This window comes from Nicotiana attenuata, chromosome 3 (genome assembly GCF_001879085.1).
Source record: "Nicotiana attenuata strain UT chromosome 3, NIATTr2, whole genome shotgun sequence".
Classification (NCBI taxonomy): Eukaryota; Viridiplantae; Streptophyta; class Magnoliopsida; order Solanales; family Solanaceae; genus Nicotiana; species Nicotiana attenuata.
Genome location: NC_031991.1, coordinates 31,920,467 through 31,992,555, shown reverse-complemented (window position 1 = coordinate 31,992,555; position 72,089 = coordinate 31,920,467). Strand labels below are relative to the sequence as shown.

General features: G+C 40.1%; 2 protein-coding genes across 2 annotated transcripts; one reads left to right on the top strand and one right to left on the bottom strand.

The window, feature by feature from the left end:
* On the top strand, nucleotides 12,063–13,945 carry LOC109224258 (craniofacial development protein 2-like). Its single transcript, XM_019388846.1, has 2 exons — nucleotides 12,063–12,075; nucleotides 12,990–13,945. The coding sequence occupies exons 1-2, from the start codon at nucleotides 12,063–12,065 to the stop codon at nucleotides 13,943–13,945; spliced, it is 969 nt and encodes a 322-aa protein (XP_019244391.1).
* Nucleotides 52,884–62,959, bottom strand: LOC109224586. The gene is made up of 10 exons (XM_019389137.1): nucleotides 62,313–62,959; nucleotides 62,017–62,204; nucleotides 60,894–61,916; nucleotides 60,724–60,801; nucleotides 59,369–59,648; nucleotides 59,088–59,287; nucleotides 58,827–58,903; nucleotides 54,207–54,308; nucleotides 53,238–53,424; nucleotides 52,884–53,152 (listed from the first exon to the last, which is right to left on the bottom strand). The coding sequence occupies exons 1-6, from the start codon at nucleotides 62,482–62,484 to the stop codon at nucleotides 59,247–59,249; spliced, it is 1,782 nt and encodes a 593-aa protein (XP_019244682.1). The 5' UTR covers nucleotides 62,485–62,959; the 3' UTR covers nucleotides 52,884–53,152; nucleotides 53,238–53,424; nucleotides 54,207–54,308; nucleotides 58,827–58,903; nucleotides 59,088–59,246.

The following is a 72,089-nucleotide window of genomic DNA, read 5'->3' as shown; positions in this document are numbered from 1 at the left end:
ACCCAGGAGGACAGCTTGACTTTGAGTTTGGTCACAAGGTAGTACACTAAGAAGATGTCCTTTTGAGAGAAGGCTGAAAAGGAACCAGTGCGGGGAAGTAGAGTGGTTGCCACAATGTGAGCCAGGACACGAGTTTCAAAGCTAACATCACCGGGACCTAACTGGTTTGGAAGGGAAGCAGAGGGACACTCAGCAATACACTGTATAGCTTGGTCAAAGGAAATTTCAAAATCATCGGACTAGGTATTTTTGAACAGCATAGGGAAACCAGAACATCGACACTGAAAAAGTGAATCAAGCACGGCACAGTCAAGAACAATGCGCTTACCTAATACTATGGATTCCAACCTGTCAGGCTTACTGTAGCGGAGATTGGCATAAAACAACTTCACCAGGGGTTCATAGACCTTAGGCGGAGGGATAGAGAGAAACTTAGCCCACCCTTGATGCACAAAGAGGTTTTTGATCTTACAATTTAGGGCTTCCATGTCATCGAGGTCAACTACCCTTCCATGAGCAATGGGCTTGTCTTTCAGAGCAATGAAGAAATCCTTATTTGGAGAATCCCAGAAATTTAGGTCGGATTCTAGAGAGTCAGAGAGATCAAACTTTGATTTCTTTGGGGTAGAAGAAACAGGGGGGTCATCCATAGGGCGTTTACCGAGGGCTTTTTCTCCTATGGTTTGAGAGTGATCAGACAAATCTCCCTGTGAAGAGGCGAAACCCTCAGAGTGCTCGGACCCTAGGTCTACCTTTTCTGGAGGCATAGAAGGGGTTTTTGTTTTGGAACGGGTGCTTTTTCTTGTGGATGCGGAGGGATTTCTGGGTTGTTGGGCCATTGAAGAAAGGTGGTTTGGTTGGAGCTTTGGAGAAGGGTTTTCTAGAGTATAGGGATGAGAGTGATTGAAAGGGGTTCTCCGCCTTAAGAAGAAAACCTTCTGACGGTTGAGTCCGGAAAAGGAAAAGGTGTCAGTTGAAGGGACACGATGATTGGCTTTCCAACTTTGAATGACGAACTGATGTGAAAGAAGAGGAAAAGAGAGGGAAAGAAAACGGAGGCGTAATTAATGCATGAGTAAAGTACAACCATTATAGCTGTACGAAAACACTGTAGTACACATAGGCCCTATAGGTTATTAGTTAAGCAAGTAATGCCAAGTAGTTTCCTTAAGGCACAAAACCTATCCTCTAATAGAGGCTTAGTAAAAATATCCGCTAACTGATCAGTAGTTCCAACAAAAGATATTTCTATGTCTCCCTTAAGAATATGATCTCTAATAAAGTGATGCTTGATATCTATATGCTTTGCTCTAGAGTGATGCACAGGATTTTTTAAAAGACAAATAGCACTACAATTATCACAAAAAATTTGTATAGGTTTAAAAGAGAGTTCATAGTCACCCAGTTGGTGAGACATCCACAGTAATTGTGCACAGCATTGTCCAATAGCAATGTATTCAGCTTCAGCGGTAGATAATGCAACTGATGCTTGTTTTTTACTGTTCCAGGATATCAATGCCTTTCCAAGTAATTCACATGTACCACTAGTGCTTTTTTTGTCTTCCTTGTCACCTGCAAGGTCAGCATCAGAAAATCCTTCTAGTTTAAAAGAGTTAGAGCGAGGATACCATAGTCCATGAGATACAGTCCCAATGAGATATCGAATGATTCTCTTCACTGCAGTCAGATGAGATTCCTTAGGAGCTGACTGGAATCTGGCACATTTGCCACACACTAACATAATATCCGGTCGACTTGCTGTTAAGATATAAATAGTGATCCTATCATCCCACATATTTGGTTTCATCCACGGGAATTCCCTGTTCATCTTTGTCTAAGATTTTGTTGAAGACTCATTGTGTACCAATGGATTTTGCATTGCTCATGCCAAATTTTTGATCAGTCCTTTGTATATTTTGTTTGACATATAAAGTTCCCTCTTCAAGATTGTTGAATTTGAAGTCCAAGGAAGAATGTTAATTCTCCCATCATGCTCATCTTAAATTCGCTTTGCATCATTCGAAAATTCCTTGCACATAAGATGGTTAGCACTACCAAATATATAATCATCAACATAAATTTGAATAATGAGATTATCTTCGCTGGATATTTTAATAAATAAGTGTGTCACTTTACCTCTGTGAACCATGATCAACAAGAAAAGAGCTAAGTCTATCATACCATGCACGTGGAGCTTGTTTTAGTCCATATAATCCTTAGAAGCTTTATACATGATAGGAAACTTTGAACACAAATCCAGGCGGTTGTTTCACGTATACTTCTTCTTCAATAAATCCATTCAAAAAGGCACTTTTGATATCCATCTGAAAAAGTTTGAATCTCTTTGAATGATGCGTATGCCAAAGAATTCGAATAGATTCAAACGAGCTACTGGAGCAAGGTTTCGTTCATAGTCGCTCCTTCCTGTTGTGAATAACCCTGAGCAACTAGTCTGGCTTTATTCCTTACGACCTTTCCATACTCGTTCAATTTATTTCCGAAGACCCATTTTGTTCCGATTACAGAGACATTTTCAGGTTTGGGTATCAAATTCCAACACTTGATTTTTACTAAATTGATCTAATTTTTCCTGCATTGCTTGAACCCAGCTCGAATCTTTTAGAGCTTCCTCAATATTTTTTGGCTCAACTTGGGAGATTAACCGCAACATTCGCTTTCTTTTTTAGAGCTCCCCTGGTTTTCATTCCTTCATTTGGATCCCCAATGATGAATTTTTAAGGATTTTTTAGGTTCGATTCTCCATTCATTTGGCGTACGATGTTCGTAGTCGACTCGGTTGGATGATCTGTACACTGCTGCTGATTGCATTAGTGGACTCTATCGTAGCAGATATATCAGTTGACTCTTGAGTTTTGCTAGTCTCCTGTTTTCTTGAGCTTGATCTTCTTCACCTGCAGTAGTTTCTTTCTCGACCAAGGAATTATTTTCATCGATATAACATGTACAGATTCTTCTACACATAATATGCATTTATTTATAGACTCTAAAAGCTCTACTATTCAATGAATAACCAAAAAAAATACCTTCATAACTTCTTGGATCAAATTTTCCAAGATTGTCCTTACGTTATTGTGAATAAAACACTTGCTTCCAAAGGGATGAAAGTACCTGATGTTTGACGTTTACTCCTTCTGGCCCAGAAGTGGTTTGGCAGTGAATGATCGAGTAACATAGTTCTTGCCATATCTTGGAGGGTTCTGTTTTTTCTTTCTACAACCCTATTTTGCTGTGGTGATCGTGGTGCTGAGAAATTATGAGCGTACCCCTGATCATTGCAGAAATCTTCAAATGCTCTACTTTCGAATTCTCCTCCATGATCACTCTGAATGGTTGAATCAGATATCCTTTTCTCTTTCAATCTTTTTGCAGAAAATCTCAAAATTTCTTATAGCTTCATCTTTATGAGATAAGAAAATTACCCAAGTGAAACGTGAATAATCATCAACAATAACAAAAGCATATCTTTTTCCTCCTATACTGGCAGTTCTAGTAGGTCCAAATAAGTCCATATGGAGAAGTTGCAAATGTTTAGAAGTAGATACAATGTCCTTATTTTTGAAAGAGTTTCTGGTTTGTTTACCAATTTGACATGCATCACAGATATGAGTTCTAGAAAAATTCAGTTTGGGTAAGCCAACAACTAACTCATGTTTGGAAAACTTTTCTATCAAATGCATGCTAGCATGACCAAGTTTTCTATGCCATAACCATGGATCATCAGACATGGATGATAAGCAAATATGACCATCTATCTTTTCAAAACTATCAAGAATATAAAAATTTCCATACCTTTTACCAGGAATGACTGTTTTACCTGATTCATCTTCTATAGCACAACCTGTTTTCTTAAAGTTTACCTCATATCCTGAGTCGCATAGTTGACTTATGCTCAGGAGATTGTAGTTGAGTCCATCAACGAGATACACTTCAGTGATGTCACAGTTGTTACTGAAGGGAATTGTTCCAGTACCAACTATTTTTCCTTTTGAGTCATCCCCGAACTTAACGCTTCCTCCATCAATTTTTATAACTTCTTTGAACAGGTTTTTGTCACCTGTCATGTGACTGGAACACGCACTATCTAGATACCATTTTCCTTTGCGGCTTCTTCTGTGGTGTTCCTGCAAAACATAATGATCACTTTCTTTTAAGTTCCCAAGCTTTCTTGGGTCCTATAGGGTTAGTATTACTAGATTCAGAATTGTTTTTTGGTTTCCAAACCCATCCTGACATGTTAGCTTTACGAAAACGACAAAAAGAATATTTGTGCCCACTTTTGTTACAATAGTGACACGAGAGATCTGACCTACCTTTAGGTCTTTCATTGGTGTTAGTACTGGTGGACTTTGTTCTGGCTGGTCCTTTTCCAGTTGACTTGTAAGTCGCCCGGTTCGACCTGACAGAACTGTGACTGGTGGATTTGCGCATGCGATTAAGTTGCATTTGCAATTCCTCAAACTCTTCTTGAAGTACTTCTTTTTCAATTTCACATACTTCGTGTTTGAGTTTCCAGTCTTTAACCTCTCTATTTAGTCTCTTAAGCTCATTCATCAATTTTTGAGATTCTTTCAGAGTTAAATCAAGAATATCCTGTAGTTCATTGCATTTTCACAGTCATAAGATCTTACCTCACTTGTTTCCCCTCGTGCCATGAAACAATTATCATCCTTTCCTTCTTCGTCCGAAGTGTCCTCATCTGTCCAGCATCCTGAGGATTTTTCATCTCATTTTCCAGAATCGTCATAAAGCAAAGATTTGCTATCTCTTCGTGCTCTGAACTATCTTCATCACTCCAGCTTCCAAAGGATTTGTTCTTGTTAAAACCTCTAGAAATCTTTCTTTTTAGTTCTGGGCACTCAGCTTGAATGTGTCCAAATCTTCCACACTCATAGCATTTTCCATCATTTTTGTCCTGTTCATTGTATTGCCTGGATCGTCTGGGTGGCATTCTACCTTTCTTTGTGTTTATGAATCTTCTCATTAACCCATCCATGTTTCTTGATAGCATAGCAATTTCTTCTTGTAGGGCTTCAGATCATCATCGATTTCGTTTTCAGCTATTTCATTTGAGGCTTTGAATGCAACTATCTTCTTTTTCTCTTCTTGACTAGTTTTCTTGAGATGCGTCCTTTCAAAGGCTATGAGTTCTCCTCGTAGTTCATCATATGATAATTTTGTTAGATCCTGAGATTCAAGTGTGACTACTTTGGTCTGCCAAGTGGTTTGCAGGCTTCTGAGAATTTTTCTGACTTGATCGCCACTAGTATATGGCTTGCCAAATGCCTTAAGATCACTAATTATTTTGCTAAACCTGGCAAACATTTCTTCAATAGATTCTCCTTCTTTCATAGAGAAGAGTTTGTAATCATGAACCAACATATTGATATGTGTTTCCTTTACTTTGCTGGTTCCTTCGTATGTAAGCTCAAGCTTGTCCCACATTTCTTTGGCTGTATCACAACTAGAGATTTTCTCATATTCTTCACCACTTATAGCATTGTGCAGCAGATTTCTTGCCTTATTATTAACTTGTACTACTTCCATTGCTCTTTTATATATGAATCTATATCTTCAGGATCTGCAAGTGGTGGAGTAGTAGTAGGCAAGGGATAGTTTCCCTTTTTGATGACTCTCCAAACTTTAACATCATAGGCCTTTGCAAAGATCTCCATACACACTTTCCAGTGAGAGAAATGTTGACCGTTGAAGTATGGTGGTCTAACTTGTGATGTTCCTTCCTGGAAGAGAGCTCTTATGATGACTTATTTGCCATGATCTTTTCTCACACAAAAATGGCAACTGGCTCCTCCTCATAACCCAATCTCTCATCGAGCTGAATAGTACTGAAGTCTAACATATGGGACAAGTCGGCGTGATACCTCCGAAGCATAGATACGTGAAAAACTGGATGAACTCCCGATAAGCTGGGGGGTAAGGCAAGCTCATAAGCAACCTCCCCAACTCGCCTCAACACCTCAAATGGGCCTATAAACCTGGGGCTCAACTTGCCCTTCTTCCGGAATCTCATAATACCCTTCATCGGTGAAACTTTCAAGAGAACTTTCTCGCCGACCATGAACGATATATCACGCGCCTTCTGATCCGCGTAACTCTTCTGTCTGGACTGTGCGGTACGAAGCCTTTCCTGAATCAACTTTACCTTTTCCAAGGAATCTTTCACCAAATCTGTACCATACAACTTAGCCTCACCAGGCTCAAACCACCTGATAGGAGAACGACATCAACGACCGTATAAAGCCTCAAATGGAGCTATCTCGATGCTGGAATGATAACTGTTGTTGTAAGAAAACTCGTCCAAAGGCAAGAACTGATCCCACTGCCCTCCAAAGTCAATCATAACGCTCTAAGCATGTCCTCCAGAATCTGAACTGTCCCCTCCGACTGCCCGTCGGTCTACGGGTGAAATGCTGTGCTGAGCTCTACACGGGTCCCCAACTCAATCTGTACAGCTCTCCAGAAATGGAAGTGAACTGAGGGCCTCTATATGATATGATGGAAACAGGCACACCGTGTAACCGAACTATCTCCCGAATGTATATCTGAGCCAACCTCTCTGAAGTATAAGTAGTCACAACCAGAATAAAGTGTGCCGACTTGGTCAACCCATCGACAATAACCCAAACTGCATCAAACTTCCGCAATGTCCGCGGCAACCCAACTACAAAGTCCATAGTAATGTGCTCCCACTTCCAATCAGGTATAGGCATCTGCTGAAGTAGGCCACCTGGCCTCTGGTTCTCAAACTTAACCTGTTGGCAATTCAAACACCTAGCCACATACTCAACTATGTCCTTCTTCATCCGCCGCCACCAATAATGCTGCCTCAAGTCACGATAAATCTTTGTAGCACCTGGATGAATAGAATACTGTGAACTGTGTGCCTCCTCTAAAATCCTCTCCCTCAAGCCATCGACATTAGGAACACATAGGCGACCCTGGAGTCGCAGAACACCATCCTCGCCAATAGAAAACTACTTGGAACTACCCTGTAGCACCGTCTCTTTGAGAACTTCCAAATGCGGATCATCGAACTGTCGAGTCTTGATCTGCCCCAATAATGAAGATTGAGCAACAACACACGCAAGGACTCGGCTGGGCTCTGAAATGTCCAACCTCACAAGTCTGTTAGCCAAGGACTGAACGTCCAAAACTAGTAGCCTCTCCTCCGCTGAGATGTATGCCAAGCTACCCATACTCTCTGCCTTCCTGCTTAAGTCATCTGCGACCACATTTGCCTTGCCTGGATGATAAAGAATGGTGATGTCATAATCCTTCAGTAACTCAAGCCATCTACGCTACCTCAAATTGAGATCCCTCTGCTTGAACAAATGCTGTAAGCTGCGATGATCAGTATAAACCTCACATGATACCCCATACAGATAATGCCTCCATATCTTAAGAGCATGAACAATCGCTGCTAACTCTAGGTCGTGCACAGGGTAATTCTTCTCATGTATCTTCAGCTGACGTGAAGCATATACAATAACTCGCCCCTCCTGCATCAATACACATCCCAAGCCAACGCGTGAAGCGTCGTAATATACCGTATACATCCCTGAACCGGAAGGCAACACTAGAACCAATGCTGTAGTCAAAGCTGTCTTGGGGTTCTGAAAGCTCGACTCACAATCATCGGACCAACGGAAAGGAGCACCCTTCTGGGTCAATCTAGTCAGAGGTGATGCAATGGATGAAAAGCCCTGCACAAATTGGCGGTAATAACCTACTAACCCCAGGAAACTCCTGATCTCAGTCACTGAAGTAGGATGTGGCCAACTTTGAACTGCCTCAATCTTTTTGGGATCCACCTTAATACCCTCTCCTGATACAATATGCCCCAAGAATGCTACTGACTCTAGACAAAACTCACACTTGGAGAACTTAGCATATAGCTTCTGCTCTCGCAAGGTCTGAAGCACTACTCTCAAATGCTGCTCGTGCTCTTCCAGGCTACGTGAGTATATTAAGATGTCGTCAATGAAGACGATAACAAAGGAATCAATATAAGGCCTGAACACCCTGTTCATCAAGTCCATAAACGCTGCTGGGGCATTAGTCAAGCCAAAGGACATCACCAAAAACTCATAATGGCTATATCTAGTAGAGAAGGCAGTCTTCGGAACATCTGAGTCCCAAATCTTCAGCTGATGATACCCTGATCTCAAGTCGATATTAGAGGACACCCTAGCACCCTGCAACTGGTCGAACAAATCATCAATGCGCGGCAACGGGTACTTTTTCTTGATGGTAGCCTTGTTCAACTAGCGGTAATCAATGCACATCCGCATAGTCCCATCCTACTTCTTCACAAACAACACTGGTGCACCCCAAGGTGACACACTCGGTCTCATAAACCCCTTTGATAACAACTCCTCAAGCTGCTCCTTCAACTCCTTCAACTCTATCGGAGCTATACGGTACGGTGGGATAGATATAGGCTGGGTGCCTGAAGCCAAATCAATACAGAAATTAATATCGCAATCCAGTGGCATGCCAGGAAGGTCAGAAGGAAACACATCGGCAAACTCCCGGACTACTGGAACTGAATCAATCGTTAGAGACTCTGTGGTGGTGTCCCAAATATAAGCTAGATACGCCAAACAACCCTTCTCGACCATATGCCGAGCCTTCAAAAAGGAAATAACCCGACTAGATGTACTAACTGAGGAGACCTTCCATTCCAACCTCGGCAACTCTGGCATTGCTAAAGTAACAGTCTTGGCATGGCAATCTAGGACGGCATGGTACGGGGATAACCAGTCCATGCCCAGGATGACCTCAAAGTCGGTCATATCAAGCAACAGGAGATCTGTTCTAGTCTCAAAACCACAGAATGTGACCACACAGGACCGGTAGATCCGACCCACAACCACAGAATCGCCCACAGGAGTGGACACATGAATAGGAGTACTGAAGGACTCACGAGGAATATCCAGAAAATGAGCAAACAGAGATGATACATATGAATAGGTAGATCGTGGATCAAATAGCACTGACGCATCCCTACTGCTGACGGAAATAATACCTGTGATAACGGCATCTGAGGCCAATGCATCTGGTCTGGCCGGAAAAGCATAAAGCCTGGCTGGGGCGCCGCTGGTTGGCCTCCACCCGACTGAGCAATAGCTGGCTGACCTCTCCCCGCCTGGCCTCCACCTCTAGGACAACCCCCACCAGTCTGCCCTCCGTCTCTGGGAAGCTGGACAGCCGGTGCTGTAATCATAGGCTGCTGACCCTACTGCACTGCCTTGCCCTGAAGTTTAGGGCAGTATCTCCTCATATGACCTAGATATCCGCACTCGAAACAACCCTTCGGTGTGGTGACTTGCTGCCTTGATGTATGACCCTGATGTCCTGTAGACCCACTGGAAGAAGACTGAATAGCCGGTAGGCGGTATGAACTCTCCGGCATAGCACTAAAGTAGGAGCCAGAAGAACCCTGGGGACCTGAATACCCACTGGAAGAACCCTAGATAGCTGGCGGGTGGTAAGAACTCTTTGGTATGGCGCTAAAATAGGGGCGCGCCGGAGCACCTCTAGGAGGTGGTGTTGCTGAATATGGGCGCCTGCTGGGCTGACCCCTCCCAAACTGACCTCTGCCTCTAGCCGAGGCACCTTTAAACTCTCCATAGAATCGAGCCCTCTTGTCCTGCTGCATCTGCTCTCTAGCTCTCAGATGGTAGCCCTCAATCCTCCGAGCGATCTCCACTACTAGCTGATAAGAAGTCCCCATCTCCACCTCCCGGGCCATGTTGGCGCTAATACCAGAATGCAACCCTGCAACAAACCTCCGCACCATGTCTCCGTCGGTAGGAAGTATCATCAGTGCATGGTAGGACAACTCAGAAAACCTTGCCTCATAGTCGGTCACCGACATCTAACCCTCCTCAAGCTGCTCAAACTGATACTGCAGCTCTTCCCTCTTAGAGGGTGGAATATACCTATCTAGGAAAAGCTGTGTGAACTGACTCCAAGTAATAAGAGGAGAACCCACTGGCCTGCCAAGAACATAAGACTGCCATCATCTACGAGCCCTACCCTCCAGCTGGAATGTAGTGAAGTCGACCCCATGAGACTCCAATATCCTCATCTTGTGCAGCCTGTCCCTACACCTATCAATGAAATCTTGGGCATCCTCATAACGCTCACCTCCGAAGACAGGAGGATGTAGCCTAGTCCATCTGTCTAATAACTTCTACGGATCACCGTCCGCAGTCGGTCTGGGCTCGTGTACCACTGCGGCAACTGCCTGAGCCCCATCCGTGGGTGGTGCACTCGGAGTCTGATACACTGCAACTGCATGACCAGGAGCCTGAGCAGTAGGGGTCTGTGCTCCCCCTCCTGCATGAGATGTGGCTGGGTCTGCTAGAAATAAACCAGCCTGAGTCATGGTATCCATGAACCGCAACATACGGCCCATGACCTCCTGGAAAGCCGGTGCTGTCATAAAGTCTGCCGGGGTAGGCTCAGCTACGGGCACCTCGCCCTACTCCTCAATGATAGGATCCCTCACAGGATCCACCGGTGGTGCAACTGGGGCAGCTCTAGGATGCCCTCGTCCCCTACCTCGGGCTGGTGCCCTCCCCCGGCCTTTGCCTCGGCCTCTAGCAACGGGGGGAGCAACTCCTCCTCTGCCGTGCGCGTCCTCACCATCTGTGACAGAATAGAAGAAGGAAATTTAGTATACCATCAACTACACGATCGATGATGAATTAAGAGTAGTTTCCTAACACCATATAGCCCCTCGAAGATAAATACAGATGTCTCCGTACCGATCCGCAAGAATCCTATTAGGTTTGCCCATGACTTGTGAGACCTACGTGAACCTAGTGCTCTGATACCATATTGTCACGACCCAAATTCCATCGTAGTCGTGATGGCGCCCGACACCGTTGTCAGGCAAGCCATCCTTAATTCAACTAATGGGTTCTCATTATTTTACCAAAACAACCCCAACTTTTTTCTTAACAGTTAAGCTTTTAAACAGTCGATAATTAAAAAGTTTATAATAATATAAATACATCCCAAAATAATAATGTACAAAAAAAATACCACTATCCTACTGCCTGAATTAGAATAGACAGTACATAACAACAATAAAAGAAGAGAACTCCGGTATGCTGCTGAACGACTCAGAAGGGGCAGCTCACTGTGAGATCTCGATCAGGAATCAGGAACGCGCGCCGGACGGGTAACTAGATGCACCTACCTCAGATCCTGTACAGTTAAGTATAGAAGCATAGTATGAGTACATAAACAACATGTACCCAGCAAGTATCCAGTTTAACCTCGAAAAAGTAGTGACGAGGGGTCGACTTGACACTTACTAAGGTCAATATCAATATTATTTAAGGTTTATGCTAAGCATGGATAGCATGAATATAATGACAGTCTCAGAACAAGGAGAAACAATATATTATTTCTTAACAATATATCAATTGCAGTCATGTCATATAATAATTTACATTTCAAAGCTTTTACATAGAGTAAATCATGGATGAATTCTGTTGATACCCAATTTTTTCCTTATATTTGTCAAATACATATATATACCTTCAAAATAGTGCATGAGCATCACCAAGTATTTTTCCATAATTTTCTATAATTTTAAAGGCTTTTAATCAATTTATATACATTTTTTCGGCTATTATTTTGAGAAGAGTTGAGGAACAATCTGAAGTGCCTATTGCAACTTGAAATTTTTGGCACCGGAGTTTGCGGCATTGCTGGGATTTTTTTTGAGAAAGTTCCTGATCTGGAGATTATTCTTTTGGATCATTCATCATCAAGATTCAAGAATCCTAAGGTTTGAACCATTTCTCGTCGGAAACGAAAGAATACTCAGTTTCACCACCATCGCCATCGCCGGCGAACTCTGAAAGACCACGTTCTTTCATATTTGTTACTCATCTCTCTCTTTCCTTTTTATGTCCACCGCCCTTTTCAAGATTTTATCTTTTTCAAGATTTTATCTTTTTTTGCGTTCTAAAGTAGTCTTGACTATGAATGAAAATTGTAATATGAATGAAAATTGTACTGGTCATCATCTCTTTTAAAGCAAAACAGCGATTCAAAATCCCCATTTTCATTTCCGATCGTTTTACTCTGCCGATTTTTTTAAATTTAAATACAAAAGATTGCAACTCTTCAGATTCTTTCTGTGTTTTCGAACGATTTTATTCCTTTTTCTTTCTGTGTTTTCAAACGGAAATCTTGAAACAGAGGAGTATTGTTTTTGGAAATTGTAGACTGCTTTTGACTAATAAACTGTAAGCATTTTCACTATTCTTTTCCAAGTGCCTATCGCAACTTGAAATTTCCAGCATCGGAGTTTGCGGCATTGCTGGGATTATTTTCTATCAATCGATTTTTTTTGAGAAAGTTCCTGATCTGGAGATTATTCTTTTGGATCATTCATCATCAAGATTCAAGAGTCCTAATATTTTCACTATTTCACCAATAGAGGAGTACTCTATTTTTTTACTTGCGGTGTAATTCCGGTGAAATTGACTAATTGCCTATATTCCGGTGAAATTGACAAATTGTCGAAACTTTCCTACTCACGGGTTCGGGAGCAGCAGTATTCAACGGATTTGGGAGCACGTCTGGAGATCCCCAACTGTGATCCAGGTTCCATCTTTCTTGAATTGTATTTGCACACATCTATTTACTGTTGCCTTGCCGGCAGTTTTGATTAGATTGATTGCTTTTTCTATCTTTTCTACTAGTGTTTTAAACTTAAGGTTGCATCTAGTGATTTTAATTCTGTTTTTGCGTAGGGGTAGTTTCGTAGACGTGGTAGATTCATTGTTCTAGTGCCTGCTCGTGTTACTGTTCTCGTAGTCGCTCCTTTGAGTTGTTTTTAGCTCTCGGGTTCGTAGCCTGTTGTCCTTCGTTCCCATTATTGGTTCTTAGTGTTAGTGTCTACCTAATACCTTTGCTTATAGTGGCAGTAGTGGACGATGTGAGAGTAAGGTCATGTCCTCGGGTGGGGTCCAGGGGTGGGAAGGGGGGTAAGAAAGCCTCTAGGCTGAGAATTGGGTCTTGGAACATTGGGACGTTGACGGGGAAGTATATAGAGTTAGGTAAGATTCTACAGAAAAGGAAGATCAACATAGCGTGTGTTCAGGAGACTAGATGGAAGGGTACTAGGGCACGAGATGTAGACGGGTTTAAACTTTGGTACTCAGGGAGCGCTGGGGGTAAGAATGGGGTAGGCATTTTAGTAGACAGGGACCTCAGGGAGCTCGTGGTTGAGGTTAGGAGGGTAGATGATAGGTTGATGAGTATTAGGTTGGTAGTTGGTGGGTTTACTGTAAACGTGATTAGTGCTTACGCTCCTCAGGTAAGGTTGGACCAGGAGGTCAAGAAGAAATTTTGGGAGGATTTGGACGAGATGGTGCGTAGTATCCCGCACACAGAGAATCTGTTCATTGGCGGAGATTTCAATGGCCATATTGGGGATAGTGCTAGGGGTTATGATGATGTGCATGGCGGGTACGATTTTGGGGTTAGGAATGAGGGATGTAATTCGCTGTTGGATTTTGCTAGAGCTTTTGATTTGGTTATAGCTAACTCGAGTTTTCTGAAGAGGGAAGAGCACTTGGTCACTTTCCGGAATTCAATGGGCAAGGCTCAAATTGATTTTCTTCTCTGCAGGAAATGTGATAAAGGTCTGTGCATTGACTGCAAGGTCATCCCAAGTGAGCATCTCACGACTCTACATAGGCTCCTAGTTATGGACCTGGAGATTAAGAGGAGTAGGAGGAAGAGGGCGGGGTGCAGGAAACCTAAGATCAAGTGGGTTAACTTGACCAAGGACAAAGCTCAAGAGTTAGGGAAGAAGTTGTTGGCTATGAGGGCCTGGATGAGTAGGGGGACGCATCTAGTATGTGGTTCATGACTGCGGATTGCATTAGGGTAGCTGCTAGAGAGGTCTTAGGGGTTACGAAAGGCTCTCCTTGGGGTCATAAAGGGGACTGGTGGTGGAATGGAGAGGTTCAAGGTAAAGTGGAAGCTAAGAAAGCTGCTTATTTAAAGCAAGTAGAGAGTACAAACGAGGAGGAAAAAAGGACTTATCGGGAGTGTTACAGAAAGGCAAAGAAAGAGGCAAAGTTAGCAGTTACGATGGCTAAGAACACATCGTTTGCTCGTTTGTACGAGAAGCTCGAGGGCAAAGGCGGGGACAAGAGGTTGTACCGGTTGGCCAAGGTGAGGAAGAGGAAAGCCCGCGACTTAGACCAAGTCAAGTGCATCAAGGACGAGGATGGAAAAGTGTTGATGGACGAGGCACTTATTAGGAGAAGATGGCAGACATATTTCTATAAACTGTTGAATGAGGAGGGGGATAGACGCATTGTGCTGGGTAAGTTGGAGCACTCCGAGAGTCGGCGGGATTTTGGGTATTGTAGGCAGATTACGGTAAAGGAGGTGGAAGGTGCGATGCGTAAGATGTGTAGGGGCAGAGCGACGAGGCTAGACGAAATCCCGGTGGAATTCTGGAAGAGCGCGGGGCGGGCAGGTTTGGAGTGGCTCATTGGGTTGTTTAATGTTATTTTTAAGACAAAGAAGATGCCCGAAGAATGGAGGTGGAGTACGATGGTTCCGCTTTACAAGAACAAGGGTGATATCCAAAATTGCAATAATTATAGGGGTATCAAGTTGTTGAGTCACACTATGAAGGTTTGGGAGAGGGTGGTGGAGGCCAGGGTGAGGAGGTGCATGTCTATTTCCGAGAATCAGTTTGGATTCATGCCGGGGCATTCCACTACGGAAGCGATTCATCTGGTAAGGAGATTAGTGGAGCAGTACAGGGAGAGGAAGAAGGATTTGCATATGGTGTTTATTGACCTTGAGAAATCATATGATAAAGTTCCGAGGGAGGTCTTGTGGAGGTGTTTGGAGGTTAGCGGTGTTCCGGTAGCGTACATTAGTGTGATTAAGGATATGTATGATGATGCTAAGACCCGGGTGACGATTGTGGGTGGTGCCTCAGAGCATTTCCCTGTGGTGATGGGGTTGCACCAGGGATCGGCTCTTAGCCCATTTTTATTTGCCTTGGCGATGGATTTAGTGTCGTGTCACATCCAAGGGGAGGTGCCTTGGTGCATGCTATTTGTCAATGATATAGTGTTGATTGACGAGACGCGTAGCGGAGTTAATGCGAGGTTGGAGGTTTGGAGACAGACCTTGGAGTCTAAAGGTTTCAAACTGAGTAGAACCAAGACAGAATACTTGGAGTGCAAGTTCAGTGACGGGACCCATGATGCAGACGTAGAGGTTACGCTTGATGCTCAAGTTATCCCCAAGAGACCGAGTTTTAAGTATCTTGGGTCGATTATCCAGGGTAACGGGGAGATTGACGAAGATGTCGCGCATCGCATTGGAGCAGGATGGATAAAGTGGAGGCTCGCTTCCGGTATTTTGTGTGATAGGAATGTGCCGCTAAGACTTAAGGGTAAGTTTTATCGAGTGGTGGTTCGACCGGCTATGCTGTATGGGGCTGAGTGTTGGCCAATCAATAACTCCCACGTGTAGAAGATGAGAGTAGCAGAGATGAGGATGTTGAGATGGATGTGTGGGTGTACCAAGAGAGATAGGATATAGAATGAAGCTATCCGGGACAGAGTGGGAGTAGCCTCCATGGAGGACAAAGATGCGGGAGTCGAGGCTGAGATGGTTCGGACATGTTAAGAGACGAAGCATTGATGCTCCTGTTAGGAGGTGTGAGAGGTTGGCCATGGAGAGTTTGAGAAGAGGTCGAGGTAGGCCTAAGAAGTATTGGGGAGAGGTGATTAGGCAGGATATGGCGCTGCTTCAGCTCACTAAGGACATGACCCTTGATAGGAGGGTGTGGAGGTCGAGGATTAAGGTAGAAGGTTAGTAGGTAGTTTATAGTTGTTCACCCATAGTCTTAGTAGTATGCATGTCCCTTCATATTCTTAGATTTTTATTACGTTATGTGGTTTTGTTCGCCTCAGGTATTGTATTCCCTGCAGCTATTATTTGGTACCACTTATCCTTTATCTCTCCCTTTTTCTTTTATCTTCCATTTTTCTTCCTTCCTTTCTTTCCTCTTCTTCTTCTTGCCCTTCTTGAGCCGAGGGTCTATTGGAAACAGCCTCTCTACCTGTATTAGGTAGGGGTAAGGTTTGCGTACAGACTACCCTCCCCAGACCCCACCTGCTGGGATCAAACTGGGTTTGTTGTTGTTGTTTAATCAATTTATTCCTGCATTTTTATATAAATAATTATTAATTGCATCATAAATAATTTTATAGTGATTTATTATTTAATATTTTATCATTTTATATCCATATTAAACTTCAAATATTTTATATATACTTATTACAATTGAATTCCGCATCCTTAGGCTAAAATTGCATATTTTTGCAATAATAACCCATATATAGGCATAATTACATTATTTATACAGAAAATGACTTTTTATATTTTTATAATGTTAAGTAATTATATTAAATTATTTTCATGCACAAATGATATTTTTGTTATTCATTTATTATTTTTATAAATTATTTGTTTAATAAATTGAGTATTTAAAATCTGGCCCCAATTTTTATTGAATTTTCGGACCTAAGCTACCCAAACCAACCCAATTACCCAGCCCAATTACCTAAATACACTAGCCCAACTCGCCCAGCCCAAACCAAATAAACCCCATAACCCAATACCCATTTTTACCCTACCCAAACCCCTTCCTTCAATCTCGGCTGTTGATCCACATTCATCACACCCCTTTTAATTTACCTATCCCAAACCCTAACCCTCATAATCCCAAACCTGCCATCCTCATATGCTCTTGTCTCTCATCCCTCTTTCTGTCAAACCCTAGCACCGTCACTCAAATCTCTCCGATTCCAACCGTAAAAATGGAATCAATCTATGATTTCCTTACCATATTAGCCCCTCCTCCTTACTGGCTACTCAATTTTGATATTACCTAATAGCTTGCCTAAAATGGCAAGCAGATCTTAAGAGATTCGAACCAAGTCTGGTTCAAAGTCTTTAACCTGTTGCTTATTCCGTCTGTGTTCATCGTTTTTTTATCTTTGAAAGTACAAATCTTTCGGTATCTCTCACTGATTCAACTTAACCCTAAGGTTAGGGTTTCAGATCTTCTTTAATTGAACCAAATCTGGTTCGATTTTATGTTTCTTCTGAATAACCTCCTGTATATGTTCATTCTATTAAAATATATGACTCTTTGCCTTTATTTTTTATCGATTTTATGGTTTACCTAAAATAAGGGTTTCAGATCTTTGATTGAACCAAATCTGGTTCGATTCTAGTTTACTATTTGAATAATTTTCCATCTACATTCATTATATGCATTGTGTGACTCATTGCCTTATTTTTCTGCCGATTTTGTGAAGGTTTACCTAAAATTAGGGTTCGAAACTTTTACTGATTTTTCGATACTCTTTCCTTTCTCATATGGGACTAATATTTTCCTTATTTCTTTTCAATCTACCATGTTTTCTTTATTCCTTTACCTTATTTTGCCTTGAAACTGATTGTTGATTGATTTCATATGATATTTTCCTTATTCTATGTGTTACTCGCCTAATTACATGCCATTATTCCCTGATAATTTACTGAACTCTGTATTATTTGTCCTAAAACTAGACTTCAATTGATTTTGTGATTAGTTTCTTTTCTTGCTTATGTGTGTTTGATTTCTTTCCGTATTTGTTCGCCTAATTGAATACTATTTAAACCCTTCTCCTTTTCCCCTTTAGAAAAGACTGGAACTCTCAATACTCTCACTAAAAAAATTAGCTTTTTACTCTGATTCTGTGCTCGTTTGTTTCTGGTTTTGGCCGGCTGAAAGCCAAGGCCAAGTGACTCTGGACTCAACTACTGTGGTGTATTTACTTTGCTTTCTTGCCTAATTGGTAATACATTCTCCCTTCTCACTTTATTCTCCATGTTTCATAATATGTGTTGTTCGACCAGCCTGTTTAAACTCTGAGTATGATTCTGCTATTTTATCTGATTCTATGATTTCATCTACCCCCCATGAGTGACACTGTTAATTGGCTATATGAATCTTTTAAAAAAAAACTAGCTTAATATTTAACTTGTCCATGCACACTATTTGCTAATCCTGCACCTATTCTGAACTTTGCATTTCTAGGGTACTATCAACGTGTAATTAGTTAATTTATCCTAACTTTACAGATTAGTTACTTAATTCATACGCCCTGTCAATTTGTTGCTAACATGTCTGGTATCCCTTTGAATTCATGTGATAACATGACTGTTTTGCTTAATTGCTTTTGTGATTAAACAAGGTTGTCCTAAATGCTAGCATTGAATACCTAGCTTAACTAGACTAGGGGTGTGCATTCGATTTATCGATTCGATTTTGACCCTTATCGATAATTACTTATCGATTATCGATTTGTACATGTGCTTATCGTTATCGTTTCAATAAGGTTTCGATTTTTTCAATTTCGATTTATTGATTTTGGGGGCTTATCGATTCGGTTATCGATTACACCAATAAGAAAATTTGCGGGATTCCACGGAAAGTATATCGCTATAAACGCGCCTAACTAATATGGACAAAAAGAAGCTAAAATAAGACGAACACCATTTATAATATAAAAATTGTGTCAACAAGCACATGCAACAAAACTAAAGTAAGGGATCAAATGTATGCCACCAACACTCCAACGGTATAAAAAAAACAAAAACAAAACAAAACACATCATCACGGCTAATTCTGTTTTCCATTAATTTGAACTTCATTCCCTTGATCTTTAAATATGATCATTCCTTAAATGTGGTAGAGGAAATAATAGGGTAAGGGACTTAGGGTAAAGGAAAGGGTATAGATTAGGGAAAATAATATTGTATAGCCGCTTTCAAAATAGTAGCGGAATATATATACATTCTGTATGTTATATTAATCTACACAAATATGTAATTACTCATTTAACAAGTGTCTACAGTCTAGGGGTGTGCATTCGATTTATCGATTCGATTTTGACCATTATCGATAATTACTTATCGATTATCGATTTGTACATATACTTATCGTTATCGTTTCAATAAGGTTTCGATTTTTTCGATTTTGATTTCGATAACAAATAATCGATTTGATTTATCGATAAACCGATTCGAATGCACACCCCTAAACTAGACTGTTAACCAGACTTCAACTCATTTGAACTGTGTGTTTGAGCATGAACCTTGCTTATTTTATGGGTGCAATTCTGTCTACAAGTTCCATGTCTTAAACATTGTTTTCTTCTGAAATCAAAACTGTTTAAATCTGTCTCTCTTTATGTGCTGTTGCTCTTTTAAAAACTTCCACTCTTAGTCCCTTAGGTTCTATCCTCAACCGCCCCAATGTGAGCATTGCTCAGGGTCCATGTGAGACTCCTGTGAACCCTAATGCACTGGGAATTGGTTCCTAATCTCTTTTAAAACATTTCCGAGTGTGTGGTTCTGGTGTGAGCATTGCCCTGGGTCCCTGAAGCCCTTGGGAACTTTGACACATTGGAAGCCTGGTTCTACATGTGTTATGGGTGAGACATTCGTATTTGGCTATGCTGTACCTATGATTTGAGCCTCGAAGTTGATTGGTTTGAAGGCCTGGTTCCCAGGTTTATTTGGGCCTAATGAAGGCTCCTTATAGTGTATCTTATTACTGTTATGTAACTCATTCATTATTTGGTCTGTAATAACTTTGTAATAAACAAATTCTGGGGTATTTAGTAAAATAGGGGGTAGCTTATTTCCTTTTGTTAAACTAGGTAGAAATCCTGCCTATAGGGATTCATCTATGCTATTAATTTGGCTCATTTGTCAAAACTGTTAAGTTCTGCAATGTGTTTTAGAAATCCTGCCTATAGGACTTTAATTGGTGATGTCAATTCTGTTTAAACTCGTACGAGTTTTATATGGTGTGCACATTAGAAATCCTGCCTATAGGACGCATCAATATGTGTTAGCAATCATGCCTATAGGACCCCGATGTTTGATTCAATTGTTTGCTGGTAATGTGTACAATTTATGCCCTTGTGCTGCTTGATAGATGTCATGCCTATAGGATTTAAATCAATTCAGTAATAGATATCATGCCTATAAGATTAAAATCAGTTTCAAACCTTGAGATCATGCCTATAGGATTTAAGTCGGGTCAGTAATTAGAAAGCATACCTATTGGATTAAAGGGAAATACAAGGCTATGAAACATGTCTATGAAGCTAAAATCAGTGTGCATCTAGAAATCATGATCATAGGGTTGAAACCATTTCGACATTAGATATCATGCCTACAGGATTTTACTAATTGGTTCTGAATACAATCGCCACTGTCAATCTCTTAGATAATATGCCTATCGGAATTAATAATAATTCTGGATTCTGTAAGCGTGATGCATTACTGTTTGATGTACCCAGACGATATTCATTAAAACCAGTAAGCAACAGTAGGTCCTAACAGTCGCCTTAATGAAATTGTTTCTGTACATCTGTCTTCTCATATAGATATCCCGCTTGTAGGATTTTAAGATCAATAAAGATTGTCAATTAATTGCGTGCATTTGCTATTTATGTGCGGAGGTTAACATGAGCCCATATTTGCTTTGTATTTGCAAGTCCTAACATGTTTTGTTTGTCGCCTAGTCTTTTACATTTTGAGCAACCTAGGATTAGTTTAGAACTAACCCAGATAGAGGCCCTAATACCTCCAGGGCCATAGGTAAGGGACGGGTAGTGCACGCATAGGAATCGAACTAGAATCAATTAGAGCGCTTTAGGTAACAACTTAAAGATAGTAATCGGGTAGCAGGAGATGATAGTCTGTGCCTGCTGAATAATATGAGTAACACCCTGACTCGAGGGAGTTACGAAGTATTACTTATGTTGCACGGGGTGATCCTTTAGGCTAAAAAATTTAGGACCCCCATCCTTATTTAGTAGTTCTCTAGCTTCTTTATTAGACTAATTCATGAATTAAGATCAGCCGGAACCCACTGTTGTGGACCTCGAGGGGTGCCTAACACCTTCCCCTCAAGGTAATTTCTAGCCCTTACCCGATCTCTGGTGACGCAAACTGGTATAACATGAGTTATCTCCTCTAGGTGCCCTAACGCACCTTAATCCTTTAGGTGGCGACTCTAGCCAATTCCTTTTTCCCTACAATCTCAAAGGAGTCATCAAATGTCGAAACCCGATTTCGCGAGAAAAAGAGGGCGCATTAGCATGGCGACTCTGCTGGGGATATCCTTAGGCTCTTACCATTATGAACTTGATCTACATGAATTAGTCTTTCCCGATAAGCGTATGTTTGTTATTTTGCTCTTATTTGCCACATGCACATCCTTTTCCCTATTTCCCCTTTATATGAACTCACATGCAATTCTTCGTGTGTTTCCCCTTATTTCCTAATCATGTTCCCAACCTTTAGTTTTGCTGTATCATGTCTCTCCCCAATCCTTACCCCCTCTATTTGCTTTATTAATTCCTTCATTTCACAAACTAACTTCTTCCCTGTTTTTCTTTCCTTTATGTCTTTACATTCATTCAATACTACATTTATTTTCAAACATGTGAAAATACTTGACAATATGTTATTTCTTGCATAATCCATGCTCAACATCATATTTCACTCGTGCGTATTAATACCATAGCGGCACTTGATGAGTGTCCGCGCTCTTCCTAAAATCACCCTTTAAATTTGGAAAGGCTTATTTGCGGTAAAACTAGTCGATCAACGGTGTAGTCGACGGTTCCGTGCCTTTCCCTCTCAAGTTGTCCGCTTGAGGGTACCAGTCTAGACTTCTATAGAAACCTTACTCGGATAACGACTGTACATGCATCATGATCAAACCTAGCCTGGGTTGATATGTTGTCCGCATAATAACCCTCTAAGAAAAACCTTGTCCAATGTCCACCGGGATTTCCATAATCCCAACGGGCGCATCCACGATATGTGCATTATTTGGAGAGATAAATGCTGACATGCTAATCGTTAATGTGTAAGTAGTCGAATCCGGAGGAGGCAAGGGTCTAACTCTATTTATTTTGCAGAAAATAAGGCACGAAGTCCCCAGGTTCGGCATGGTCCAAAGTATACCCCCGTTATTGTTGGATTGTTGGGAAAATCTTTCACCAAGCGACCAAAATCATGTGAAAAGGGTTCTTGGAAATTTACCCTCCTTGTTGGACATCCAACCAAACAACATGCTAATCGAGGCTGCTACTATATTCTTGGACGGAGAAAGGGCTGTATTCCGTTTTGGCAATATAGAAATGACTCCTTTTTTGGAGGAAATAGGAGGATTCGCTGGATTGCCATGGGATAGTCCCAATTTACTAGTACCGGAAAACTGCACTACCGGGGGTTTTCTGAAGATGATGGGTCTGAGAAAGAATGATGACTTGGAGTGCCTGAAGAAGTCCTACATACCCTTTGACTTCCTCTATGAATGATATGGACACATCAAATCTTACCGTATCTTTCATGATGAATTCTCCATCACCTCCCTAGGTTGGACTCATCGTAGGGTTTTTGTATTCATCGTCTGCTTTCTGGCTATGATAGTGTTTCCAAGCCAAGGCGACAGAATTCACACCAGGTTGTCCATGGTAACCAAAGATTTAATGGAGGGAATTGAGGGACAACCATACACTATTGTTCCGATGATTGTCGCAGAAATATACCGGGCTCTGGATCGTTGCAATAAAGGGTTCAAACATTTTGAGGGTTGTAACTTGCTGCTGCATATTTGGTTGTTAGAACATCTTCAGAGGGGCCAATACCGCCAAGAGTTTCCACAGAGACCATGGAATGATCACATAGCTTTCCACCACCCGAAAAGAATGACCTTTATCCCAGACAGGTTTGCACAGCCAGAGGATGCTACAGAATGGGCACAGTTTTTTAGTAATTTGACCGAGGACAAGGTTCACTGGATGTTCGAGTGGTTCCCTACTAATGAATTCATCATCAGATCCAGGGATGTTCTGCATTTGGTGTTGATTGGGTTAAGGGGAATACATCCCTATGTTCCTATCAGGGTCACAAGACAAGCTGGTAGAAAACAAGTCATACCACGAGTCTCCAAAATGAGTCATTACAGAGCCGATTTTCAGGATGGTGCCATTCCATACAAATGTGAGGCCCAGCACATGTGGCACTTGAAGATTATCATGGAAAAGGATACCATCGAGCCAGATCGATATCACGCAGGTCATATGTACTTCTATCCAACATTGCTAGAAGATAACATAGCAGGGATAGTCGAGCCAGGGGTTGGTCAAGGAAACAGGGTCATAGATGAAGCTGCTGAAGCACAAGTGAAATATGAGAGGCTACGAAAAAGAGTCCTTGAATCCGAATCCAGGCATTTGGACAACACAAGTTCGACATGGATTCAATTAACGAGTGGAAGGAAATGGCTACAAGATCGACAGAAAGGCTGGAATATTTGGACCAGGGTCTAATGGAACTGGAAGGAAAGATGAGGAAAAGGGTCGTAGACTGTCAGAATGCAGAGGGCAACGAAGGAGGACACCTAGTGAGGGCGTACTTGCTGTTAGACATGCACGACCTGGGGAATCTGATCGATGGAGCTAAGAAGGTCAAATATGGAGAAGGTCCCTCCGGGACCAAGTATATTAGATTTAGCTGTTTTTTTGAAATGTTTTGGAATTCGAATGTAATAAGGCAAATGCCATTAGTAACTCATTTATTTATTGTCGTTTTTAGGTTCGTCTTACATTAATGAAATGAGGCATTTATTGGCATTAAATCTCTCCAAATCTACTTGTCGCTAGGCTTACCTCGGGCACAACGAGGTTGCCCAAATTAGGACGCAAATTTACATTCCTACAAACATGTTTAAATACTGCAAATACTTTTCAGAATCCTTACTGACTTGTTTACCTTTTTGCATTTTTCTTTATTTTGATTATTCCCATCCCCTAAGGTTGGTTCGCACATTCTGGCATCGTTAGCATATCACACCAGATCCAGAGGCCCTCCACCTCCCCCTCCTTCGAGCATACCAAAAAGCAAAGGAGAATCTAAGGTAGATGTTATGAGTGGTATCCGGAAAGAAAATGCTGCGCATATGGAAAATGTTGAAACTTCAGACGGTTAGAGTACTCCGGCCCAGAATGATTTGGTCCTACAATTGGAACAGAAAATACTGGAATTGCAAGGGTAACTTGAGCAGGTCCGCAACTTGGCAAACCTCTCCCTCACGCTAAATGTCCCAGATCTTAACCAGCGAAATTCTCAAAACCCAGCACCTCCTCAAAACGCACCAAACCAACGTCCGCAAAATCCTCCCACATCCTATCAATACGCAACACCTCCCAAAATCCTAATCCTCCACCAGTACCGACTCCTCCTCAGCACCAGCACCTCCCGACTCAATACCCACAAACCACTTACCATACTCCTCAGAATACCCCACAACCCATCCCTGATCCGCAAATTCAACTAATGATCACCACTACACTCCAACCTCCGGCACCCACCAAAACAATCCCATATACGTGGAAACCATACCCCACTCTACTCAGCCAATCTCATACACACCAGAATCCGCCGAGAAGGACCTGCTCATTAAAAACATGGCGGAGGAGCTCAAGAAGCTTACAAGCCGAGTCCAGGATGTTGTAAGAGGCAAAGTAATTGAGGGTCTGAATTATGAAGATCTGTGCATTCAGCCAGACGTAGAACTGCCAGAGGGTTACAAACCTCCCAAGTTCGAGATGTTCGATGGAACAGGTGACCCAAAGGTAGATTTGAGGATGTACTATGACAAACTCGTGGGAGTTGGGAAAGATGAAAGAATTCGTATGAAGCTATTCATGAGGAGTCTCACTGGAGACGCCCTATCTTGGTATATCAGTCAAAATACCAAGATGTGGGTTAATTGGGTAAGCATGGCATCGGACTTCATGGACCGATTCAGATTTAATACAGAGAATGCACCAGACGTCTTTTACATACAGAACCTCAAGAAGAAACCAACGGAAACTTTACGCGAGTATGCTACTCGATGGAGGTCAGAAGCTGCAAAGGTTAGGCCGGCATTGGAAGAAGAGCAGATGAACAAATTCTTCGTCAGGGCCCAGGATCCACAATACTAAGAAAGGTTAATGGTCATCGAAAATCACAAATTTTCCGACATCATCAAACTCGGGGAAAGGATTGAAGAAGGGATCAAGAGCGGGATGGTAACTAATTTTGAGGCATTGCAGGCTACGAACAAAGCATTACAGTCAGGGGGTATATCAAAGAAGAAAAAAGTAGGGGCAGTGATAGTAGCCCAAGGTCCAAAATCTCCACTCACATACCAAACACCTCCACCCACATACCAACCTTCACCTCCCAGATATCCTCAGTCTGCTACCACCTACCATACTTATAACACCCAGCCAACCTATTACTATTCACCTCCAACCCATCAAAACTATCAAAAACCCAGACCCAATTTCGATCGCAGGCCACCCGGACAATACACCCCTATTGTTGAGCCCATCGACCAGCTGTATGAAAGACTGAAGGCTACCGAATATGTCACCTCTATTCCCGCTGTCGCCATGGAAAACTCCTCCCAATAGGTCAACCCGAACAAAACATGTGCGTACCATTCCGGCATGAAGGGGCATACTATTGATGAATGCCGCACTCTGAAAGACAAGATTCAAACCCTGATTGATACCAAAGTCATACAAGCAAAGGAAGCCGCACCAAATGTACGCAACAATCCCCTCCTAGATCATAGGGGTGAAGGAGTAAATGTGATAGAAACTGATGAAGAATGGGATCCTGAAGGATCAATCGGGCTTATTCGGGAAGGCGACGACCCTCAGAAACCTGCAATCACACTCACTCCTATTGTGGTACAGATACAACCACAGGTCAAAGTCGAAATAGCCGCATCAGTTCTGTTTAAAAAAATTGAAGTAACAACACCTTCAACTACACCTACTCCATTTGAAGTAGAAGTAGCGACACCCTTTATTGTGACGGTGGCCTCCACACCATCCTTTGATTCCAACGCCATACCCTGGGATTATGTTGCCGAAGCTAGGAGAAAAGGAAAAGCAAAAATGGAAGTCTGGTGCTGCACAGGGGATGACCTGGAAGAATCTATACACCTAAAAATTTGGGAGGAACAAGCAAGGAAGATGCTGCTAAACAACCCATCATTGAAACTGTTCCAGATGATCTCTGGAGGAAAGTACGGGCAAGAGAATACTCTGTTGTTGATCATCTAAACAAAACCCTTGCTCAGATTTCCATTCTATTGCTGCTACAGAATTCTGAGACGCATAGGAATGCATTAATGAAAGTGTTGAATGAAGCCTATGTGCCCAACAACATCACCAGTGGAGAAATGGCCAACATGGTAGGGCAAGTATTGGAAAGCCATAAGATCACCTTTCATGAAGATGAATTACCACCTGAAGGACTAAGTCACAACAGAGCACTGCACATCAAAATACAGTTTGAGGATAAATTCATCGCCAGAGTCCTAAAAGATGGGGGTTCAAGCCTCAACATTTGTCCGTTGACTACGCTGAAAAGGTTGGGTAAAGATTTCCATGAGATATGAGCAGCGAGTATGAATGTAAGGCATTTGATGGGTCTCAAAGGGCCACAATTGGGGAAATTAACCTTTGTTTGCAGATGGGCCCGACTTGGTTTGATGTCAAGTTTCAGGTATTGGACATATCTGCTACGTACAATCTTTTACTGGGGCGGCCTTGGATACATGCGCTAGAGCTGTGGTGTCTACGCTACACCAGGCCGTGAAGTTCGAATGGAACCATCAGGAGGTAATCATTCATGGAGATGGAAGTAATCCCATTTACACCAGTCAAACCGTCCCGATTGTCGAGAATAGAAGAAAGTTGGGTGGAGAAACTTATCAACGCATCGAGCGTGTCAATGCAATTGAGAAAGATAAATGGTGGAGCAGTAAAATAGAAAGCATATTAGCATGGGGTGACGACCCAAAGGGTCATCACTGGATTTCTCTCTTTTTCCGTGCTTCCGAGGCCTTGAAAACCTCATTTTTTTACTTGCCTCGATTTACTTGCGCAGTCCGGGCGCGTAGCCGGAAAGCTTAAAGATGAATTCTGTGTAAAAATTTATGAATTTTGATATTATTATGATTAAAGTTGACTTTGGTCATCATTTTTGGTAAACGGACCCGGACCCGTGATTTGCCGGTCCCGGAGGGTCCGTAGAAAAATACGGGACTCGGGCATATGCCCGGAGTCGAATTCCGAGGTCCAGAACCCGAGAAATGAATTTTTCTGTGAAATTGTTTTTCTGAAATTTATATGAAAATTTGAAATGAAAATTGATTAAAAGACTGTGGTATCGGGCTCGTATTTTGGTTTCGATGCCCGGTACAAGTCTTATATATGGTTTAAGCGCTTTCTGTGAAATTTGGTTGAAATCAGATATCATTTGACGTGTCTCGGACCCAAATATCTAAAATTTGAAGTTTATGAAGTTTGATGAAAAAGTGATGATTTTGAGGTTTGATTCCTCGTTTTTGATATTATTTTGGCGATTTAATCGCATGGTTAAGTCCGTAAGATGTTGTCGAGTTAGTGTGTGTGATTGGTTAGGAGCCCCGAGGGCTCGGGAGTGTTTTCGGAGGTTTTCGGGGTAGTTTTGGACTTAGAGAGAGAGCAGATTTTCTGTAATTTTTACACAGGGATTTTCTTCATCGCGTTCGCACTAGCCCTCCCGCGTTCGCATAGCCATGCTCCCTTTTCTCCTTCGCGTTCGCCTTCTGGACATCGCGATCGCGATCGCGAAGCTTTGCTGCTTCCTTCAACGCGTTCGCGTGTCTCCTCACGCGTTTGCATAGGCCCAGATCCCAGACCCCAGCCATTTACTCTACGCGTTCGCACTCCCGCTGTCGCGAACGCGTTGCTTCCCAGCCCCCTTCTTCGCGAACGCGACCCCCATGTCGCGAACGCGAAAGGCAAATTTGTCCAGCGATTTTAAATACCCAAAATAGAACCCATTTCGGGATTTTTCCCCATTTCACGAAAACCTTTCTTCTCCACAGCCTTGTAACGATCCTTGGAGCATTTCTTCACCAAATATTCTTGGGTAAGTATTACCTAACTCATTTTCTTCATTTTCTATCATCATCCAATGAAATCCTAGGCCTAGAACATGTAATCTAGGGTTGAAATTGGGGGAAATGGGTAGTGTTAGGGCTTTTCGATTTTCTTGAATTTAGACATCATTTTGGGGTCGAATTTGAAAACAAATTGTATATTCGGGCTCGTGGGGGGATGGGTAACATCGAATTGGTTCGAACCTCGTGTTTTTACCAAGCGGGCCCGGGAGCGATTTTGGAATTTTTAGAAGAGAGCTTGGAAATTCATATTTAAGTATTGGGTTTAGTTTGTTTAGCTATTATTAATATTGTAAAGTCATTATTTCTTAGATTTGACTGAGTTGGAGCCGAATTCGAGGGGTAAAGCTATACTAGAGGCTTGAGTTGAGTTTGGAGCATCCGAGGTAAGTGTTTGATCTAACTTTGGCTTGAGGGAATAGGATTAGAGTATTATTTGCTAATTGCTAAATGTGGAGTACGGTGTATAGGCATGGTGACGAATATCTATACACCGGTGTCTAGCATGACCGTGAGTCCTTATTTGTGCTTATTTGGGATTCGGTAGTGACTCTTCCTTGTTAATTGATGGTTTCTATATGATATGGAGGGAATGAGAAGGAAATATGATTTGTAAACTCCTTGGAGCGTTGGCTCGATTTTTGACTTGATTATAAAGTAAGAAATGAACGTAATAGAAAGAGATGTGATTATTCCATTGCCGGGATGTTTTGAGTATATTGATTATTTTCCCTTGCCGGGATTTAACTGTTTTGCCTTGTTCTCCCTTGCCGGGATATTTAATGTTGTTTGTCTATCCCCTCGCCCCGTTTGGTTGTGATTGTTGTTTGGGTGAGGAAGAGTGATTAGGCACGAAGGGTCATTCCGTGCCATGTTTTGATTATATTTGCACGAAGGAACATTCCGTGCCATGTTTTGATTATATTTGCACGAAGGAACATTTCGTGCCATGTTTTGATTATTAATGCACGAAGGAACATTCCGTGCCATGTTTTGATTATTAATGCACGAAGGAACATTCCGTGCCATGTCTGATTTATTACCCTCGTTGACTTTGTAGTTGTACCGTTTCATTCCTTATTTATTGACCTTGTATTCTAAACTGCTACAGCCCCTACAGCATGCTCCCCTCCCTCTTGACTTGTTAAATTTCTGTATTCTTTTCTATTGCGTGTATATATATATATATATATATATATATATATATATATATATATATATATATATATATATATATATATTATATATATATTTGAACTACACAGGTTTGTTTGGTAGTTCGGTCTAGCCTCGTCACTACTTCGCCGGGGTTAGGCCAGGCACTTACCAGCACATGGGGTCGGTTGTGCTGATACTACACTCTGCGCGTCTTTTGCACAGATCCAGGTGTTGGAGCAGCATTCGAGTAGCAGTAGCATTATGGGAGCGAGTTTCCAATCCAGGGACATTCGAGGTAGCCTTGCTGACGTCTGCAGGCCCGGAGTCCTTTCTATTTTATTCAGTTTGTTATCGTTGCACCGTAGCAGACAGCTTTATGTTTCATTCAAACCTTGTATTTAGTATTCTCTAGACGTTCGTGAGTATTGTGACACCAGTCTTGGGTAGAGGATTGTTAAACTTCCGCATTTCTTTTAGTAAATTTTATTTGAGACTTCCGCTTTATTGTTAAACGCTTCATTATTGTTAATACTGTTGATGTTCGCTAAAGGAGGTAATTGATGATTGGCTTGCCTAGCTCCTATTAGTAGGCGCCATCACGACTCCCGAGGGTGGAAAAATCCGGGTCGTGACACATGGTCAGGGTATGAACCCGGTAAAGGTCTCGGTAAGAATCTCCAGGGTATCACATAGCCAGTACAACCAAAACTTCATGGCACCACCTTTGGACTGGGGTATCAGTACACCTGGCAAGAGTACGATGATTGGTCGCCGCCATGGCATGGCCCCTATTACCCTCTTGAACAGCCGATACCGCATTTGCATCAGACATTTCAATAGACTGACGTGATATGGAGATCTGAAGAAGATGAGGCTTTAGCTGGCCTAAGGAATATGTTTCTAGATGATGAACACATGGAATGCAATGCAATAGTTGAGGAGGAGGAGGAAGAAGACCTCACCATTTAGACCATGGAGAAGGGAGCTGTTCTCAAGAATTGGACTGTTGCACCATCCCGGGCCCGTCGAGTTCCTGGGTAGCGTGGCAAATAGCATGATCTGTTTTTAAAAGCCATTTTAAGAATGTAAGATATTTACAGTATTTTGTTTTAAGACGCATTTTGTTTTGCAATAATTGCTCGAGTCATCGAGCCGTACTTGTTTTGATTAATGCATTGTTATTTTAGTGATTTCATGAATTTGCGGTTTAATTCATAGTTATTGATGTTATTTTGATGATTTGATTGTACGAGCAAGTTCGTATGATGTTTTTAGACTTGCGTGCATGTTTGGTTTGGAGTCCCGAGGGCTCGGGTGAGTTTTGGATAGGCCACGGAGTGGAATTGGACTTACGAAAAACTACTGCGTGTTGCAGGTCTTGCGAAGCCTGGCTCGCAATTGCGATCTCCCATTTGCGAAGACTGGGCTGGATAGGGAACCTTCGCAATTGCGAAGCTTATGTCGCAATTGCGACCTTAGCAGGCACCGCATTTGCGAACTATTGTTCGCATTTGCGAAGAAAGCAGAGGCAGGCCTTCCTTCGCAATTGCGAAGTTTTGGCCGAAATTTCGAGTTCGCATTTGCGAACAGGACATCGCAAATGCTATATCTGCGCCTGTGTAAAATCCAACTTAACCGAAAATTCTTCATCTTTTTCAAACTCCCTCAAACCCTAAGCTCTCTTGGGCGATTTTCCAAAGAATAGTTCTTCTCCAAATATATTGTAAGTTGTTTCTAACTCATTTTCTTTAATCTATAACATCTTTTCACATATTTCAACTCAAAATCAAGGGTTTTCATCGGGGAAATTGGGTGCTTTGGGTAGAACATAGGATTTTCAAATTTTGGGGATTTGGACCTCGATTTGAGGTCCGATTTCAAAACAAATTATATATTTGAGTTCTTGGGTGAATGGGTAATCGGGTTTTGGTTCGAACCTCGGGTTTTGACCATGTGGTCCCGGGGTCGATTTTTGACTTTTTAGGGAAATCATTGGAAAACCTATTTTCATGCATTAGAATTGATTCATTTAGCATTTATTGATATCGTTAAGTATATTGTGGCTAGATACAAGCGAATTGGTGGTGGAAACAAGAGGTAAAGCGGTAGTTGAGGCTTGAATTGTGTTCGTGGCATTGAGGTAAGTTTTTGGTCTAATCTTAGCTTGAGGGATTAGGAGTTGTGTCTTATTTGCTATGTGTTAATTGTTGAGTACGACGTATAGGCATGGTGACGAGTATCTATACATTGGTGTCAAGCATGCCCGTGAGTCCTAAATTGTAATCGTGGTGTTCTTTATAATTACTACAAATGCCTAAGTTGTTGATTCTCTGTGTTGGGCAAGAACTATGGTTATTCTCGTGGTATTTGGTTGTTGTTGAGTATTGGTTCCAGTTGAGGTTTCATTTGTGAAGTTAAATGTTGGTATAAATTTGGTTATAGCTAATTCCCTTGCCGAGACGTATTTAATTCTTACCGTTGGTTCCCTTGCCGGGATGTGCTTATTCTCATTGTTGATTCCCTCGTCGGGACATTGTTGTTTTCCTTATTGTTCCATTGCCGAGATTGATTTGTGATTTGTGTTGGATGGTATATTGGGATCGGGTTGCACACCGCAACAATATTATATGGGATCGGGTTGCCCGCCGCAACATGGAGTAATAAGGGAGGACAGGAGGGGTCGGGTTGCACGCCGCAACAGTGATATATGATTGGATCGGGTTGCACGCCGCAACAGTGATATATGATTGGATCGGGTTCCACGCCGCAACAATGATATATGACGCAGCAACAGTGATATATGATTGGATCGGGTTGCACGCCGCAACAGTGATATATGATTGGATCGGGTTCCACGCCGCAACAATGATATATGACGCAGCAACAGTGATATATGATTGGATCGGGTTTCACGCCGCAACAATGATATATGATTGGATCGGGTTGCACGCCGCAACAGTGTTATATGATTGGGATCGGGTTGCGTGCCGCAACAATAAATAACAAAAGTGGATATTGATTTGTTACTGTTTCCTTATTCTTACTGATGCAAACCTTAAAATGTTCTTTATGTTTTTCTCTTAAGTTACTGTTGGTATTTGATATTTCCCTGCAGCATGTTTTCCCTTCCCATCTTTAACTGTTAGTTTCCGTTATTAGTTCTTTCCATATATGCTTTAACTGCACAGGTTTATTTGGTAGTCGTGTCCTAGCCTCGTCACTACTTTGCCGAGGTTAGGCTCGACACTTACCATCACATAGGGTCGGTTGTGCTGATACTATACTCTGCACTGTGTGCAGAGCTGGAGCATTTGGACCGTAGAGAGAGGTTGCTGCCTTCAGTCCATCAGGAGACCCGAGGTAGTCCTGCAGGCGTCCGCAGGCCTTGGCATCCCCTCCCTATCTAGTTTCTTTCTATTCTTTTATATTCCAAAGACAGATATGTACTTTCTTGTTCAGACTTTATTTGTAGTTTTCTTAGATAGTTCGTGAGATTGTGACACTAGTTCTAGGTGGTTTATGTTATAGAATCGTATTGGTATTGGCTTAATTATTGAATTTCATTCTTCCGCTTATTTAATTTCCACTGTTATAAGATATTAATTTACAACTGTTAATGGATTTAAAATGAAAAGGGTTAAACAATTGGAATAATCGGCTTGCCTAGCTTTCACCAATAGGCGCCATACGACTCCCGAGGGTGGGAAATCCGGGTCGTGACATTGCCCAAGTGGCAGATATTGCTGAGTGAGTTCGATATCATCTATGTAACTCAGAAAGAAGTCAAAGGACTAGCGTTGGCAGACCATCTTGCTGAAAATCTTGTAGGAGGAGAATACGAACCACTAAAAACGTATTTTCCTGATGAAGAAGTGTCATTCATAGGAGAGGACATTACTGAAGCCTAGGACGGCTGGAGGATGTTTTTCAATGGAGCTGCAAACTTCAACGGAGTGGGTATTGGAGCAGTTTTTGTGTCAGAGACCGGTCAGCATTATCCGGTATCCGCAAAGCTTAGGTTTCCATGTACCAACAACATGGCAGAATATGAGGCTTGCATCATGGGGCTCAATTTGGCCATCGACATGAATATACAAGAGTTGCTGGTAATTGGTGATTCGGATCTTCTGGTACATCAGGTTCAAGGAGAATGGGCTACGAAAAACACCAAGATACTACCATATCTGTATCATGTGCAATAACTGATGAAGAGGTTCACAAAGATAGAATTCAAACATGTTCCAAGAATCCAAAAGGAGTTCGCAGACGCACTGGCTACTTTGTCTTCCATGATACAGCATCCAGATAAGAATTTCATCGATCCCATTCCAGTGAGGATCCATAGTCAGCCAGCTTATTATGCTCATGTTAAAGAAGAAACGGACGGAAATCCATGGTTCCACGACATCAAGGAATATTTGGCGAAAGGAGAATACCCAGAGCAGGCGAACCATACTCAGAAACGCACACTGCGTAGGCTGTCTAAGCATTTCTTCCAAAGCGGAGGAATTTTGTATAGGAGAACACCTGATGTAGGATTAAGGTGTGTTGACGCCAAAGAAGCTTCCAAATTTCTTGAGGAAATACATGTCGGAACCTGCGTTCCACATATGAACGGTTTTGTTCTAGCCAAGAAGATACTCAGAGCCGGATACTTTTGGATGACTATGGAAATAGATTGCATCCGGTATGTCCAGAAATGCCACCAACGCCAGATACATGCAGATATGATACGAGTGCCGTCAAACAAACTCAACGCAACAAGTGCACCTTGGCCTTTTGCTGTCTGGGGAATGGATGTCATTCGTCCGATCGAACCCACTACTTCAAACGGGCACAGGTTCATTTTAGTGGCCATCGTTTACTTCACAAAATGGGTAGAGGCTGCATCTTACAAAGCTATAACCAAAAAAGTCGTCGCAGATTTTGTCAGGGATCGTATTGTTTGTCGATTCGGGGTTCCTGAGTCCATCATCACTGATAATGCCGCCAATCTCAACAGTGATCTGATGAAGGCCATGTGTGAAACTTTCAAAATCAAGCACAAAAACTCCACAGCATACATGCCTCAACTGAACGGAGCCGTGGAAGCTGCCAACAAGAACATCAAGAAAATTATGAGGAAAATGGTAGACAACCACAAGCAATGGCACGAGAAATTACCATTTGCCTCATTGGGATATCGTACCACAGTCCTCACATCAACTGGGGCAACTCCCTATTTGCTGGTTTATGGTACCAAAGCTGTCATTCCCGCCGAGATGGAAATTCCTTCTTTAAGGATCATACAAGAAGCCGAACTCAGTGAAGCAGAATGGATAAGGAGCCGCTATGAGCAATTAGCCCTCATAGATGGATAAAGGATGAATTCAGTGTGTCATGGTCAGCTTTATGATAACATAATGTCCAGAGCTTTCAACAGAAGGGTCAAACTAAGACAATTCACACCGGGGCAGCTGGTGCTGAAGCGAATCTTCCCGCATCAAGATGAAGCCAAAGGAAAATTTTCACCCAATTGGAAAGGGCCCTACATGGTTCATCGAGTACTAACAGGAGGAGCACTCATACTTGCAGAAATGGAGGGAGAAATTTGGCCAAAACCTATCAATTCAGACACAGTCAAGAGATACTATGTTTAGATTGTTTACATTTCTTCATCTGATGTAACTGAACTACGCTTGACCTAATACCCATTTAAGAGGGGATACGTAGGCAGCCCTGTGGGTGTCACATCTTAATAAAATCTTCATTTCCCCAAAAACAGAAACTGGGGCAGAATTTTGAGGAGGACCCACAAAATTTCGGAGCAAGTCCAGCCGACGTCATCATATGTAAGACAGTCAGAGAATCGGTTAAGTAACTGGGGCAGAATTTTGAGAAGGATTCTCAAAATTCCGGAGCAGGTCCAACAAACTTTGTTACATGCAGCACGATCGAAGGATCACTTTCTAAACTGGAGCAGACTTTTGAGGAGGACCCTCAAAATTCTAACGCAAAGAAGCCTCAATGTCTCTAAAAGTGTCGCAGTCATTAGTTCATCAAATACTTGATATTATATACCACTATGTTTTCTAAAATAACTCTATTTCATCAAATAAGTGTATATTTTTCGAAAAGTTTGTTTCTATGGCAGCCAGGTGTTACCCAGGGTAACTCGAACAGGATCTCCAGAGCAAAGCAAAGCAAAACAAGCAGACAAAGACGTGAATCAACTTCCCCCGCAAAACTCACGATTTTTCTTTGGGTGCAGGAACAAGGAATAACCAGAAGTACGTGCGCCTTAAAATAATTACCTTCATAACAACCGGACCGCCAAGCGCAAATATATCTCCAGCTAAGAAATATTCTGCTCCTATTTGCTATTTGCCCATTGCATGAGACTAAGCATTGTCTCCTCTTTTTGCATGAGGCTAAGCCCGGCCTCCCTCTTTGCATAAGGCTAAGCATTGCCTTCTCTTTGCATGAGACTAAGCTCTATCTCAATTCTTGAATAAGGCTAAACCCTGCCTCCCTATTTGCATAAGGCTAAACTCTGCCTTTCCTTGCATGAGACTAAGCATTGTCTCCCTTTTCTCGCATGAGGCTAAGCCCTGCCTCCCTATTTGCATAAGGCTAAGCGTTGCCTTCTCTTTGCATGAGACTAAGCTCAGTCTCAAATCTCACATGAGGCTAAGCCCTGCCTCCCTATTTTCATAAGGCTAAGCTCTGCCTTTCCTTGCATGAGACTAAGCACTGTCTCCCTTTTCTCGCATGAGGCTAAGCCCTGCCTCCCTATTTGCATAAGGCTAAGCGTTGCCTTCTCTTTGCATGAGACTAAGATCTGTCTCAATTCTTGCATAAGGCTAAGCCTTGCCTCCCTATTTGCATAAGGTTAAGCATTTCCTTCTCTTTGCATGAGACTAAGCTCTATCTCAAATCCCGCATAAGACTAAGCCATGTCTCCCTTTTCTTGCACAAGGCTAAGCCCTGCCTCCTCAATTGCATAAGGCTAAGCTCTGCCTTCCCATTGCATGAGACTAAGCATTGTCTCCTCTATTTGCATGAGGCTATGCCCTGCCTCCCTATTTGCATAAGGCTAAGCATTGCCTTCTCTTTGCATGAGACTAAGCCCTGTCTCAAATCTTGCATGAGGCTAAGCCCTGCCTCACTATTTGCATAAGGCTAAGCACTGCCTTCCATTGCATGAGACTAAGCACTGTCCCCCGTTTCTTGCATGAGGCTAAGCATTGCCTCCCCATCTGCATAACGCTAAGCTCTGCCTTTCCTTGTCTAATGATTGAATGTTACCCTATCTGAAACATAGCATTATTTCACCTTCTCCAGGGTTAAGCTCTGTCCCGATCCTATACAAGACTAAGCTCTATCTTGTTTTGCTCATATGATGCATCACTATTTTTTTTCCCGAAGGCGTCATAGTCCAAAGGCATCATCCTCATAGCCTGAAGACACCATGTCATGGCCTGAGGATCTCTCAATATTGCACATCATTATTCAAAGGCGTCATGGTTCAGAGGCACCATTGTCATGGCCCGAGAACATCATTTCATGGCATGCGAATCCCTTATCTCGTGATTCATGGCCCAGGACGTCATGGTCTAAGGATATCATCCTCACCGTCCAAAGACAACCTTCATGGTCCAAAGGGAATTTGCATCATGTTTAAATTCTTGCAGTAATCCATATATATTTGCACGCATCGTGTTTTAAGTTTTGTAGGTAATTCAGGAGTTAACCGTTCTTCAAACAGGAGCAACCTTCACTTCGGTTTCCGTTCATACCATTCACACCCGACCATTATTTCGGGCGTAACCTACTCCCATCAATTACTCGCCTTTACTCCATGACTGTTCAGATATTTGCGCTGTGATACATCCGTTACATTTCAGATTCACATTCATAACTCCGCATAAATCCATCCAATACTATCTTTCCCAAAAGAACCCTTTTCACACGACTATTCCTATAACAATTCCATCGGTTTCATTCACCGTTGGGTCCAGAACTACATACGGCCTGATTCCTGTAAAACCAGGGATATGTAGGCAGCTCAAAGACCAGGGTGCGGCCTATGATTTTCGAAACACCCCATTTGGTCAAAATCGGTCATCATTTCTTTACCCGACAACTCTTTCATCCTTCCCAGGTAAAGAGGGGCAGCTGTTGATACCCAATTTTTTTCTCATATTTCTCAAATATACATATATACCTTCAAAATAGTGCATGAGCATCACCAAGTATTTTTTCATAATTTTCTATATTCTTATAGGCTTTTAATCAATTTATTCCTGCATTTTTATATAAATAATTATTAATTGCATCACAAATAATTTTATAATAATTTATTATTTAATTTTTTTTTATCATTTTATATCCATATTAAGCTTCAAATATTTTATATATACTTATTACAATTATATTTCGCATCCTTAGGCTAAAATTGTATATTTTTGCAATAATAGGCCATATATAGGCGTAATTATATTATTTATACAAAAAATGACTTTTTATATTTCTATGTTAAGTAATTATTTTAAATTATTTTCATGCACAATGATATATTTGTTATTCATTTATTATTTTTATAAATTATTTGTTTAATAAATTGGGTATTTAAAATTTGGCCCCAATTTTTATTGAATTTTCGGACCTAAGCTACCCAAACCAACCCAAATTACCCAGCCCAACTCCTAAAATACCTAACCCAATAACCCCAGCCCAAACCAATAACCCAATCCCACAACCCGGTCGGTACCCGTTTTATTTTAACTCGCCCCATTCGTCCTTTAATCCCAGCCGTTGATCTTTCGAGATCAACGACCCACGTCCTTCCCCCCGTTTTTAATTAACCATACCCAGAAACCCTAACCCCATTTTCCTTTACCCGCCGCCCTCGAACTCTCTCGACTTCCCCTTCTCTCTCTATCAAACCCTAGGCGCCGTCACCTTGATCCCCTCCAATCCCGCTTTGATTCAAACCAGATATGGAATCCCTTGATGATTTTCTTACCTTATCGGTCTCATCTCGCTACTGGCTACTCGATTATGGTATAACCTAGTAGCTTGCCTAATATGGCAAGCCGATCTCCTTCACTTTGAACCGAATCTGGTTCGAACTTTCATTTTCTTTCCTTCTATGTTCATTCTTCGTCTCTTATGGTATGAATCTCTGAGATTCTCCCGATTCTTCATTTACCCTAAGGCTGGGGTTCATATCTTTCAGGATCTGTTACAGTTTCCTAATTTTTTGTTAAATATTCTCTGTAATGTTTCCGTAAATCTATCTATGTGCATCCCTATTATGATTTTCGTAGTTGTTTCTTACTAATTTTTTCTATTAAAATTTAATTAGGGTTTTGAGACCCTTTTACTCGAACCAAGCCTGGTTTTCTATGTCTCCCCTCCCTTTGAATAATATTCCTGTCTATGTTCATCTTATGCAATATATGATTCTGTGCCCTTATTTCTCTGCTGATTTTGTGTGATTTACCAGAAATTAGGGTTTCAAAACCTGCTTCCTTACTGATTTAAATACTTGCCTTTCTAGTATTTGACTAATTGGTTTTCCATGTTTATGTGTTTAATTCCTACACTATATAAACCCCTCCCCTTTTCCCCTTTAGGACAGACTCGAACTCTCAATACTCTTACTAAAAAAAACTTAGCTTTTTACTTTGATTCTTTACTCGTTTGTTTCTGGACTTGGCCGGCTGAAAGCAAGGGCCAATTAATTCTGGACATAACTACTGTGGTGTATTTTCTTTCTTTCCTGCCTAACTGGTAAGTCATTATCCCTTACCATTTTATTTTCTGTCTCCCTAATCTGTGTTGTTCGACCAGCATGTTTGAACTTTATTTTGAGCATGATTCTGCCTCTATGCTTCTATGAGTTCATGATTGATATTGTTAATCGATTATTTTGAATAATAATATGAATCCTCTTGAAACCTAGCTTAATGTTTTAACTTGTCTCATGCACACTGTTTGCTAATCCTAAACCTATTCTGAACTTAGTATCGTTAGGATACCACTTGCATGAAATTAGTTCATCAATGCTAACTATACAGACTTGTATTGTTACCTAATTCATGTGCCCTGCTAAGAGGTCTTGTATCCCTCTGGATTCATGTGATAATCTGACGGTTTGCCTTAACACTTTGCCTAAATGTTTCTGTGATTAAACAAGGTCGTCCTAAATGTTAGCATGCATACTTAGTGTAATTAGGTCTTTTCTGACTTGACCTGTTTGAAACTGTGTACTTTGCCACCCTTGCTTGTTTTCTTAATCCCATTATGCCTACATGTTCTGTGTTCTAAAATTCTGTTATGGTAGTCTTCTTCTGAGAAAATCCAAACTATTTTAAATCTGTCTCTACCTCTTTTTATATGCTGTTACTCTTGTTAAAAAACTCCTAATCTTAGTCCTTTAGGTTCTATCCTTAACCACCCCAGTGTGAGCACTGCTCAAGGACCATGTGAGACTCTTGTGAACTCTGACACACTGGGAACGGGTTCCTAATCTCTTTTGAATCATTTCTGGGTATGTGGTTCTGGTGTGAGCATTGCCCTGGGACCTTGAGGCCTTTGGGAACTTTGACACACTGGAAACTTGATTCTATCCGTGCTATGGGTGAATTACTCATTATTGGCTATGATGTACCTGTGAAATAAGCCTCGAGGTGGAAATGGTTTGAAGGCTTGGTCGCCCAGGTGTATTTGGGCTTGAGAAAGGCTCCTTATAGTTTGTGCCATTACTATAATGTAATTAATTTGCTAATCTGGTCTGTAATAACTTTGTAATAAACAGATTCTGGCGTATTTAGTAAAATCGGGAGGGTTTCTTATTTCCTTTGTTAAATTGGCCTGCCTATAGGGTTTCATCTGCGCTGTTAATTCTACTCATTTTGTCCAAAACTGTTAAGTTCTACGTTGTTTAGAGATCCTGCCTATAGGATTTTTATTGGTGATATTGATTACGCTAAAATCGTATGAGGTCTGTATTAGAAATCCTGCCTATAGGATTAATATTATAACTTTTGTTAGAAATTCTGCCTATAGGATACGTTAATTTGTCCAATAAAGTGTGTTAATAATCATGCCTATAGGACCAATATTTGACTCAACTATTTTCTGGCAATGTGTCTAAATTTCTGCCCATATGCTATTCAATTAGAAATCATGCTATAGGATTAATATTACAACTTTTGTTAGAAATCCTGCCTATAGGATACGTTAATTTGTCCAATAAAGTGTGTTAGCAATCATGCCTATAGGACCAATACTTGACTCAACTGCTTTTTGGCAGTGTGTCTAAATTTCTACCTCTATGCTATTCAATTAGAAATCATGCTATAGGATTAAGGTCAATTCAGTGCTAGAAATCATGCCTATAGGGTTAAAATCAGTTTGACATTAGATATCATGCCTATTAGATCAAAGCCAGTTCGAACTTAGATATCCTGCTTATAGGGTAACAATCATCACGCTCGTAGAAGTCATGCCTATAGGATTTTGCTAATTGGTTCTGAATACAATCGTCGCTGTCAATCACTTAGACAATATGCCTATAGGACTAAAATAACAATTCTGGTTTTGTGATTGTGATGCATTACTTTCTGAAACGCCCAGATACTGTACTAAATAAAATCAGTAGGCAAATAATAGGTCCTAACACTCGCATTAATAAGACTGCTTCTGTGTATCAATGCTCGCCTGTTCCTTACATAGATATCCTGCCTATAGGACTTTAAGATTAATAAAGCCTGTCAATCAATTGCGTGCATTTGTTGTTTATGTGTGGAGGTCAATATGAGCCTGTATCTGCTTTTTATCTGAAAGTCCTAATTGTTCTGCTTGTCGCCTAGTCTTTTACATTTTTGAGAAACCTAGGCTTAGTCTAGAACTATCCCTAATAGTGGTCCTAATACCTCCAGGGCCATAGGTGAGGGACGGGTAGTGCACGCATAGGAATCGAACTGGAATCAACTAGAGCGCTTTAAGTAACAACTTAAGGATAGTAATCGGGTAGCAGGAGATAATAGTATGTGCCCGCTGGATAATATGAGTAACACCCCATCTTGGGGAAGTTATGAAGTATTATTTATGTTGCATGGGGTGATCCTATAGGCTAAAAAATTTGGGACCCCCTATCCTTATTAAATAGTTTTCTTCACTTTCTTAGACTAATTTGCTTAATTTAAGTTCGGCTGGTACCCACCGTTGTGGACCTCGAGGGGTGCCTAACACCTTCTCTCAAGGTAATTTGAGCCCTTACCCGATCTTTGGTGATATAAACTGGTATAACATGAGTTATCTGCTCTATGTGCCCTAACGCACCTTAATCCGTTAGGTGGCGACTCTAACCAATTCCTTTTTCTTACCCTCTCAAAAGGAGTTGTCAAAATGTCGAAACCCGATTTCGCGAGAAAAAGGGGGCGCGACAAGGTGTATCTTAAGGTCTTCAATGAAATTCTATCACTTCTTTTCAGTTTCGAAAAAGAATAACAATTTCGTATGGACTCCGGAATGCCAGCAGGCATTGAAAGATCTAAAAAGGTATCTGTCTAGCCCTATATTGTTGTTAAAACAGGTAGAAGGTGAGCAATTGTTAATATATTTAGCGGTCTCGGAGGTAGCGGTAAGCGCTTTTCTAGTCCGGGAGGAAGAAGGTACGCAATTTCCTATTTATTATGTTAGTAAAGTTTTATCGGGAGCAGAAACATGTTATCCGCACCTTGAAAAATTGGCCTTAGCTCTCGTAGTCACCTCTCAAAAGCTTAGGTCCTATTTTCAATGTCATCCTATAGCCGTTGTGACAACCTTTCCCTTGAAGAATGTCCTTCATAAGATTGAGTTATCTGGTCGTTTGGCTAAATGAGCAGTCAAAGTTAGAGAATTCGACATTGAGTACAAGCCCAGGACTGCAATTAAGTCAGAAGTTTTGGCCGACTTCGTGGCCGACTTTAGTCCGGGATTAATGCCTTTAGCCACTAAACAAGCAGTGTTGGTATCGGGAACAGTATCTGGTGTTTGGACCTTGTTTATGGATGGAGCTTCCAATGTAAAAGGGCCAGGTCTCGGAGTAGTATTAATCACCCCTTTGGGAGAAACCCTGAGGCAGGCTATTAGAACTATGCCATTAACTAACAATGAAGCCAAGTACGAGAAATTGGTTGCAGGACTTGAACTAGAGCCAGGACTAAGTTGTGAGGTCATCGAATTAAAGTGTGACTCCCAGCTGGTGGTGAACCAAGTATACGAAATTTTCGACACAAAGGAGGAACACATGCAACAATACTTGAACAAGGTTCAAGTATTACTTTCACGGTTCAGGGATTGGTCAATCATCTACATTCCAAGGGAGGAAAATGTGGAGGCAGACGCATCGTCCACGAACATGAAAGGGTTTGATTCTGGGCGGTAGTTCAATTATTGCATTCGATGTTGGATGTGGACGGCTACTGTGAAGTTAACTCAACCAACTTGATATGGGATTGGAAAAATAAGTTTATAGATTATCTAAGGCATGGAAAATTTCCTGAAGAGCCAAAAGCATCCCGGGCACTACGGACCAAGGCATCTTGTTACTATCTTATTGACGATCAATTTACATGGGTCGTTCCAAGGACCATTGGCTCGGTGTTTAGGGACATCGGAGGCTGACTACGTGATGAGGGAAGTTCATGAAGGAATATGTGGAAACCATTTCAGTGCAGGCTTCTTGGTTCTTGAATTAATAATGGCTGACTACTATTGGCCTCAGATGGAGCAAGTCGCATAGATATTTATACAAAAGTGTGATAAATGTCGACGCCAGCACAATTAGTGCATCAACCGGCGGAACTTTTTCATTCGGTGGTGTCACCATTGCCATTCATGAAATGGGGGATGGACATAGTCGGTACCTTACCATAAGAACCCGCTAAGGCAAAATTTCTTTTGATTTAACTGATTATTTTACTAATAGGTTGAAGCAAGTGCTTACCAAAATATCAGAGAATGAGAAGTGATTGATTTCACATGGGATCACGCCATCTGTCGGTTTGGAATAACAAAAGAAATTGTTTGTGAAAATGGGCCACAGTTTATAGGTTCCAAAGTTACAAAGTTTTTGGAAGGATTAAAGATCAAACGAATTACATCTTCACCATAACACTCGAGTTCTAATGTACAGGCGGAGTCAACAAACAAGGTAATAATCCAAAACCTTAAAAAAAAGTTAGAAGATGTTAAAGGCAAGTGTCCAGATGAGCTAACGGGTGTGTTGTGGGCATATCGGACCACGAAAAAGTCGAGCACGGGTGAAACACCTTACTCACTTGTATACGATTCTGAGGCTTTGATTCTGGTGGAGGTAGGGGAACCAACCCTAAGATCTTCCCAAGAAAACGAGAAGACAAATAATAAAGCATTGGTGGTTAAACTGGATTTGCTTGAAGAGCACCGGAATTTGGCATACGTGAGGATGGTGGCACAAAAGCAAAGAATAGAAAGGTATTACAATCACAGAAAAAATCTTCGATATTTTAAAGTCGGGAATTTGGTTTTGAGGAAGGTAAAAAATACTCGGAAAGTTAATGCCAGAAAGCTGGGACCAACATGTGAAAGACCTTACCGGGTCTCAACTATAACCGATAAAAGTTCATATCAGTTGGAAAATCAAGATGGAGTTAAATTGCCAAGCAATTGTAACGTGACTCACCTCAAAAGGTATTATTGCTAAAGATCCTTGCTAGTACTGAAAGTATGTGCTTCACTCTTTTTCCCTCGTCTAGTTTTTGTCCCAATTGGATTTTTCTAGCAAGATTTTTAATGAGGCAACAATGTAAAGCATACTACGAAGAAAGGGTCATCGGCAAAAACAAGACTTTCAGTGTTCGAATTCTCATATTTAGCATCCGAACACTGGGGGAGACTATTATATATGAAGGAACTAAAAGTGTTATGAAGACCGAGGACTATAGAACTGGAAACAATGTCTTATCAGGACCGGAGACTGCATGATCGGCCCCGTAAAGATAAGTTGCACAAGTTAGCCACATGTATTGGAATTATTTACTTAAGCAAAAGAATGTTTATGTGAATATACTTTTAAATATAGAGGGAATAAATCAAAGTCATTTTATTTTTATCTTATTTTTTGTCCGGAAGTTAATTTCTTTTATCGTTTGAAAGTTAGTTAAAATTTCAAATGCTTATGCCGGAATGAACAGGAGACGTCCTCTTCAAGAGCACCGTAAACATAAGGACCCTATCTTATGAAACCCTCAAAGTCAAAGAGTAGATTCTGGAAGAGTTAATGCCCCGAATCAAAAGCTATCGGATGTGAAAAAAGTTCCCGAAGCTTTGTCAATTAAATGACAGAGAGTATTTTTTGCACAACACTTAAGCAAATAATTTCTTTAATTAAGATGCCGAACTCAATTAGAAGAAGGTTGTTCCGCTTCTGGTTCAGGGCCTTTGTCTTTACATATATCTTCTTCAGCTTTCTCTTCGGTTTTCTCTTTGGTTCCTGAATACTCGGTATTGGTATTCGAGGAGTCAAAAGCAGTGGAACGGGCAGGGAGGTTCTCGAGAGCTTATCTCCAGTTCACGAGCTTTGGCAATACAGTCATCAATATTTTTAATTCCTTCTTTGGCTTGCTCTAGAGTCTTCCTCTTTGTATGATATATGCGTAGGTTTCCTCGAAGAGGATAGAATCTGCATGGTCTTGGAGTTTAGCTCAGATTTTCCTAATTTTTGTGTGAAGCTTATCATTTTTAGCTTTAAAAATGATGATCCTCGAATCAAGTTCAACATTTGTTGTAGCATGAAGCTGATTCTGCTCCATAACCCTTTTGAGCCTTTCCTCCATCTTTGCTCTCTTCTCCTCGGCAGCATTGGCCTCCTAGGTTTTAGAGAGTAAGCTAGCTTCAAAGTTATTGACTTGCTCCATGAAGGCAGACTCATGCTTGGCAGCAGCAGTCACGGTATCATGCAGTTCACCCCACTTAGCCTTTACCTCCTTAAGATCTTTATGTAACTGAGCGGCTTCTTGGCTGTGGGCCATTCTATCTTTCTCGGGTTGAGGTAACCGAGTCTCAATATCATCTATTTGAGAAATTTTGCTTCCAGTACCGGGAGGCGCTCAACAAATTGATTCCATTCAGCCAAGAGTTGATCTCGTTCCGAAGTAAATTCTTGTTTGTCCAAAATCAACCTTTGCATGCCCTAGAAAGCAAGAAGGTTAGCCTGAAAAGGTTAAATCTAATATTATTAGTGCAAATTATAAATGAAAAGGGATAGAAGAAAGTTAGATTGATACCTGTGTCGAACAGTGCATACTATTATTTAGCAAACACTTAATAGAAAGAGAGTCCATCTTTCTCCAATCTTTTTCATGGCCAGCAGCTTCAGATAATTGGAAAGCTCTACCGGCTTGGAAAGTACGTAAAACTCATTCGTGACCGTGAGGATGACACTTCGTCTACCACCGGGGTTTTGAGTAGGTACCGGAAAAGTGTTCCATAGATTCCTATGATCAGGTGACTGTGGGGAAGGAACATTTATTGTTTGTTCGGTTGGGGACGGTGGAGAGGTAGCAGCTGGTGTAGAGGGAGATACAGTTATAATAGGCTCAGAAGTTGAGGGTGGAGGAAGGTTAGGGGTTGAATCCTTTGACCGGAGGCGTCGACAGGAGCCTGAAAACGGGAATCAGCTTTTTCAACCAAATCCATTTCCGTAAAGAGTCTCTGAACTTCACCCGATAGTGGTGTTAGAAGCTCTCCCAGCTGAGCATCCGGTTGAGCTGATGAAGATCTTTTTCTTCTCTGAAGGGCAACCGCTTCATCATTGGTTTCTTCATCGTCAAGGACCACTGTGGTCGGTCCGGTTGGTAATCGTTTCAATTTTTTCTACTGAATCCCAACTGAAGAGGTACGTTTTCTCTTTGGTTTGTTATCTTTAGGCTGGGGACTCCAGGAGGAGGTGCCTTCACCGGAAGTAAGAGTAGATTCAGGAGATCTCCTCCGGTTGAGGACATTTTGCAGTGCCCGTTCAGTTTCCACCGGGTCATCGAGAGCCTTGATGTTGGGGCAAACAATGGATCCCCTCAGAAGTCCTGTGTGGTACAAAAAGATAGTTAATAAATTGTTACTAAGTTATGTTGAAAGATTTAAAGAAGGGAAGAAGAATTTTTACTTACCATGATTTCTGTATTTCCACCCATATTTGGGGGCCAAATCTTTCCACCTTCGGAATTCTAGCGTAGTAATGTCCAAAATGTTTGGTACCCAATGGGACAAGTTCTGAACCCGTGGTGGTTCCCAGTGAGTAGCTGAGATAAGGAAAATGTAAAGTTAACAAAGGAGGAAAATCTTTTTAAACATGGAAAAGATACATGAAGACTTACGAAGAAAATTCCATGATTCAGGAAAAGTAGGTGCTATGGTCGGGAGGATATCCTCGATATCAATGACAACGAACCATTCCATCCCTCCACGGTTGTTGTCATCGTCAATGCTGGTAAGGAGGGCATGATGACCGTGTTTGCTAAGTTTTAGCACACCCCCATGGAAGATCTTTGGGGAGTAGAGGTTCATCATATGTGCAAGAGTTAGGGTTTCCCTAGTCTCAAAGCACAATTGGTGGAGGCAAGCCACCGTACGCCATACTGATGGGCCTGTTTGTGCCAAACAGAATTGGTACCGGTGGTAAAATTTTAAAATTATTGGATCGATTCCTTTACCCACTCCCAAAGTGAAAGGGTCTACATAAACATACATGAACCCTGGTTTGGAGAAGGTGACCATTTCTATTTCATTAGGGGCGAATATTTCAATATTGTCTCATTCACAGTCTGTAGCACCCTGGAAAAATTTTGAAATACTTAAGCGCATTTAAGAAGGTTGATGTGCGCTAATTATATTATTTTGTGTGCAGACAAGGACTATTAATATGATGGATATTTACTGAATACGATAATGAGAGTACGAGGTGTATTTGAAGTGATATAGGGCATAAGGAGAGCCCTTAGGACAAATCAAGTTGGAAATTACATGATAAACTAAAGTTTCAAATGAGTACGCACAAGATCTAACTTTGGACAAGAATATCTACATATATACAAGGATTTATGTGATGGAAAACCTATCAAACGAAATATCTTCGAGACTAGTTTCTAACGCTTCAAACCGTTTGTCATTCGGGCATTCCTACAAGAAGTTATGACCAAATTATCAAATGCTAGCAGAGGAGTGAACTGCGGATGCGAAGCATACGGGGCCGCGTCCGAAAGAAAGGTTGGCAGTGAAGTGCTGCCATAGCATCCAGGTCGGCATCCAAGCTTCGAAGAGGAGTGAACTGGGGATGCGAAGCATCCGAGTCCTTGTCCGAAACCCAGAAATCTGGGCCTATAAATACAAAGTCGGGGGAGGAGAGTATTTTGAGCATTGGGGGTTAGGGTTCTTGAGGTGGTGGGGAGATTTTAAGCTTAAATCAAGTGCAATAAACCAAGGTAAGTTGTTAATGATGTTTTGGGTTTATTTTTACTCAATATACATGGATTCTAACATCATTCTTGCATCCAAATGCTAGGTTTCATCATCAAATCCTCAATAACACTAAAATCACCAAAAGTTATAATTTTTCAAGATTGAGCTACTAGAGGTAATTTCAATGTTTCAAACTCGTTTATTATGAGTAGTTAGAAGTATTTGAAACATTCGTTACAAGTTTTAATGGTTGAAAGATTGGATTATAAAACTCTAGTTCATGGCATGAATAGTACTTTTGAGAAAATAAGAGAGAAGATGAGTAGTAATCTTGGCGATGAAATTGATGAATACAATGAACCTATGGAGTTCTTTGCTAGCAAAAGTTGGAAGTGATCAACTAAGTAAGCACCCGAATTGTATACTTTGCAAGTGTTGATTATGAAAGACGATAAATAGTAACTTGGTGGCAATGGACAATTGATGTAGTATCATTAATGATTTCGAATGGGTATTAAAATATAAGAATGAAGTTGAATGGTCTAGCTCATAAATTGATTTGGCAATTTGAGCTGTTGGAGGCGTGTGGCCAACTTATGAGCCATATATGGATATTGACCAATATTTTAGGTCATATTTTGATGTAATTAGGATATCTAATTGTAGATATCGACTTGTTGGTGATGTTTGGGTATTTTAATCGATATTGGAATGATGGAAGAGGGTTCAAAGCTTGTGGGAGTGAATAAAGCGCAAGAGAGGTAAGTTGATTAAAATTTACTCTTCTTGAGGGACTTTCTCTAAAAGCATGCTTCAAGTTAATACTTAAATTGTTTGCAAATGTGCTTTCGTGCTTGTGGGGACAAACAAGTACGGATGTCTCCATGTACTAGAATATTATGTTCCATATGTAGTGTCATGTCGTTTTATAAAATTTTATGTTAAATTTTGTTGGCAAAATGACACTCAAGGTAAATGCTCTAAGTTTTTATCAAAACTTACGTATTGACAAGGGTATACATATTTGAGTGCTAAAGATAAGTTTTCATGGAAAATATTTGTTTTGGAAATTGAAGAACAGAATAGCACTTGTGGTATCTTTTAAAGATTGATGTTAAATTGTTAAAGGCTTTAGCATGTAAAAAGTTATTTATTTAATTTTTGTTCAAATGATTTAGATTTTGTATAAATGTTCTGAGTTGATAAAAATAGATCCTTTGAAGCTACTATGCTATGCATCTATTTTTGAATTATCAAATTCACCGAGATTGACTTTGGATATATTGTGTTCGTTGTCATCAAACTACACGTGCCGGTATAGGCGTAGATGGCCACTTTATGGTATAGACTACGGCAGAGTGCTCTCCCTCGAGAGAGTATTATTTTGTGTTATTATTAGCATGGCTTAGTCGATTTGTATGGCACTATGATGAGACGACTTGAGCAAGTAGGGTATAAGATACTTGCCGCTAGGTACATAACCTAGTTGGCCTTCTTATGTCGGTGATGGTATAGTACTCCCAGTGAAGAGTAAGGATGATTTCCTTATGTTTAGGCCTAAGGAGCCGAAAGTGATTTCAATGAATTAAAGCAAATGAAATGATTTTGTATGATTTTATCCAAAATCTTGGATTGATGTAAATATTTTAAAAGTTTAGATTGTGGGTTATATTTCACTTGGCTTTATTCAAAATGACAAGGGAATTGATAGAATTTCTTATCGTTTTATTTCGAATATTGGTGCATTATTTTCATAAAGTTTGTCCCAAGAATTTGAGTTAGAGAGAGTCTATGACACTTATTGAGTACCCTTTGGTGTACTCAGCCCTTAGGGGCCCCCCTCCAGGGCCCTGCTTACTTTACATATTTCAAGATGAGGTATGATACGTGGCATGCGGTCAGGACTAGGATGACTCTCTTCCTGAAGTATATAGTTAGGCACCACTCCTATTTCGTGGTAGCTATCATGTTATTTTTCTTAATTTAGGGTATTAGCCCAAGCGCTTAATTCTATTCTTTGGTATAGAGGCACCATAGATAGTTGTGAAACATTGTAGTAACGAGGTTGTACACGACATACATAAAAATATATTCATTTTACTTAGTCTCATTGTTATTATCATGAAAGGTGTCATGTGTGATTTTGAATTGGAAAATATTTTATCGTTTAACTTGAAAATGTATATGATTTTCAAGGAGCTTCCGCAGTTAAATTGATTTGGGTGCATCAGATGGGTTGGTTCACTCGGGTCGGGTAGTGTGTCGATGCCGGTCACGTGAATTTGGATCTTGACACAGTCTTCCTTCACAACAGGAATGCTAGAAAGGCGAATGGAAGAAGGGTACCTACGAACGAGCCAGTGTTTGTCACTATTGGGTTTAATGGGTTCTTTTTGTTCTTGAAAGTCAGATTTGATGTTAAGTTGAAGGGGTATGATGGAGTTCACGGTAGGAGGTTTAGACTCAACATGAACCTCTTTTGTTTAGTTTTTCTTAGAGCCTCCACCGAAGAAAAGGCCAGAGTTTCTGAGGACAGCAATGTTAGAAGGCATGATGGTAAGAAATTTGTGAAGAAAGATTTTACTGAGAAAGTTGAATTCTGCAAATAGGGTTCTAAGGTAAATCGGGGAAGAAGAAGGAGATGTAAAGGTAGAAAGTGAAAATGATGAGTAGAGGAAAAGTTTATAGACGACAAAAGTCATTGTCATGATTACCTCGAAAACTGGAAAAAATATTTGTCAAATCGTGTGTTCGGGTCATTAAATGCTAAGAGACATACGTCCTTTCAAGTGATAGAAACTTGCCCGCTAAGGAAAAAGGTTTTCTCTACTTCCCGGTAACACTAGAGTATTGTCATCGAAAAGTAGGGGGACTATCTGTATACGGTAAAATTGGCTAGAAACAATTGGACGAGTGAGGAGGTGACACGTGGAGCTGAAGACAGGTAAGATGTAAGTCAACAAGTAGTTGATGCCGGTTGCAGGGATGTGACCGGTGCTGGGTGAATTCCGAAGGCAGGGTAACCGATAACAAAGATTTGAAGAATTGATATCGGACAGTATTCAACGAACAACTGTTACAGAGAATATCTGTATTTATAGTCAACCGTTATGCAGCCATCAATGACGGTTTTATTCTCACTCAAGAGGGGCTTGATTTGGGGATCTTGTCTCCCTAAATATAAGGTATAAATAGGAGAATTGGTATCTATTGTAGGACACGAAATATTTTATACTTAAAAACTTGAATCGGCTCTCATTCTATAATATTATTCTTTTGCTTTGTTCTTAATATTGTTCTTGCTTCTGGTACCGGAGAAGCTAAATTCAAAGTCAGGCTTGTATTTCCTTTAAGTGTATTTTATAATTTTATTTCTGTTCTTATTTATTTCATATTTCTAGGTCAAATTAATTCACGTGTCTATAAACCACCACCATTTTGCAGATAAACACTTACAAAGTTAAGCATTTAAAAAAATATTTTTTTAAATAAACTAACTATATTGAAAAGCTATCTAATACTTTGCGATGACAATGTGCTAAATTAGTTTCAAAAAGAATCTGAAACAGTTCGAATGACATTCGGGTATTATTATTAATAATTTCTATTTTCCTGGCATCATGAGTTGACAATAAACGACTTTGTAGTAAATGTCACCTAGCACTTAACTATTTGGAGAGATTAATGGTATTCTACTTGATAATCCGCCATTTTCCGATTTCTAAACGTGGAATAAATTGTTACTATTTTTTTTACCAAGAAATTACAATAGCATAAAGAAATAAGAATCCTGGGATCTTTAACTCAAAAGCTGGCCAGGATTTTTACGGAGAGGAAAAAGTCTCACTTCAAGCAATAATACTTTAAAGGGAATTCATAGTTCAGTAAGAAAATTATTCACTTTTCACTGGATGAGGTATCATTTGTCTAACCAAATGCTGTAGTAATAACCGCAATCGAACAAGATGAAGTTTCTGTACGTTAAGGTGGAAACTCTTAGCAGAATTTGTTCATGAGATAATTAGAAAGTTAAAACCACAGAGAAAAATGAGGAAAAGCAAAAGATACAGAACATCTGGGAAAAAAGAAATTAAGTATTTCAGGTGCTCTTGTTTCCTAATGTAAACATATCTCCGCGATACTAAGCTAGACAAGATGCCCATATAGTTGATAGTGGTTTATGAAGACATTGAAAGGCAAAATGAGAATGTCAAAATAGAATTTGGTATTCCTATTTAATTTTTTCCCAACTGCTTCAGGTTTACCCCACCCTATGACTAAATTTTAAAAACTACGTGCTCACGACTTTTACCAGAACTTTAAGCAGAAAACTGATAAAGTTATCTTGCTTCAAAGGTAGATTCCATTTCTTTATAGGAACACTAAGAAGTAATGATAAATAAGGATTAAAATAATTTCTACTTCAGGAAGTTAATTTTAGTTTTTGTTTTTTAAAAGTGAAATTAATACTAGTAGTGTAATATACTAATATTTAGCCTAGAGCAGCGGAGAGACTCTAGGGAAAACCCGCTACACCAAAGAGCTTATGCAGAAAGAAAGAAGAAATATTTAGAACCAGTAATTGTCTCTTTTTGCTAGAGGTATTGACGAAACCTATATCACATTACGAAGATACATGTGGAGAAATTCTATTCTTACACATGCAAATAAATGAATACAAAATTGAAGTGACAAAAGACCATTGATAATGTTGCACTTCAAGCACATGATTCGAAGCTGGAATCTTCTCAAATATGAAAAGATCATCCTACGTTTCACTAAAGCCGACTGCATCTAGCAAAGAGAGTGCAGTAATGTGTATATCAGAATTTCAATCAAGCGGGAAAAGCATGGAGTTAAAAAGACAATCACACTCACAAATGAGCATAGCATGCTTGTGCACCAGTGTGTATATAACTATATACAATCAAACCTCTCGATAGTAGCTTTATTTGTCCGAACATTTTTTTTGATTGCTATAGCGAAGTGTTGTTATAGAGAACATATATTATAATATAACATGAAAAATCGGCTGCAAAGGAAACTTGGAAAATACAGTAAAAGTGCTATAATAGAGGATGACTGTTAAAGAGAAGTTTGATTGTACTTGTATCATTTACAGTTCTGGATAAGCAATATGTGCAGTGATATCATCATAGCCTGTGTCATGGTAACAGCATTACCACTAGCTATTTGAATTAGCACCAAAATGTTAAAATATTTTTGCCAAATTCATCACACAATGGCAGAGAGGAAACATCTCTTCCCTAAAGACCCTGAGTTACTCATCTGCCAACCGTAGCCATCTTCAAAGCAGTCAATCTGCCATCAATTGCAGGCAACTTATGAGGCAAAGAATGGATAGATATTCTAAATCAAGACGGAAGTAATAAATAAAGTAATATACCGTATCTAGGACTTCCTCATGATCGTTCACTCCGCCAATTACCCATATATTTCCTCCCACCACAGCTGCTCCAGAGTAACCCCTGGGACTACTCATCTGCTCTCCCATCACCCATGAACCAAATCGCGGATGAAGTATCTCAACAGATGAAACCATGTTGTCTCCATCATAACCGCCCAACGCATATCTGCAAGCAAAAATTTATATGTCCGGTTATAATGATCTCCAAGCACAATGTACAACCATAAAATCAGGACCTTCTGAGGTCCAATTCAGACAAAACACACCACAATATTCTAATTTTGAATACAGTACGCAAACCAAACATGCCACAATATTCTAATTTAGAACACAATATTATATTCGCCCCTAAATCTATTATTCAGATAATTCGAGTTTCGATAACTATGAAAAGAACTTTCTAGTTCACTCAGAAAAGAGTGATTGTTGTCAATCTCAAAAATCCGATTTTCAATATCAAAATAGATGGAATAACTGTCTCCATTCCGATCACTAACTAAAAGTGTCATCGGAGATAAAATTCTGAATGTCTTCAGTGCCGAATAAATAATCTAACATTACTATATAATAGGTATAGGGTCAAATAAATTTATAACGTAAATATACAGGGTAAAATATATTTATAAAGTAGGTATACAGAATAAAATGAATATTTTAATTGTATATGGTGTTAACTGGTGTTTCCGGTGGGTATACCGCGTAGATTTCCCAGAAAATCAAGTAATAGTCAAAAGCCGAATCCTACCACCCTTACCCGTCCCAAATGTTTCTGGTATCACCCATTACCTTAAACCTGCTATTAAAGAAACCCACAAGAAGGGACAAAGTCACCGTGCTAACGCATCACCTTCCATCTAACAATCATTTGAGGACCATGAAACACAGTTATAAGAGTTTGACGGCAAAATTAACATATCTAAGAGAGGCTTCCAACAGAAATGGACTTACAACTTCTCATTGTAGGCAACCAGAGAGTGGCATCCCCTCCTCGTTTTCATGCTTCCAATTGTAGTCCACGTATGTTCCCTCGGATCGAATCTTTCAACAGATCTAAGTGTTAAACCAAATATCACAGTCAGACACAGATGGACTCAGAACAGAATCTAAACCAAAATAAGTGGCATTATTAGGTAAAAGCACCACATGGTCATACATCCACACCCAATAAAACCATAATATGAAGCATTACCAGTCACCTTTTTTTTTGTTTAGTTCATCCAGTTACTCAACAACAACAACAACATACCTAGTATTATCCCACACCGTGGGGTCTTGGGAGTGTAGTGTTTACGCAGACCTTACCCTTACCTCATCCAGTTACTCAAAAAAAAAAAAAACACCACACAAACTTTTGATGTGTTAATAACATTCCCTAATTGCTAATATATGTATAGACTGTATCAAGATTTTCTCCTCTGAAACTGTTTATACAGAAGAAGAAATGTTACCGTATTGAACTCCAAAATTTCTTTTCTAACGAGTACTTTAATCTAAAAACTTCACATGATATCAAAAGTAAAGTTTCATGCACCACATGAGCACTTTATAAATTTTCAGTTTAGTTTTATTCAAACTGGAGAGGGTATTTCATTTCGTCCGTTTCATGTCTCTGTGACTTGGAACTTCTTATAATGAAGATACTAGTAGCTTAGTAATTGTTGGTTCCTAGACAAAGACGTGATAACTCTTCAAAATAGGTTCAAGTTACAACATGGAAAACAAAAACTCATGAATGGTTAACCTTCTAACTAAGAGCTGATAATGTCATCCGGGAAAAATGTGCACCAAGCAGAGCGTATGACTTTCTCAACATCTATGTATGCTTCACTATTTAGGTAATCACAGCGGACTTGAGGAATTAAGAGAAATGTAATGCTAGTTTATTAAAGCGTAAGGAATATGAGGTCGAATAGTACCGGCAACCCGAGTATTAAATGGATTCAACATGGCGTGTGAGACCACGAAAGGAGAGAAAACATTGCCGGTAAACACCGCCGGGACAATCCAAGAAACGAAGTTCTACATGATCGAAGGGAATATGAGGTACAACTCTTTGTTCGGAAGGCCATAAGTCCACAACATAAGGGCGGTACCTTCGACCTTACACCAGGCGCTGAAGTCTCCCACACCGAGGGGGGTCAAAACGGTCTACGGAGAACAGCCGGCCGCAAAGGAAATATTTGATGTCGACGAAGTGATCTCGGTTCCCGCGGTCTCAACATCGAGGAGTGCGGAACTGACCAAAAAAGAAGAGATTAAATAGCAATCACTGATACCGGCCTCAGCCGAACCAGAGAAACAGGAAGAACAAGGGGCAGACAATGAGGACGATTACAGCGTCCCGAGATCATTCTTAGCTCCCGATGACACCGACACCACCAAATCAAAAAAGAGTTGGAGCAAGTCATATTAATCGAACATCTACCGGATTGAAAGGTATACCTGGGCACAGGGTTAACCCCCGAGCTCAGGAAAAAACTTATTGATTTTCTTAAAGCTAATGTGGATTGTTTCGATTGGTCCCATCTTGACATGACAGGGATCCCACCGGAGGTAACCACTCACAAGCTGAGTTTGGACCCGAAGTTCCATCTGGTTAAGTAGAAGAGAAGGCCACAGTCCAAGATCAAACACGCGCTCATCAAGGATGAGGTATCCAAACTTCTAAAAATAGGATCCATCCGGGAAGTTAAATACCCGAATTGGTTAGCTAACGTAGTGGTAGTACCTAAAAAGGAAATAAACTAAGGATGTGTGTGGATTATAAAGATGTAAACAAAGCATGCCCGAAGGATTCTTTCCCTTTGCCTAACATGTTGAGGGCATCGTCTGGGCCCGGTGCCATCTCGTTTGATTTTTCCCTTTCGGCTTGAGCCTCTTCGAACATGGACTCTGTGTGGGACGGCGTCTCCGTGATGTCAATGACACCAGCTGCCTCCTTCGGGGCGGGAGCGGCTTCTCGGGAGGCCGTGGCCTCCGACTCTCCTTCTGGCTCTCGAGCTAGAGGAGGATCGACCTCTTGGCCACCTTTTATGGTTGCCACCTGCTCTCCCTCGTTGAGTGTCGACTCGTGAGCAATGAACTCAAGGTCGTCATCCTCGGGGTAATCCCTGAGCCGGTAGAGGGAATCAGAGTCCGGCACCCCGGACTCGGACGGCCACCCTCTTCTTCTTCACCTCGGCATCCAGGGAGCCCGAGGACTTCCTTTTCTTCTTTTTTTTCTCCTCCTTTGCGGCAGCCCCGGGCTGCCCCGAAGCGGAGGGTTCGGCAAATGAGGATGGATCCTCATCCTCATCTAACGGCCTGAGCTCGGTGGTCTTGGGCAAACCTGTGAGAAGGAAGAAGACTTAGCGAAATACAAGTCAAATGTGTGAGTAATAATTCGGGAGACAACCTCACCATGGGAACGGGCCTCCCACTTGCCCTTCGAGAGCTTGCGCCATGCGCGCTTGGAGTAAGACATATGTTTGCAGATCCCCTCGATCCACTCCTTGAAGTGGGGGGCTGCATTAGCAACCCGAGCAACCGCTATACAACGATAAACACATGCAATTAGGAAAAGAATAAAAAGGAGTGCCAAATACTCGAGAAGGAAAAGACTTACGAGATGCGTTCCACTTTTTGGGGAACGATAGAAATTCGGAGGGAATGAGGTCTTCAGTTTTCACCCGAACGAACCTCCCCTACCAACCTCGATCTCAGTCCTCGTCAATGCTCGAAACAGAGCTTTACTAGCTCAGCGAACGAGCTTGATCAACCCCCTCGGAAGATTCGGGGACTGCAGCCACGAAGCAGATGGTCGAGGGTGAACCGAGGTGCTTCGGTGTTGTTTACGAAGTGACGGAGGAGGATTACGATCCTCCAAAAATACGGGTGAATCTACCCAAGGCAGGCCTCGTACCTTTGGCAAAAGGTGAGGACTACGGGGTCCACCGGGGAGAGCGTGAAGGGGTAAGTGTAAACACTTAGGTACCCTTCCACGTGAGTGGTGATGTCTTTGTTGGGCCTGGGGACGAGCACCTCCTTACCCTCCCAGTTACAGTCTACCCGAATTGTGGGGAGTGTCTCTTTAGTAACGGAGCATATGTACCTCCATGCCCCCTCGTCTCGGTCCTGTTGAGTGGGGGCCTTCTCAACATTGAAGTCATTCTCAATAGAGCAGCCCCCGAGGACGAAAGTCTTCAAGGGACGCTCCTAGGCCACCTCGACATCTGTGGCCGGGTTGGAAGATGAAGGGGTGGTTTGATGAGGCACGAATTTGAAAGTTTTTGCCTTCGGATTCTGGAAAGTATGAATGTTTGAAGAAAATATATGAAGAATTGAAGATGGGAGAAGATATGAAGGTCCAGGTTGAAGACTCAAAGAGAAAGTAAGATTTGAGAATGAAGATATGAAGATCTAAGGAGCAATGTATGAAGATTTGAAGAAGTTAAAGGTGAGTGGAGAATTTGAGGGTAAGTCAAAGAGTTCTGGAATCGGAAAGTGGAGAAGTGAAAAGGGGTCGGAGTTTTTAAAGAGGAAGAACAATCAATGCGCGGCGTTTCGCATTCGAGCACAGTCAACAAGCGGCTGACACATGTCCGAAGCCAGAACGACGAGACTGATGGGACGTTTCGTTGACCCCTCAACTCGGTCGTAGCGTACAAAGGAACTGGGGATCACTTTTCGCTTCCGTCGCTTCGATAAATCTATCCTCCGGAAAATGAGGGGACTATCTGTGTACGGGTAAAATCGGGGGCAATACCTGCCCCGATTCTCCGGTGAGAGAACGAAGGGAAAGCACGGATCCGCGAGGTTATAATCGAGGCCAGAAACACCAGGCATGGTAAAGCAATGGACGATATATCCGACATTGGGCATTGGTAAAGCAACGTACCCCGAACCGAGTATAACTTCTAGACCTCGAGAGACGCAGTGGACGGTTATGCATGACGGATAAGGGCCATAATACTCGCCCTCTACCGGATATTCCGGCGCGAATCTCGTGCAGTATCGATTATGGATCAATAATTACCGGGAAAAGAAGATTTTTACCTTTTTTAGACTTATACTAGGACTGAAATTCTCCTGTTATATAAAAGGGGAAGTCTTTCTTTAGTCTGACACGTTGTAACACGCAATTCAAAGCAATAAAAGTTTTATTTTGTCTTCCAGCTACTGTTAAAGACATAACTCACTTGTTCTTTTCTCCATTCGTGACCGGGCTTGATCCGAGGGTCCAGTCGAGGGCGAATCCCACTGTTCAATCCAAGATCAGACTTGGTCATCGTATTGCAATTGGTTTGATCATTTATTTTGTCTTTAATCCATCTATCTATTATTTTTAATTATTCGTATAGAATTAAACCACGTATCCTTCAAACCGCGTACAAATTTAATTGTTACTCATTTTTGGGTTAATCAGATATATAAAAACACAAGAAGAAGAAGAAGAAGAAGAAAGTGGATATGATTTGGCGCATGCAACAAATGGCTGACTAAAATGAAGTACAGGAAAATCACGGGAACTCGAGGCTTAAGGAAGACGGAAGACAAAAGATAAAAATTAGCAACACTAATGATTCTTACTTCAGATAAGCCTTCCCATCATAACCACCAACAACATATATAGCACCATGAATATCTGCTGTTGCTGCAGCAAACCGCTGCAAAAGATGCAAACGACCCATGTCAGTTGAACTGAGCAAACTTCAGGATATATCAGACTTGCATCTAGCTTATCTAAGAAAAAAGAAAACCACTCTTCTAGTTAACAGGTCTACATGCTTGGTGATACCAATATAAATCGCTCATGTACAACAGCGCAAACTGTAAATAACTGGATGATACCTTTTCCATCATTGGCCGAGCAGAGATCCAGTTTCCAATGTTGAAATCAAACATTTCCACCTCTGAAAAACATTGAGCACCATTTCCACCACCAATAGCAAAAATTTTATCATTCAAAGAAGCTCCAGCTAAGCTCCCCTTCTTCTCATTCAGGGAAGGTTACTGTATCCATTGATTTTTCAATGGACTGTATGATTCAACTAGAAATGAGCAAATATTGTTAACATATTTCTGTTGTAAACAGACAAAAATAGTGGAAGAAACAATCCTGATTCTTATACCTGTATTGAACCACACATCACCATATACCCCACCAAGTACAAAAATTTCACCATTTAATTTCACTGACGATGCATGCGACCTTGAAAAGGTCATTGGGCTAAGTGTTTCCACACGATCGTGCAAAGGGAAGTAGGAATCCAAGGATTGAAGCCATGAAGAACCATCATATCCTCCTACAATGACCACAGATTCCTCAAAATTCCTTGAGGAATACAATGGCTCAGGTTCCAATGTATTATGTATGTTCATCAACCGTCGAAGCTCCAATTTGGAATGAACCTGATTATGTAACAAGCACATAAATTTGAGGAACTGAAAGCTCATACAATTCAAGGGAAAAGAAGGTCAATTCACTATAGCAGGTTTAGCATTAGCATAGAAATTTCTTATTCTTACGTTCTGTTGGCTACCTCTCTGAACTATGACCAAACCACAAAGATACAAATACAAAATTTTAGGCAAAGTTCACAACTTACGGACATAAGCACCAATTAGGAAGACATTTCTGTAAATAAGCCATAACATAACTAGAGTAAACCATGATATTTGGAAGCCTTCTATAGAAGTATCCGATTATAGTGCATAATTAACATGGTATTGGCTAGCTCAAAAACCCTGAAACGTCTGTGACACCCTATAAATTATTGCAGTTGATTCTCTATACAAATATCCTTGGGGAGACACAACGCCCAAGCTGCCTCAGAATTCAAACTTAATGTCCATGTCTCCTCTTCTCTGCCAAAATAACTTCCATTTCTTAAGGTATGAGAATAAACCATCCTACAAAAAAAGCTCCATGTAAACCACAATACGCTTCATATAAATTATTTTCCCCTATTTTATTACTAAAAACGAAAAGGTAACATGTAGACAATATGTATCCTTTACAAGATACTAAACGACACTCCATGGCCCCTTTTATTACTTTTTGAGAGAAGTACACTCCATGCCATTTTAACCGTCTAATTTGACATACGACTAATTTTTTCCTGAGGGGGACTGTTAAAAGAAGAGTTAAATTGCTTATTATCTTTTGGGGAACATGTCGAGTCATTTGCATGTTTTGAGAATGAAATAGGAAAAGGGTTGCATAAGAAGGGTAAATGATGGCCTTTGGAAACAGTTTCCAGTATACTACAGGAGAACATCTTATACTACATCTCTTAGGCTTAGTACTAAATTATAAATTAGTATCCAAAAGAATTATTCACTTAAGAAAAAGGAGATCCCCAACCAAAAGAGTTCATAGCTGAAACAGAAGGTGCAAAGGAGGATTCTAGAACAAAACATATTTGAGCATAAAATGAACCAGCACAATAAAAAAAATTAGGTCTCAGAGAGGGCATGCACATACCAGCTCTTGCTCCAAAGACATGATTTTCAGGTCTTGTTCCAACTTAGACCTCTTCAATCCCTCCACTTCTCCCATTAACTTCAAAGATAATTTATTATGGTCTATTAGTAGCAGCAAAAGGGAGGAAAGTTCAGGCAAACAAGACTGGTCAAAGGAACAATTTAATTTACCTTATCTACAACGGCTAAAAGTTCAGAAGGGTCCACTTGTTGGGGTATCTCCAGCACTTCGGAATTTCTATCTTCAGAACCAATGTTAACAGCTAAAGATGTCTGAGAAGTATCTCTTTGACCTTCCTCCTTTAAGCCCATCAGACTTTTTGGTCCATCATCCGGCATTTCGACATTATCATTGCCCGTAGAGGATTCTGAATTCTGACTTTCTCCACACGATGACTCCCATTCAATTTTCAGTTCATTCATCTGCTGAAGATTCAACTCAGAAGTAGTGATGATTTCAGAATGCTCACTCTCCTGTTCTGTGTATTGCCTTTCAAATAACTTGCTCTGCTGACTGGGGCAGATTGACTCATTCTGCAGTGAAGAATAGATAAAGCTCGATGTCGATTCAACAGGTTCTTCATGATCCGCTAAGCCCCACGCTTGATACTTATGCCCTTCTTTGTCAACAGAAGTTGCAAGGCATAATTCCCAATCCATTCTATTTTTATCTGGGGGTGGTGAAGTGGGACTTGAAGATGAGTTCAGCATCGGATCTATCTTGTCCATGTCAGAAGTTGCATCTGGCTTATCCATGTCTGAAGCTGAAGATTTAAACAATGAACTCCACAACTTATGTGTATAAGACTTGGGTTCGATTACTGGTGTAGATGCACTAGTGCTTCCTAGCACAGAATTCCCACAATTTAGCTTCCTAGTAGTACCAATGGAAGCATCTGCCCAACCACTGTGATCCAAGTGATCCGGTCTTTCCTCTGAATCCCGGTCTTTCATTTCGCCTACTGGTCTAGTCATTGGTAGACTTTTGAAAAGATTGTTCCACATAGATGACTTTAGCAGGCCAGTAGCTTCATCTAAGGCTGGCAAAGATGAAAACAAGTCAACCAATCTTCTGGTTTGGCTTCGATCCAGCTCAAACCAAAAGAACCCTCGCGCATAATAGTTGTCGCCAATGATTGAGGCAAACTGATCTTCAGTCAAGGGACAATACCTTTGTCGGACTCGGATTCTTACCTTTTCAAAGAAGAGAGCACACTAGGGTTAGTAACTTGGATTTGCTAGTAAATTACAGAAAAACTAGCAAACCAAAAGTAAGTAGGACAAATTATTGTACCTGTGCTGGATATGCTGTACGTTCTGATCCATCAGAAGTCTTAGTCCACCCATATGGATTGATATTCAATTGTCCATGGCTAGCAGCCTCAAAGATGCCATGGAGCTTACGATCACTATAGTTGAATAGGAATAGTGTTAAACCCATGCTGATTTTCTTCACATATGAGAAATGAGGTTCTGGTAAACCTGTTAACAAGGTCAAGTAAAAAATAAAGGTCCACATTATCTAACTGTTGTGCAATCTTCACCTGATAAAATAGTACCGATACAAGAGTCTGATAATAGAAAACTAACCAAACAGCTGTTTGAGCAGGCATTCCTTATGCGTGGCATGCGTGCATCCAAAAATTACTGCTCCAAGCTCGGCCTTTCTCAGATTCCTAGCTGATGCACTAAAGTTAACTGTCGACATGGATTTGGTTTTCTCCTTAAGAGCGAGTGTTGTCGTCTTTCTCCCAGCTCCCATTCTTTTTTAACATAAATGACCTGCCAGTCGAGGAGGAATGATGTTGAAGTCTATGACTTGAAAGAGTTGGTAATCACAATTCTTGTCAAATCTGCACAGCTTGATCTGTACCAGTTAGCACTCAACAACTACCAGAAAAGACTAAAGATCACACACTAAGTAAAGCTCGCTTCTGCCTCTATCATTAACTCTTTATTTTCGAGAATTAAAGTATTGATGAGAACAAAAAAAACACTTCATGCAAGCCAGTGTCAAATCCACATACATCATAAGTATGTTAAAAGGTTTCTATGCAATCATGAAGGACGGAATACTAGGTTCAAGTGCTTTTTATGAGCATTAAGAATGTTAAAAAGCATGCCATGAAAGACGTTTAGGGATGAAATAGCAGATACTTGTTTCTTATGAGCACAAAATGTGGCCTTCCTGTTAAGGGCTTTGGGAATTCGAAATGCACGATGATGCATTAACTTGTGATAGCATTTAGGAAACTTTGTATAAGGCCAACTTCATAAATGTTCTCTGTGCTTTGTAGTAGAAGAGAAAAACAAAGTAACATCACTAGTAGTTAATGTCAGAGGTTCCACAATGTACTCCTATGTGTTTTAATGACCAAAACGAGTAAACAAAGATGTCCAGAATCCAGATTGAGAAAAATTCTCAATCTAGGCATAAGGAGTACATGTACTATCTTGAGATCACAAATCCAATCAGTAGTTAAGTGCATCATATGAACAAACACAGAAAGAAAGAAGTAACCAAGAGAAACATTTTGTCCATAGGAAGAGCTAATAGGGGGGAAATTGGGAGAATATGTAAGTACAATCCCATGGTAATTGTTGTTACCAAGGAAAAGAATGTGGTTGAGACAAAATCTAATAGGAAGATAAGACTCTCTGCTGAAATATTTCAATTGTCGATCAAAAGTTCATTGCTAGAGTTTCTGGAATCTATCGATATAATTTATTTGACCTAGATACCAATGACAAGCCATGGAAGCTTACAAGCAAGCTAAGGAAAAAGCCTCTATAAAATGATGAGTTCAAGAATGATTGATGCGTGAAACATAGGAATCTATCTTAATATTGCAAAACTGGAGTTGACAAACTGTAGCAGTGGGTTTGAAGTATCACGCTACGCATGTAAAGCATGAATCATCGCTTTCATATTTATTCAAAGCTATTTTAGGTACAGTCCTGTTCAAGGCAACCAAAGGCCACCGGGCTGCCCTTTTTAAAGGAAAATGCAAGGATTAACTTAAGTTCAAGATTATGCTGATTGTGCTGCTCTTGAAAGAACTTCCTTGCTGTAAAACAAAGGGAAGTTTGATTATTACTTACACAAACCACAGGAAGTAGACTACTGATCACTGAAGCAAAGGAAAATACAGCAACTAGTGAAAGACCGTGGAGGGTTAAGGCCTCCAAGTACAACCTTTATCTACAAAGAAACTTACAGGTCACAGCATTATAAACAAAAAGCAATGGAGCCAAAAAAAAAAATACACAGTTAATAGAAATTTTGAGCAGGTCTAGAGAAACAGAACAACGGACAATGTGCCAAGGATAATAACGTAACTTGGGAACAAAAAGTAAGAAAGGAAGAGGTAGGCCAAAATCTACATTCTACAACTACAACATAAGTTAACAAGAGTAGTCCACGTAAGCTTATGGAGTCATAATGCTTAGAACTTTTATGGAGTTATATTTTGCAATTATAACAGGTTGTATTAATCTTAACCGCAGTGATGTCATTCTAATAATCAAATAGATAGGTCTTCTTACTCCGTTGTTTGACAAACTCAAAATATTTCACAAGATTTGAGAAAAACACTCTTCTTTTCAAGACTGAAAAATCTAACCTCAAACAACCCATAATGACTTTACAAGATACCTAAGCAAAAAAAGGAAACAAATAGTAGCTAAACTGCAATGCGCAGATTAAAAAATTGTGTCCAGCTCTATACCTTGAGGCAGCAGCACAACATCGCTAGTAATATCTTATACATTAGACAAGTACTGAAACATACGAAAAGCCTCGCGATAAGAGCAAAATTTTTGGAATTAAGTAAATGCGATTTGCTCAAATAAAACAGAAACAACCAAGTCAAAACAAAACGTAACTCAACCACCTGATATTGACTTATTCGATGTAACTTGCATTTACAAATCACACAAATGTATGCTGCAGCAGACGTAGCTCCTACTAGAGCAGAAGCACCTACTACGAAACCCTTAGTTTGCCATTCCAAAGCCAAATTTGAAAGCAAAACCCGAAGTCTTATCAAAATCTGGCGGAAAACAATTCTTTCTGAAGGTTTGGAAAAATTCACCGTGAAAGTGAGATAGTTTCATTACCCGAAAGGAAAATGACTGTTTCAATTTTCTATTAAAGGAAAAACTTCTTTTGTTCTATAAAATGAGCCGATGACAAAATTTAACAGAAATTTAGGAGGAAAAGCTCGTGTTAGTCTAAATAGAGCTTGCACTTCAAACAAAAGATAAAAACAAACAGCAGGAAAAATATTAGCAAAAACTACACCGAGAAAACAGCAGTATAGAGATACTCCAATAGAAAGTTAAAGGAAAACAGTGTTAGAAAGGAAAACTAAACTCTTCGCTTAATCGCTTCTAGTAACAGTGAAAATACATCAGCACTCAAACAATAATGCATCAAACAGAGATTTTCGAAGACGATCACGTATTAAACACCTATATCTCTTCTGCAAATATCTACATAATCGTCCCTTGAAAAACACAAGAAGCTAAGCGATCATTAAGCGTGAAAATGATAATAAAAATTACCTCTTCACGTTTCAAGTGAGAAGAGAAGTATGATAAGAAACCTTCAAAGGACGAGAGTGTGACTATTTAGAGAAAATTGAAGAGTCAGAGCGAAAAAAGTGTTATGAAAGTTTTTAGAATGATATTTAATGCTCTAGAGTTCAGGAAAAGAAAGCCAAGTGGAGAGACACTGAGCACTGAGCACTGAGCAGAGGTGTGACCGGAGGGGTGCCTACTATAACCGTACTTATTTTCTTTTTCTGTTTATTGGAATCAAAAGGAGCTCCGTTTAATTACCTATACTTTAAAAGATTTTTACTTTTCCATTAAATGCTTCTTCTCATCCTTTTTATTTGTCAGTTTAACTTTAAAAAAAGTTTGATCAAACATATTTGGCACTTTAAAAACCTCAGAAATTACTCTTATTTAGCTAGTTTTGGTTCCAACCTTACTACTTTAAATGGCATATATAGTCACAATTATTCATTTAAGTAAAAAAATACGACTAATTTAGTCAATACTCGTAGTATAATTTATGCTATCAAATAATTTCTTACTAGGTGTGTTAAATCTTAAACAACTTATAAGAATAATCACACTAAATAGTACTCCCTCCGGTCCAAAATAAGTGATTTTTTGGCATTTTTCTTGTGGTCCAAAATAAGTAATTTTTTCAGATTTCAAGAATGAATTAATTATTTTTTTCCTACATTGTCCTTGAAGTAAATGGTGTTGGAATATGTGTTAGGAGTGTTTATGTGAGATAGTAAAGGTTAATATGGTCAATTTCATTGCTAATTAATGTTAAAAGGTGGATTTCTTAATTTGTGTGAAAACATCCAAAAATCACCTATTTTGAACCGGAGGGAGTATAATAAATGATTTACTACGTAGTTTGTATTTGCAATAAAATTACTTATAATTGATTTCTCAACTACCTTCATAATGCGGAAACGCTCTGCATTGCGTATCGTTAAAAGCATTCCGAAATACGCATGAGAGCTGCCATGAGCCTATAATAAGTCCATTACTTGCTTGCTCAGAAGTTTACTAAATAAGGTGGTGAGCTTAAATGCAATTGAGCGAATTGACTGCCTTAACCTCGAAACCCTTGTATGCCGCTTCTGTTTCATTTTTTTGTCCTTTCTATAGGCCCTTTAGGATTCAACATTTGGTCATCTTTGCTACTGTTTGCTTTTTATCTGTTCAATTTTTTTTTTAACTGTTTTTGGAATAAGTACAGAGGCATAATGAACAAAACTGCAACGCATTGTGATGGGTTGTGACATGTAAGGTGAACAAATTCAAATTTTATTCTATATAACAAATTGGAAAAAAAATCGTTTGTTCTCCATCTGTCCCAATTTTATTTAATGCTTTTTTTTTTCAAATTTAAACTTTTTAATTTTGGTGATATTTGTACATCATTGCCCCTTTACAATTTATAATTCAAGAAAATAATTTTTTTAGATCTCTTATAAAAGACAGATCTCTTACGTGTAAAAGTAAATCAAATCTCCCGTGTGTAAAAAAAAAAAAAGTAGGGTCATAAAACTAAAAACAAGTTTGTAAAGAGCCCCAAAACCAATTGACCCTTAATTTTGATCGTGTATTTGAACATAAAATATCTAAATTTTTCAAAATAAAATTTTACATTGAAAACTATATAAAAAATAATATTAGTCACATAATTAATAATTTAAAAAATTTAAAAGGTATCTGAAAAAATTACGACCAAAGAACAACTCGTTTGATTCTCAAAATCTGAACACTGTCACATAAATTGGAATGGAGAAATTTTTTATTTCGAGAAATTAGTCCTACTTTCCATTAGAAAAAAGTTAGCACTCTTTAGATGTAGCATTTTGAAATTAATATCCTGCGAAAATGAAAAAGATCTTTTAGAGTCAAACTGGTTTTGAGGTTTCGTTCTAGTTGTGTTGGCCTCTCTGATCAAAGTTTATTTTAATGAATTTCTTCGTTCTTCGCTACTTTTTTTTGAATTTACTACTTTAAGTGCACTTATCAGAAGGCAAAAAAACTTTCAAGGTAAAAATTTTGAGTCAAACTGGAAAGATAGTTTACGAAATTTATGGCTTGAGGTGTTCCATAATTTTATTTTAAAACATGTTTAAGGAGAACGTCCGGCCATTTTATGCATGGAATTACAACCATATGCAGTATAAGAAAATATATCCAAGTTCAATTCAAGAGGGATTATATTTAGAAATAATAAAAGGTATTTAATTCCATCAAAATTTCAGATAAATTAGATTTATCTACTAGCCGCTATATACGTATATATTGGCTTACTAACATTGGAATTTAACTAGCCGCTATAATACTAATCATTTGAATTGTAAGTAAATAAGCAACCGAATAAACTTTCATGCCCTTAACAAATTATTATTGGGAAAAGAATAAGTCCGCCCCTTACTTCCTAAAGAGGTGTAACAGACAAATTGTGGGGGGGAAATGCAAATGTGTGATGTAACAATGTAAGTGATATAACCAGTTCTTTTTATTTTGCTTTTCCCTCTCTATATGTAAGACATGATTTTACCAAAATATTCTAGCCATTTAATAAGACTGAGTTTTGTGAACATTCATATATAGATAATAAACATATTATATATTCTCCGGTTATTCTTAATTTAAGCATTGATGTTGGGCATATTTCTATATGTTTTAATGTTACTTGAGCCATATTTTAACTGCTTTTTGGTGCTATTTGGTATTGAAAATGCCCAGCAGATGTTAATTATTAGTTTTTCGTCAAATTAAGTTGTGTGTGATGATTTAGGACGTTTGGAATGCAAAAAAATGAAGAAAATATGCTCCAACTATAGGAGAAAAGGTTGCATGTGTCGCGTCCAACCTAGCAAAAATTGTCATTTGAAGCAACGTCCTTAGCAGTGAAGTCTCAAGAAAGCTTCCAGCTTAGCATCCCGCACCTGGGTGCAACAAAGTTGAAGGAACAGAGGTTGGACGCAAAGCATCCACCCTGGCATCGAATGCTGGAAAATCCATGCTGAGGCGGATGCGAAGGATCCAACTTAGCATCAATCCTTGAAGCTGACTCGGAAAAAGAAAAGGAAAACTTTGGCCCATGACTTTTGTACACAATATATAAGTTAAAAACGCATCTTCAAGTCATCTAACATACTTGGAAGCAGGGAAAAGCCATCACAAAGTTTGGAGGATGTGGAATTCGTCTTGAGTTCTTATCTTTTTCCTTCTTTTATTGATTTTTATGTATTCTTGGGAATTACTTGAGATTGCTACCATGACTTTGTGTGGCTAAACTCATTTATTCTGGGGTTATGATTTTGCATGAATCTTGATATTCGAATATTGATTTGGCGAGTTAATTTATATTGGGTTATGTATTCATATCCTAAGCCTAATTATTTTACTGCTTAGATAATAGTGAAATATTATATATGAATCTTGAGTTGAACTTGAAAGCGGTAATTCTTAATTAATAGGATTGAATAAAGCACGATCTTGAACCTAATCATTGGAGAATTGATTTGTGAATACGGATAAAAATATACCTATTTGTCGTGCTTAGCCAATTGTGCAAGAGACTATCAATGTGTTCGTTTTATCTCTAATCTCATAGGAATATAGGGTTTAGAATAAATTAAATTGGCGAGCGGAAGTTGTCAAATTTTTACGAATATTATTGTCCTTGCAGGTTAACAACCCAGATAAATTAATAAGTCGAGTTGATTTAAGAATTTAGCAGGATTGTTATCCAACCATAATCCTGAAATATTATTTCTCATTGAATTGAAATCTTCGTGCTAAGTGTGCTAGTTAATTAATTTTTCTTTTAATCGCAACTCTAGTTCGTAGAATTAATAAAACAAAATCACCTTAAAATTGTACTTGATTCGACAAATTAGAATTTGCTTGATTTAGTTGATAATTAATCAAAAGTCCTCGTGGAAATGATATTCTACTCACTCTTTATTACTTGACTGACCGTGTATACTTGCGTGTGCGATTTAGGACAACAAGTTTTTTGCATCGTTGCTGGGGACTTTGAAATTAATTGTTTCACTAGATCAAGCTTTTACTACCTATCAAGTCAAGTTTTAATTTTTATTTTTGTGTTTTCTAGTTTTAGTATAGTTTAGTATGTTGTTAATTATGTTAGAGTCATATCTTTTAATAAAAACTGGTTATTCTTATTTTGGTAATCCTTATCTATATTATGGAGGACTGCACTTGTGGCATAATTGTGAAAATATTTCCGGAAGCGAGTTGGGTGCACCATCTCAATCTTTTGAGTGAAATATATGTAATATGTGTGGTGGTCAAGGTATTCATTGGGATGGCTGTCATTCTTTTTATCCTTCTCTGAGCTCTCATTATGATTTTTCTTATAATATTTGTGAGTTTGATAGGAGTAATAAAGTGGGGGATGCGGAGCGTGCTGCCCGTATTATGGACATGGTGAGGCAAGTAGCCGAGCAACCAGATGAAAATCAAGGAGCTATAAAATGAAATAGCGCAGAAATCACGAGAATGAAGGCCAAGGAGGAAGAATTGGCTGAAAGAGTGAGTTCCCACAAGAAGATAACTTTGAAGAAGCATATATCATGAGCCAATCTTGGCTAGAGGAACAAGCTCAACTAATTGAATTTCATGGATTTCTCCATAATGGCCTTTCAAACATGGCAAAACATTTGATATAAGGAAGAACTGAGCTCTTGGAAGAGATAGACCAATTTGGCTCAGATATCCATTACTTGCAGACTCAATTGAATAAAAAGGTTGAGACGTCAGATGCCCAATGATTACGCCCAACTCTAGTCCTAAAAAGGATAAGCGGTCGCTGCAAATATAATCAGGTCTAAAAGTCCGGAGTCGAATCCCACAGAGAACTAAGGCTTAGCTGTATCTGTTTAATATCACCAAGAAGACAAGATTGAAAATAAATAAACAGCTGAAAACTAACTATGCTTGAATTGTAAACAATTAGAATAAAGGTCTAAGGTAATGGTTTCCCCCGTTGTTGATTTCCTTGGTTGTATGTTTCTTATAGCGTTGACTTAGTTGCCTCTATCAATCATGAAATCTTTAGTTATCATAAATCTCTCTCAAGCAATTATGATAATTTACTAGACGCACTCTCTCAAGCTAGGCTAGCTAGATTCGCATTACAGTTCACTTAGATCGCACCCGAGGTATCGTTATCTCTAATCCAACCTCTAAACCCTCGGTTATGACTCTCGCCTATACTCCGGGAGTGATGTTGTTCAAACAACTACCTAAATATACATTCTCTCTCAAACAGATACATAATAAATAGGAACGGCTAATTGAGGATCCTTTCAATTAACCACAATCAAAACATAGTTAAACAAATAGAGATTAAACTAATTCAAATCTATATTACTTATAACAACCAATTCATCCCCAACGGGTTTCACCAAAACCTTAGATTAGAAAAGTTAGCTACTCATGAAAATAACAAAAATCACAAAAGAATTCATATTCAAAGGTAAAAGAACAAAGAAGAAGATTAAAGATTGATGCCCAATGATCCTCCTTGCCTCTTGCCCTTCCTTCTGATGTTTTTCACTTCCAAAAATCATTCTCCCTTTTCTTGGCCGGCTTCCCTCGTTTAATATAGGGTTTAGGGCTTAAAATCCCGTGTTTTGCACTTTGGTCCCTGAAGTTTACGCGTCCTGCCGCGGTCCTACCGCGCTTACGCCAGGACCGCGTCCAGAGTGGTCTTCAGAATCTGCAGTAGTATTCTGTCGCGTCAGGTCCGCATTTGCAGTTTCAATCGCGTTTTTGACCCTGTTCCATTTGGAATTTGAAAAAACATAAAACATGAAAGTTGTAGCCCGTTGAGTTAGCTTTCCAACCATATATTGTGCAGCCCAAATGGAATTCTGAGCGTAAAGTTATATCCATTTTACTAGACAGTGCGTGATATATCTACTCGATTCTTCGTTCGCTCTGGCTATCATCCGTTGACCCCCAAATACGATCCCGGATTAATTCCTTTAGCTTTTACTCAGAATTCAAAGCTCTAAATCACTTGAGTTCATTCCATAACATCTACATAGCTCGGAATCACTCCTACAAGGCATAAAACACACAGTTAGCGCAAGACACTGGCGATTAAAGCTCAAACTCAATTAAAGTGCAGTAAATTAGAGTGTAATAAGCGACTAAAATACGTAATTATAGCCTATCATCAACACCCCAAACTTAAACCATTGCTCGTCCTCGAGCAATCAAACTACACTTTTTTTTATCGACACGACCTTTTTAAACAATTCTCCTAACTCATCACACCAAGAGTAGTTAAAATAGACTAAGCACAAAAGCGTAACATCTTCACCTCAAGATTTGACTCACAAGTACGACGCGTTATTCACAACTCACCCACTTACTCTAACATAGAGATCACTGACATTACCTTTCTTTCATGAATCAAGTGCCCTCACACAACAAAAGAGAGTAGTTCCACATAATAAAATTTAAGAACACTTAGGAACTCAAGATAAAAAAAAATTCACTCACTCTCAGAAATAACATTCATATGCCACAAAAAATGCACCATAAGCTTGCACATAGTGTACTGCTCCACTAATCGAGCTCATTCAATCTAGGATCAATTAGGACTTTATTTGGTTGTAATGTAGGCTACGAGACGGGTAGGATATATTTAGACATAAGAGTGACTACACCTCCCTAAGCACTTTAATACATATACTTTAACATTCAAACCCCATACTTATGTCAAATCAAACTCCACCTTTACATCAATGTATATTACCCCATTCTTCTTTAAGC

Bases quoted from the DNA above. Each gene is read 5' to 3' on its own strand.
- LOC109224586 (XM_019389137.1), bottom strand. From the start codon at position 62,484: ATGGGAGCTGGGAGAAAGACGACAACACTCGCTCTTAAGGAGAAAACC. The intron at 61,917-62,016 runs GTACAATAATTT...TTCTTTGAAAAG, and splicing joins GTACAGCATATCCAGCACAG to GTAAGAATCCGAGTCCGACA. The intron at 59,288-59,368 runs GTATAAGAATCA...GCTCATTTCTAG, and splicing joins TGATGTGTGGTTCAATACAG to TTGAATCATACAGTCCATTG.